Raw genomic sequence first — 72,089 nt, forward strand, 5'->3', positions numbered from 1 at the left:
GACTGTGTGGGCCCCCACAGCCCCAGGGACTGCCAACTCCCTGGGGCATTGTTTTTAAAATGAATGCTTGGGGGCTCCTGCCCCCATGAAACCTCAGTGACCGCCAACTCCCCGGAGCTAATTATGTTAAATACAGGGGCCATACGGCACCTCGCAGCCCCGGGGACTGCCCCCTCCCAGGGGCACAAATTCAAAAGATGTGTGGAGGGAGCCCCAGGGACCACCACCTTCCCAGGGCTAATTTAATGTAATGCGGGGGACCATGCAGCTCCTCGCAGCCCCTGGCACCACTAGTTCACCCGCGCTACAATGTAGATGGGAGCGGGGCCGCTCCCTTTCTCCACTTCTCTGCAAACATGCCTCCTGGCTCACTCTTGGTTGGAGGATGAAGTCCCCTTCTTTGATGAGGGTCCTTAGGGGCCAACGAACCCATCTGTTACCTTAAGTAAGCCAAAGTCAACTGACCACCTCTCGGCAATCCAGCTGTGTGGGGCTTCCTGAAGGTAACAGGAGGGCTAGTTGGCGCCAGGGACCCTCAAGAGACAAGGGGACTTCATCCCCCAACCAAAAGCACACCAGGAGGCGTGTTTGCAGAGTTGTGCGGAAAGGGGGTGTGACCTGTTACTACCTCTCAGCAATCCTACTGTGTGGGGCTTACTGGAGGTAACACGTAGGCTAGTTGGCCCCTGAGGACCCCAGAAGTGAAGGGGACTTCATCCGCCCAACCAAGAGTGCATACTAGGTGGCGCGTTTGCAGATTGGTGGAGAAAGGGGGTGCGGCCTGCTATCAGAACTCAGCAATCGTGCTGTGTGTTACTTACTGAAGGCAACAGGAAGGGTAGTTGGCCCCCAAGGATGTCCTTTCGGGCCATCTACCCCTCCTGTTACCTCCAGTAAGTCCCACACAGTGGGATTGCTAAGAGGTATTCTGAGGCCACACCCCCTTTCTCCAACAATCTGGAAACACACCCCTTGGCACACTACTAGTTGGGGGATCAAGTCCACTACTTCTAGTTGGGAAAATAAAGTCCACTTTATTCCAGAGGGACCTTGGGGACCAAGAAGCCCTCCTAGTAGCTACTATAAGTCCTATGGAAGAGAATTCCTGAGAGCTGGTCGGAGGCTCAGACTCCTTTTTTCAACCACTCTTCAAACGTGACCGCTAGTAAAAACCTTAGGAATTCCCTGAAAAAAAACACAGGTTTCAGGGACGTTATAGTTAGGCATTAGCATTTTAAAAAACTTTGAAATTCATGGAAAAATCAAAGGTTACAGGGACGTTATAGTTAGGCTGACATTTCACTTGTGCAAAACCAGAGAAATTCAGCCGTTATAGTTAGCTCAGCTAACTATAACTCACGTCCCATAATGGACTACTTATGACCTCACATGTCATATCCCTCATGAAATGGTCAGTGACATCAGTGGTGACATCTCAAATGACATCAGTGATGACATCATCCACAGCATCTCTGATGCACCAACTCACACTCCTAGAAAATCTTTTATACATCCACTGCCACTCCCACACAACCATTCCCAAACCCATTCACAGACCCATACCAGTACTTACACACCCACTCACTGATTAATTGATCTGCACACACATCCACTCACTCACTCATACTGCCACTCATAGACCCAATCATGCACTAATACAGCCATTGACATATTCACTAATACAGCCATTCAGGTGTTCACACACTCAGTAAGTCACGCATAGAACTACTCACACATCTGGACACTCATCCATACAGTCAATCATACAGCCACTCACTCATCCAAACAGTTACACGCCCACCCACTTACTTACTCATATAAATAGTATCACATATTCACTCAGATATACAGTCACTGACAGAAGCATGCTCTCATCCATATAGCAATATAGAAAAACAGTGGTCCTCAAACTAATCATTCACGTTCTCAGAATTAATCTCCAATTCTCGTTTTTTTTTTTTTTTGGGGGATCAAAAACTTTTATTGCATCGTTCAAGTACACTGCGGAATGCCTACAACCTGTTGGGCCGGCCGCTATTATTCAGTCAAGTCGTCAGGGTTACATTGCATATAGTCCAGAGAGATATCCTACAAAATATGGAGCATGACAACCGTTACATTCACAGGTTTCGGCATTTCGAGCAGTTAGGCAGAAAGTATTGGTAGTTGATTTCCCATTTTTATAACCAAACAAACAAATAAACAAAATAACCTTTAGGAACAAGATTGCGGTCAGGTTTAGTGCAATATTGATCATTTGGAAGTAACTCACTAAGGTTTCCCATGACAGATCCTTCTAAGGTGGCATCCCAACCCGGAAAAGGTAAGTCTATGTCCATTCCTATGGGCCTACAATGTATAAGTCTATGCCCTCCTGGCCCTAGATCGCTGCGAGGTATTGGAGCAGTTGTCACTCCTTCAGTGTCCGTGCCTCCCAATCTCACACACCGCTTATCCAACTATTCCCCCTCCCCTTCTTCATCTGAGTCTACCAGGTCATCCTCTGGCAATGGGTCACATATCTCTCCTCTGTACGTGTTCCATTTGGACCATATTTTATTCCATTTCGCCAGGCAGGCGCGGCTAGAATAGACCGCCCTTTCCGTCACCATTGTCTTGTCCATGTTCAAACACCATTGTGACTTGGACGGTGTTTCCGGAACCCCCCAGCACTGCGCGACATCTCTCTTCGCTACCCCCAATCCCACTGGGACCCAGATTCGGCAGTGTCGTGAGAGGTCTGTAGGCTCCCATATATTGAGGAGGCACCTCCTCGGGTCAGGTAGTAGCGTCAATTCTAGTGTTTGTGAGATTGTCCGTAATATCTGTTTCCAATATTCTTGAATTCGAGGGCAATCCCATATGGTGTGGAAGAATGAGCCCTCCTCCCCGCACCCACGAAGGCAGTAAGGGTGTTCTATCCTGTGAATACGTGTAGCATTGTTCTAGTGTAGTATACCCTATGTAATATCTTCAATTGCACTAGTCGTAGTCTCGAGGAGATTCCGACCTCCCAAGGTGACGCAAGTGCCTCACTCCACTCATGTTCGTCCATCCCACCAGCGTCCCCCTCCCACTTCGCCTTCAATTTCAGTGTCGGGTCTGGTGCATTATTAAGTAGTTTGCGATAGACCAGGGATGTTGCACGTTCTACCATGAATTCAGTAAGAAGACGGTCCTCTAGCGGGGAGGACTCCGGCAGGCTGGTGTCTGCAGGCAGTACTGCCAGGATTGCGTGTCTTATCTGGATGTACCGGTAGAGCTCCCGTTCACTGAGGTCATACATTTCCCTCAACCTAATGAAGGGTATCACCCCGCCCGTTTCCCAAAGATCTCCCACTGTGGAGATCCCTATCGTGTCCCAATGTGAAAACCCTTTGCTGTTTCTCATGTGCCCGAGTACTCGGGAGTCCCACAGCGGGGTCAGCTTGGTGATCACCCCCTTCCACCCCAGTGCCGCTGTCGCTGCGTGCCAGACCGCGACTGTTAATTTAGTGGGACCCACTAAGGAGCGAAGTTTGCGATGATCGTATAGCGGAGCCAACAAGGTATCAGAGCCCAGTTGTCCCCTGTCCGTCCGGAACGCCGGCTCACCCTGTGAGGCATGTAGCCAGTGGTTGATGGGTTTAAGGTGCACTGCCCAGTAGTAAAATTTCAGGTTGGGTAGGGCGATACCCCCATCAAACCAGCCTCTATGCAATTTAGATTGGGCGATACGGGCAGGGTGGGTCCCCCACAGGAGGCTGGAAACCAAAGCTGCCACAGTTTGAAAGAATTTGGGGGCTATCGGGTATGGCGTGTTCTCGAGGACATATAAAAACCTGGGCAGAGCCATCATTTTGTAAAGTGCGGCCCGTCCTAAGAGCGTCAGCGGAAGGTCAGACCAGAACTTAACGTCTCGTCTGAGTCTATCTACGTGGGGTTTCAAATTTTTTTCAATGAATTCTGTAGGGTCCCTGGTGACATGGATGCCTAAGTATTTGAACGAGGAACACGCCATCCGTAGAGGGCAGCTCGGGTCAAGGGTCGGAGGCTGCCCCTTCAGAACAAACAGTTCCGACTTATTCCAGTTCAACGTATAACCCGAGATCCTGCCATGGGCATCACAAAGTTGTAACAATGCCGGAATGCCGTCGGTGGGATTAGATAAGTAGACCAGCATGTCGTCCGCATAGAGGGACAGTCGGTCCTCCCACCCCTCCCTCCAGCAGATACCCCTGAGTAGGGGCGAGGTTCTGATGAGCGTGGCGAGGGGTTCCAGCGAGATCGCAAATAGCAAAGGGGAGAGGGGACAACCTTGTCTAGTACCCCTACCCAGGGAAAACTTCAGAGAGACATGGCCATTAGCTATCACTCGAGCCTTCGGGTCTGTATAGAGCAACCTGACCCATGCAATGAATCGGGGCCCAAACCCTAGGCGCGACAGCGTCTCAAACAGGTATGCCCATTCCACCAGGTCAAACGCCATCTTGGCATCGAGCGCTAAAATTACTGCCTGGGACGTTATCGAGTCTGCCCTCGCCAGCACGCCATGTAGGCGTCGCAGGTTCAATGCCGTATTCCTGTGTGGCATGAACCCGGACTGGTGCGGGTGTATCAGAGAAGATAAGTGGGGCAAGAGTCGCGTTGCCAGGAGTTTGGCCAATACTTTTACTTCCACGTTGAGCAGTGAGATAGGGCGGTAAGAGGAACATTCTTCAGGCGGTTTGCCTGGTTTGGGGATAGTCACTATGGTCGCTATCCTTTGATCAGGCGGGAGTGTACCCTTCTCCTGACACTCCTTAAACATGTCTAGCAGGTGTAAACTAAGGGCCTCAGGCATTGCTTGATACCACTCTACCGGTATCCCGTCAGGCCCCATGGCCTTACCCGGGTTCAAGGCCTGAATGGCTAAGTGTATTTCCTCAGCGGTGATATCCGCCTCCAGGTCTCCTGACGCTTCTGGGGACAGTGTCTGGACTTCGATCGGCGCTAGTGCGTCTCTGGCCATCTCCGAGGTGACCACCCGGTCAGGGGTGTATACCTGTTCAAAGTGGTCTGCAAGGAGATCTACAATGCGCTCCGGGTTGGTGTGCAGCGTGCCATCTTTGTCCTTCAGACTCGGAACCCCCCTAGAATTCCCTTCCCGTTTATCGAGCCATGCCAGCAGTTTCCCGGCCTTATCACCCACCTCGTAGACCCTATTCTGGGTGTCTTTCAGATGACCCTTGACATACATATGGAGATGGTCTCTATAGACCTGTTAGTGTAACGTCAGTGCGTGCAGGGTGGAGGGTGTGGGGGACCGTTCGTGCGTCTCCGCTAAGTCCTGCAAGGTCAGGTCTATACTGTCCAATTCTCGGGAGCGCTCACGCCTGTACCCTGTGATGGTGTTTATGGCTTCCCTGAGTGAACATTTTCAGTAAAATACTGCGATGTCACCTGCTTGAGCGCCTTGCGGACCCGGGGAACCTTGAGATAGGCGGCCTGTATGGGGAACAGACGCTTACGTGATCTCGTCTGTGAGGAGAGAGTGAGTGTAAGTGGAGAGTGATCCGAGATCCCTCGAGGGTGAATCGTCATGTCCTCCGCAAGTTGGAGACCGTCCCCCAGGGTCAAGAAAAGGTCAATTCTCGACAGACTCCCATGCACTGAGGAGTGGAAGGTGTATCGGTTAGTGTTGGGGTAGAGGTGTCTCCAAATATCAGTTAGGCCCATGGCAGTTAAGAATCGTTGGAGGCGGGGGATCCCCCCGCGGGGGCCTGTGTGGGGAATCTGTCGAGTTGCGTGTCAAGGATGGCGTTGAAATCCCCTCCAAGGATAATCTCACCCTCAGGGAGAGCCAGAATAAACTCACCCAGTTTGGGGAGGTGTACTGAGTGTAATGCCGGGGGAATGTATACCGAAACCAGGGTGAGAATCTTTCCCTCCCACTGTCCCTGCAGGGCCGCGAAGCATCCTTGATCGTCAGTTTTTGTGAGCATGGGGATAAACCGTGTATTTTTCTGTATCAGGATTCCGGTGCCTCTGGATCCGGACGTAAAGTCCGAGTGAACTACCATCTTGTACCCTCGTCTATCCAGGGCTTTGACCGCCCCCCCTGTTAAATGCGTTTCCTGCAATAGTATTACCATGGGTTTCTGTCTCCTGATCGCGGTAAGGACCAAACCTCGCTTAACCTTGTCCCCCAGCCCTCTCACGTTCCAGGACATGACACGCAAGGCCGGGCATTGCGTTTCAGCATCCACTCCTCCCCTCACGGGACTGGAAATATCTGCCATTGGGTATTCAGGGGTCGGTGGTGTAGTGTAGGAGAAGTGTTACCCGGGCACCGGGCGCTCCTCTGCCCACTAAGTATCAGGAGGATCACACGGGGGCACCCCCCCGTCTTCCCCCTCCACCCGGGGTCAATCCACTGTCAAAGGCTCTGCTGGGAGCCACAACTCCCTGTTCGTTACTCTCGTCTCGCCTAAACACATATGGAATCCTAGTTACTTTCCTTGACCATGCATGTACGTTCCTAACTTCAACAAAACCCTCCCCTCCCAAATACCCTCTCCCTGCATCCCTGCCTAACGGACTTCCAACTGCCCGCCTCCCCAACTGAGCAGAGCGCTTTACCCATCCCACAACCAGAGTACTTGCGTGTAAGGGGGGAGAGTGTCTCCCCGAGCAGGCGGCTTCCCTGCGTGCTTCTGGGGCAGTGTCGCCAGAGTCCAAAAACAGCTATCAGACGATTTGACGACGATCAGCAGTAGTCATTGAAGCCATCGTCCGAATGGGCGTCATTCTTCTCCGCCATTTCCTGCGAGTCCATGTAAGTGCGATCCTTCTGCACCACTTCGGCCGGATGATTGTGAGCCTGTGCCGTTGTGTCCTCCTCGGTCGTGATGTTGTCTTGGTGGTTTTCGCTGTCGTTCCACAGTGTGCCAGCCCTCCAACCAGTCCCGGGCAGCGTCCGGGGTGTCAAAGAACCACACCTTCTTGTCCGCCACCACCCGCAGTCGGGCCGGAAACTGCATCGAGTATTGTAGTTCTTGTTCCCGCAACGTTTTCTTGACTTCCAGGAACGTCCTCCTCCTCCTGGCGACCTCCGCCGTATAGTCCGGGAAGAAAGCTATTCTCGAGTTTTGGATCTGGATGGCCGGTGCCACTCGTGCGGCCTGCAGGATGGCGTTGCGGTCTCTAAAATTAAATAGTCTTGCCAGTATTGGCCGAGGTGGCCCTCCAGTTTTAGGTTTCCCCCCCGGCACCCTGTGAGCCCGTTCCACCGAGAAGAAGTTCGATAGCCCCTTAGGCTGGAGCTTGGTCCTGATCAACTCCTCCACGTAGAGGTCCATGGCACCCGTGTTTTCCGATTCCGGCACTCCTATAATTCGGACGTTGTTGCGTCTGGAGCGCCCTTCCTGGTCATCCAACTTGTCACGAAGCAGTTTGTTGTCCGTCTGCAGTCGTTCCATCGCCGTCTGCAGCTCCGATACATCCTCGACCAGGGATTTGGTGACCACCTCCATTTGCTTGACCTTTTCAGACATTTTGTGGAGGTCTGCCCGGATGAGCGTGACCTCAGTAGCCGTAGCACCCACTGTTGCTTGCACCTGCGCCAATGCCGCCAGGACGTCCTCGATAGTGGCCTTCTTGGCACCTTCCGTTTCCGTCGTTTTCCCCCCGTCTTCCGCTGTTCCTGGGGCGGGGAGTGCTTGTCGTATGCGAATTTGTCCAACCTGGCCTGGGTGGCATTTTGTCTGGGGCCTCTCTGCGACATGTCGGACACCCTCCGAAATGTAAGGTCCGTCGTGAGGGCGGATGGTCACTCCGTTCGTGCACGCTATGGCAGGCCTGGACCACAGTCGCCACAGCAGGGGACACGGGGCGCCGCGCCTCCAGGTGGCAAAAGACGTAGTGGTTTCCCCTCCGCCGGCCAATCCGTGCTGACCACTGTGCTCCTGGTCAGCTGGGCGGTGTGGATCTAGCGAGGTTCGCAGGTGCGGCCCCGCAGTTGTTAATATGGGGGGGGGTTTCCCCTCCAGGCGTAGGTAATTTAATGTCTACTCGCCCCTGTATAACTCTGCATCCGCCAGGCAAGGAGGGGGGGGGGAAATCGCGCCCCCGGTGTCCACCTCTCAGGGCGAAAGCAAGGAGGTCGCGGAGCCTCTCCCAGGCCGCCGGGGCCCCGGACCGACCACCGCCAAACAGGGGGGGCCGCCACTGTAGGGATGCGACGCGCGTCCGGCGCCAAAGATGGCAGCACCTCCGTCGTGATATGCGGCGTTTGTGGAGGCCTCGGGTGTCGTCCACGGCCCCCTTTTATTGCTGCCGGGGGTCGCGGAGCTCTGTTCGTGTCCCTAGGTACCCAGGGGAGAGGAAGGATCACAGCCTCCGGAGCGACATCCACGGCCTGCCGGCACTTCCGGACAGATGTGCCTGCCGGGAGTCGGCTTCCGGTCGGACTCCGGGGCTACCGCGGCTCCGGTGCTCACTGGCTGCAGACAGGCCTCACCGGATCCCGGGCTTCAGCTAATGTTTAGGGGTCGCAGATGTGCCGGATCCGCGTCAAACTTTCACCGCTTGGCGCCGCACGGACTCTGGTTCTTCTCCGCCCCGTCTGGCACAGGTAGGCATCGGATGAGTGTGTCGGATCACTGCGGGAAGCCTTCACCGCTCCGGAGCCTCTCTAAGCAGCAGCCTCCATCGATGGCCACTAGCCACGCCCCCAATTCTCGATTTTTTGAGCAAAAATTAAATTCACGCTCCTCATAAGTCATAGTACTTCAACATAAACATTTTCACAATATGCATGAAAAAGGGGATGTGCAGAGTATGAGCTTCATGTGTAACAAAACAAATGTATTTACATCAATGGATTTAAATCACTTGGACATTTTTGGTGGTTGCTCCAAGGGGGAACGTGCAAGAGAAGGGGTGCTCAGAAATAAGTGGGTGGTGGAATTATTCCCAGAGTAAAGTGAAGAGTAGAGAGATTCAGTGAGATTGATCAGGCGTATCAATCTAAATTGTCCAGTCCCAATGCTATTTTACATGGTCTATTACATTGGTTAATACAATCACAGATTGTAATCATCTGTGGCACCTAGTAGGGATTGGTAGGATGGGTCCAGGTACAGGAGTATGTGGTTGTCGATTTTTCGACTCAACTTGTGACGTGTAGGTTATTTGGGCCTTGCTTGCGAGTCTTCCTCAGGACGGGGTGAGTGGGGAGGGTAGGGGACAACCACCCCCTGGTAGATTGTACCCTGTCCGCTCGTGATTCAATGCTGGAGTCTGGTGCCGTATCCTGGCTCAATTCTGAAAGGTAGTCGGAAGCACATCCAGGGTCAGTCCGGAGTGCAATTCAAATGTACACAATCTGTAAAGCAGAGACGTCCACGCAGTCTCTTACCGCGTGGACGTCTCTCACATCTTAGCTCAGTTTCAATTGAATTTTTAGATGTTTGCGTTTATGTTAGTGACAACAAACTAGCCACAACTGCGTTTAGAAAACCTATTGCAGGAAACGCAACACTTCACGCAACTAGTGCACACCCGAAACACCTGATTGCCAGCATCCCTTATGGTGAGATCTTGAGGTTGAAGCGCATCTGCAGCACACCAGAGGATTTTAATAAGTGTCAAACTGAAGCCCTGGATAGAATGAAAAAAAGAGGGTTTACAGACAAAGTGTTAGCAGAAGCAGTACTAAAAGCAAATACAAGATCAAGAACATCACTATTGCCACAAGAGGTAGAGGCGGCAGAAGAAGTTAATGAATTGGAAGTCCACCAAGATTAATTACAACATTTAGCTGCCAAGAGCATAAAATCAGAGCCATGATAAATAGAAATTGGACTATTGTCTTAACAGCCATGTTTTAAATGACAGATTGCCAGAGAAACCCTTGATTACATTTAGAAAATCCCAGTCAATGGGTACTCAGTTATCAAAGAACAGTACTGAGGTAGAACATACGAAAACATGGTTAACACCTAGAAAGGGTTTCTTTAAATGCATAACGTGCCGTGCATGCAAGTTTGGAGTGAACACAACCAAATATACCACTCCATTCAGAGAGAATGAAGTTGACATTAAGGGCAACTATAATTGCCGTACAGAGTTTGTGGTATATGCCCTCACGTGCACCTGTGGGCTTAGATATGTGGGACGTACTAAGCTACAGGTGCACGTGAAAATATTACAAAAATGGTTCTGTCGGGTGAAGGAATAAATTGCTTTTGCGTGAAGGCTAGGTTAGCTCATAACAAAATATAACCAATAAGAATGAGAAGACCTCTCTGACAACAAAGATAGTTCAAAACTTTTATATGAAAAACAAAGTCACATTAAAACACCGGAATTACTTCATTCCATTTCAGTTTCAATTATAAGTGAAAAGTGACTATTGGTGAACAAAGTGAATAGTGCAACAAATTCAGTGACACTTATTTACAATTATATACACAGTTTATACAAGGAAGAATGGGCTGGGGGAAGATTTTTGGCGGTCAGAGTTCTAAGTTAGTACTCCAAGGAGACAGATGGTAACTGTGCCCGTTCCCGGAGGTTTCTTGACCAGTATTGTGCGTCGACGTTTCGATCCTAATGTGCCCCGATTGGTGGTCACGCGGATCTTTATCAAGACAGGGGGGAGGGGGGTAAGAGGGGGGGGGGTTTCGGATACACAAGAGGCAAATGTCACACACTGTGGGGAGGCCAATAAGTCGATCTAACGTGGAGGAACGCTTTTCATAGGAGCAGGGTACCGGCTGTCATTGTTCGCGGTCGCTCGAGCATTAGGATCGAAACGTCGACGCACAATACTGGTCAAGAAACCTCCGGGAACGGGCACAGTTACCATCTGTCTCCTGGGAGTACTAACTTAGAACTCTGACCGCCAAAAATCTTCCCCCAGCCCATTCTTCCTTGTATAAACTTTGTATATAATTGTAAATAAGTGTCACTGAATTTGTTGCACTATTCACTTTGTTCACCAATAGTCACTTTTCACTTATAATTGAAACTGAAATGGAATGAAGTAATTCCGGTGTTTTAATGTGACTTTGTTTTTCATATAAAAGTTTTGAACTATCTTTGTTGTCAGAGAGGTCTTCTCATTCTTATTGGTTATATTTTGTTATGAGCTAACCTAGCCTTCACGCAAAAGCAATTTATTCCTTCACCCGACAGAACCATTTTTGTCTTTAACCATACATACCCAGGTTCTGAGGGACACAGGGTTACCCCTTTTTTGTAAAAACGTGAAAATATTACAGCACATCAGAGCCATCATGAACTGCGATCCAACCTACCCAGTTGCAAGACATTTTAAAGCCCTTCATAAGAAGGATATTAATTGTTTATCTTATTATGTGATTGACTCTGTCCCTATGCCATGGAAAGGTGGCAACAGAGAAAAATTATTGAGACAATTAGAAACGAGGTATATTTTAAATCTAGATAGTAAATACCCGAACGGTCTCAATAACACCGAAGACATGCACACTTTCCTTTAAACAGTTGCTGAATATGATTCTTTTGTGGATAAGTTAAGCCTTATTAACATTTAGGAGACTTTTGAATAATACTCTTAGACCCACACAGGCTTGTGAGTGGTTGGTTCTCCAAATTTGTATATAATAGCAAGATTCCGCCATGATTTGGGCAATTAACATCATTTGAACCCAACCAATATGCCTCAGTTCTCAATTAAGATTAATTGTTTTTAAATAATTGTTTTTTTTTTTACTTTTTTAGGGGGGAGGGGGGGGGGTCCTCCTATGCACATAAGACCAGCACTAGACACTTTATATTTTTGTTTGGAACCATATTGTCTATGACTATAAAATAAGACTGTGTATGATCTGGGGCCATCTTCTCGTAGACTAGAAAACATTTGACAGTATTTTTAAGTGATTCTCATGATGAATTTAGAATAATATAACATAAATGGGTATAGATGTTAATTTTGGTTACATTGTACAACACACATTATGCGTTAAATAACATCTTTTTGATACCATTGATGCATTTAGGCAGCTAGTGTCCACATTCATCTTTGCATAATTTGCACACATTTTTCTGCATTTAAGCAGTGATTGGCACTTATGTTTGCATTTTTTGCACAAACCATACTTGCGTAATTTGCACATAATTGTTTTTTAGCTGATTTGTATTCTAATTGCGTAATTTGCACATAATATTTGCTTAATTTGCACATCTGCATTGACATTTAAGCTGCAATCCAAGATGAGCGACTAACATGTATAAAGAAAAACTTATTTTAGAGGATGTCTACTCACATCTTGTCATTTATATACACATTTTTGCCTGTGAGTAATGAGCCTCGCAATACCAGAGTTCCATGAATATTATTGCACTGAGTATTTCTTCACTGTTTGTGGTGACATGGTATAGCATTTCAAAAAAACAATTGTATATAAAAACAACAACGTACTGCAGGCTCACTCTTGTTGCCCGAAATGTGTCATGCGAGGAGTGAGGAAAAAAGGTTAATAAACTTACCTGCTACTTCAAAGCTGTCTGGTGGTCCACTGATTTCTGTGTTCACCGAAAGGAGGTACAGGAAGGAGCTTCCTATATATATATATATATATATATATATATATATATATATATATATATATTGCAAATTTTCATTTAACTGAGGCCGAGATGTAGTGTCTTGCAAGTTAGGAATGACAGAACCCTTTTGGCTCCTGATGAACTCCGAAGAGCTATGAGGGCTATGAGGTCGGTCTTAGAGTGGAATGCAAATGAAGGTTGATTTAATGTTAGGTGTGCAGTTACACACAGAAGAATAAAGACGTGTAATACTAAGCTCTGTGTATGTTGTAGTAATTTGTGGGTACCAAGGCTGGGGAAGATGCTACCATTTGAAGAGGACGTCCCTTTTATGGCGCCTCCTAATTGTGATTTGGAATGAGCCACAAATGCCCATTTTGTGAGTTGAAAATCTAACTCCCAAAATGAATACTTAAACTGATAAAATCCATTTTTGTTAGTTGCATTTTCTGTGATTTTGTGAATTGCAGGTTTTGCAACCTAAAAAGGACTTTGTGAATCAGGACTTAAGTTGTTTGTACGTGGGGCAATTTGGCATTCCACATTTTTGGGAATGTCTAGTAGCTGTGGTTGAAGCTCTCCAGACCTCCTCAATTTGCTTGACTCGTGCTGCCCAAAATTTCCTGAGTGCATCGATTTACATGGGGAATCTTTAACGCTGCTATTTGGATTTGAATTGAATAATTGCTTTGTTTTCTAAATGCTAATACATGTCATTCTTTGTCCCTATTTCAGGTTTCATATATGACTAGTTAAAATGGTGAAGCACGTTAAATTAGCTATTGCATAAAATCCTGTGTGGAGCCGAATCCCAAGAAATCAGAGTTGTATTTAATGGAGTGTACTTTAATAGTCGCAGTCAAGCGGTTTTAATTTTAAATGGTGCATCTACCTGGCCACTATGATGAATAGGTTGCAGCTTGATTTTCTATTGTGTAAGACCCTGCAGATTAGAATTACTGGAAACCATTACATTTTACAGTGGATGTTATTTTAATTGCCTCATTCATTCAGTCCCACTTTTAATTGTTGTATTTAATTTGCTGCTATTAGGATAATGATGCCGCTTTATTTGATTCTGTGCAGGATTGCCGATGAACAGAACTGGACTGGCACATCAAACAGCCTTGACAAATGATGCTCACAATCACTGAATAAGGTAGCACAGTGAGTCAGACCCAGAGGCTTCATTAGTGGAGGATGCATAATTGGTGGGGGCATAAGGGCTGGTGAAGATTCTTGACAAGCACTGAATTAATGACGCCATATGGTTTAAATTTAGAAGCAACATTTTATAATATATCTTAGCACATGGGAATAATTTCATGACCTGCACCCAGGGTGATGTCCTTATCTGCCCTGGGCCTGAATCATGAACAAGTAGTCAATCTGCACCTGTGCTTTGGTGCAGACTCGCTACATTTGGAAATTCACCAACGTTGCCTGAACTACACCTGAAAACTTGTGCCAGGTGCTAGTTTCCTTCTGGGAATTTCATGTGACTATTCCCAAGAACTTCTATTCCTTCTTCTCAGTTCTCAGTGGCAGTGAAGTCAACACGGGAGCTGGGATAAGGCCTTCTCCGCAAGCACACGTTTTTATTTATTCTTGCCAAAAACATTTTTCTTTGTGGAGCAAGCCCTCTCCCTACACCTAACTGAAGATGGGAAATGGAAAGTTACTTGGGCCTCATTTATGAGGCCTTGCGTGAGTTTTGCGCTTCCGATGCGTCACTTTGTGTGACGCATCGGCGGCGTAAAACATGCCTCCTGATGCGCACTATATACAAAGTGACGCATCTAAGCAAATGCGTCACTTTGTAAACCCCTGCGCTACATTATACCTGCGTCAGGTATAATGTATGCAGAGGGGGCGTACACCCGTAAAAGCCTCGTAATAGTGACGCACTGAAATCTATGAGATTTCACTGCGTCACTTTTAGGATGCTGTTGCGTCAAAATCTTGCGCCTGCCTCACAGCAGGCGTAAGACTGACGCAAGCCCTTACACATGGGGCTTTCCCCATGTGAAAGGAAGCATTGCTGGAGTTGCGTCACTTTTGTGACACACTCCAGCAATGCGTCACTTTTGCGCCTACAGATACGTCAGAAATACTGACGTATCTGTAACTCCTTGCGACATGATGCGTCATAATATAAATATGACGCAACAATCATGTCGCAGGGAGAGCGCAGTGAAAAGTGACGCATCGCTGTTTTCACGCAGCGATGCGTCACTTTTCATAAATGAGGCCCCTTGAGCTCTATGCATTTATGGGTTCCAAAGGTACCATAACAAAAGTGCATATTTACAAGGAACTTGTGCCACCCCTGTGCCATTTTTTACCGCAGCTGCAACGCTTTCTTTGCTCCATATTTACAAAGTGACACAACTAGGCAGATGCATCACTTTTAGTCAGAAAGCTCTGTTTTTTCCTTCATCGGATTCAGCTGCGTTCCATCGTAAAATCCCTAGTAAAACTGACCCAGAGGTATTTCTAACTTTTTCCAAATATCACGCATCGTTTGCAACTGGGACGCTGCTCTTGAGATGCATCAAAATTCCTACGCCTCTAAAACCCAGGCATAAGAATGACGCATTGGCTGTTGCAGAGAAGTTTGACCAGCTGAAGTGACTTAAAACAGTGTAATCTGCAATCAAGTCACAACCCCTCAACAGGTAAATAAACACAGAAGGTAGGTAACCCAGTAAATCACACTTTACACACCATCAACGACTTATGTTACACATACGTAGGAATAGTGGTACACATAAGTACAATATGCCAACTTGAATGTGTGACGTCCAGGACCAATGCAAGGTGGGTTTTTCACCTAATGACACTATTACATTGGTCCGCATATAGTAGGCTACTTGCGTCAGTCAAAACTGTTGCGTCACCTCTTTTTTGATGCATTTCTATAGTTGTGTAAGTTTTATGACTATATACAGCAATGCGCCACTTTTGGGGAGGATATCTTGCAGCATCCTTCCCAAGGATAGGTCAGAATTTCTGACGCATCCTTAGGACCTTGCTTCATGGCGCCCCGAATTGTAAATATGGAGCATCCATGGCGCTGTAAGGATTTTTCACGCAGGCGCAAGACATTTTGATGCATCGCTGCCTTGGCACAGCAATGCATCATTTCTTGTAAATATGCCCCAAAGTTTGGAAATACCGACTAGTATACAAGTTCATGGCTGTTTTCAATTATCTAAGGCAAGCCATGACTTGGAATGTCACTTCCCACCCCATGAGTAGTACACAAGTATAGTTTTCTCTGCACTAGTGTAAAAGAAATACCCACTCCTGAATGGATTAACATCCACGAAAAATCTCCTTGTGAATTCCTGACTGGTGTAAAAAAGTTAATTTTGGTCAAAAGATTAAGTTTATGATCAAATGCACCTTTGTGAATCTGGCCCACTTTTTGGTATCTCTCTTTTATTCTTGTTATCTCTCTGCTTTATGTGTTGTGCTCTCTGTGTGGTATATGCTTGTTGGAATGAGTGAGTATAATGTCAATGAATACTGTGGTATGCACAGGCTTGACAACTCAATACCAATAAATGCAATGACAATGCATGCCAAAACCTGTGCCTGCATGACCTTGCCATTACCTGTCTATGCAATATCAATATAAGCCATAGCCTGTGTCTGCACAGCAGTGTTGCCACCGGCAGTAACGATGTCAAAGTATTCCATAATCCATGCGCAAATTACAATGTTGTTACCAGTAAGAACAATGTCAATGTACATTATGACCTATGCAAGCATAACTGAGTTAATACCAAGAAGGACAATATCGATGTACGCTATGACAATTGCATGTACAATGTTAAGAATGTCGGAAAAACATCATACCAGTAACTGCCATATTAGTTTTAGGAGTTCTAAGGAACTCTCATCATTGCTGTCGGGTTTACACAAGGTGATCTGCCCATCAACACTGAGTCAGCGATACGTGGTTAGGCAGGACCTATGACCCGCACCCACGCCTATCAAATACTATGTCAGAGGTGGGGTATCTCCTAACCCAAAACAAACTTGCACGCAGGGAAAAACATGATTGATACAACAGATAGATAGTTGCACTACAAACATGTATATGGCAAATGGCACCAATAAAACATGTTTGCCCAAAGGTTCGCATTTTCCAAAAATAACATAAAATGAGATGCCACATGCAGATAGAAACACTCGGCCAATCAGAACATGGCATGCACACCACATGTAGTGATCACACGCTCCTCGCGTCGGACATCTAGACACATACACACTGGCCCATACTAGCTATCCATGAGGTCAAGAGCCATCTGTGTCCCTATCAGTTACCCGCTCTTGTCAAATTCATGACTAAGTTGCTATCATGGAATACAGAATTTGTTTTAATGTACCTCATGAACTGTATATAATGGCACCCAAAACTTTGTACACCGATAGACTTTGTGCAGGCGCCATCTGTCGAAGCTCTCCCAGCCGCAGCAATTAACTAAACCAACTTGTCCCTGTTTTGCCAACCACCTCCTGTCTTTTTCTTTATTTAAGATGAATTCATATCCGAGCAACATGCTGTATTTAGTCTCTGCTGTGTATGTTATCCTCTGAAATATGTGTGAAGCCTGCTTGGTGTGCTATTCTCTCTGGTCACTCATTGCCGCCTTGCTGCTGTCCTACCGCCTATGTCTTATCCACTTGTTAGTGTCATCTTTGTTCAGTGAGCTTTCAATTTCCCACGCTCTATTCTTCATTTGCAATTCTGTCCGTGTACACTCTTTTTTCCATCCTCTCTCTTCTGTTTGCTACTCTCCATTCTTTGATTTCTTCTATCTATACTCTATGGCCCACATGCATCATTGTGACATTTTGCACTTCCTAATTTGCGAAAAATAAGGAATCGCAAATTAAGAAGTGCAAAATGCTATGCATCATTATTTTCGGTATTCATTTGTGATTCGGTAAAAATCGCAATTTTTACCGAATCCCAAATGAATACCGAATTCTTAAGATAATTTTCGCAATTCCCATTGATTCCTATGGGCCAAAAGGCCCATAGGAGTCAACGGGAATTGCGAGTGGCACTTTGAAAATTTCATGGGTGCAGGGGGGGGGTCCAAAGGACCCCCCCATGCACCCCTGAAATGTATTTTTCGCATCATGTTTCACACACACATGTCCTAAGGACATGTGTGTGTGAAACATGAATGTTGAAAAAAAAACATTTTAAGCATTTTAAACACTTTTTCCAAATTTACCAAGTGGTTCAACCACTCGGTAAATTTGGCACCCTAATTGCGAATTTACAGTTTTAAATTTAATGATGCATTGCTTTTAAGAAATCGCACATCTGCGACTTCTTAAAAGCACCCGCAATTTTAGAACTCGCAAACATGTTACGAATTCTAAAATAGCTTCCTGCATCCCAAAAAGCACTTTTGCATTCGCAAACGGCCGATTTTAAGGAATCGCACCGTTTGCGACTACAAAAATGCTTGATGCATGTGGGCCTGTGAGTCTTGTCTGCTTCTTTCTCTGTGCAGTCATCGCTCCTCGATGTGCATTGCGAGCTGCTGTTCATATGCTATTCTCAGTGTCTTCTCTTCTATGCTGTCTGCTGTTATCTCTGCTGGGTTGTCATCTCTGCTTTCAATGTGATGTTTCCAACTACATCTTTTGAGATGTCTCTGCATTTTGTCCTAGCTGCATTTTGTGTTCTCAGTTTTTTCTTTGTTCTCCACTTGGTACCCTGTCAACTCTGTGGTGTCCTGTTGATTCTGAATGCAGCCTACTTTTCTCTGTGTACTGTCATCTGCCCTGTGTCTGTGCCTATGCTTTCTATTCACTGATGACTTTTGTTACCTGCTCAGTTCTTTGTGTACTGTACTGTTTGCCCTTTCTCCAAAGTGTGTGCTTCTATCTGAACCATTAAGTGCTGCCCTGCCCTGTCTACAATCCTTCCACTTTCTCTGTGCTGGTCAACTAGAGTGCTGTCCTCTCTGTGCTATGTGTTGTCCTGTCTGTATGTTGTTTACTCTGGTCTGTGTGTGTTCCTAGCAATCTGAATCTTCTCTTATTTGTGTTTGCTGCTCTCTCTACTCCACTATGTTGTCCACTCACATTACACATTGCCTGCAATTCCCAGGCTTTAGCATCACACTTGGTACTTTGGGTACTGCATATACAGGAACCAGGTATAACAGAGGTATTGGAATTTAATCTCCTCTAGGCCTCAAAAGAGTGACTTCTACATCTTAAAAATAGTACAGATAGTTAAAAATAGATGTATTTGCCTATTTTAATGTAACCTGCTTCAACCCTGTGTTTCTACTCAACTAACATTGCTCAAAGATGGTGCCCATCTCTGACATTGAAGCATGCTTGGTATTGGCACGTGGGATGCGAGAGACTATTAAAAGGTTGCTACGCTGAAAACTGTTAAAATATTTGAAACTATTGAAGTCAATGTCTCTAGTTCACCTGCGGTCAGCACAGAACCAGTTTATATTCATTCATCTTGAGAACTGTATTATATAAACGATTTTGGAACCTCGTGTAAAATACATTACTGTACTGGGCAAACTTGACTCCATCAATGATTATCAGAGGATCTTCCTGTCAGTCAATCGTGATTCCCATGCTATTCGTTTTTAGATTTTGTCAAGAAACGCTTTCAGACTAAACCTAAATGTGAAAATATATTTGATAAACCAAACCAATTTTTGCATTTATACCCGTAACTCCAGGCATTTAATCGAGGGAAAAGTGCTACAGGTATAACCAGAATTATATAATACCTAGTAGAAAAAGACAAGAAAAACACAGGATGTGTGCACTTGCATGGTGTTGCTCCAATTGCAATCATATTTTGGAAATAAACTAAATTTTCCCTTTTTCATACTGAGAGAATCTGGGGTATGAGAACTGCCGTTAACTAGCGTCAGCGCTAGTTAAGCGGCAGTTTACTTAACACGGCCTATCACCAAAAAGTATTGCCTTGTTAGCGATGTATTTACAATATGTCGCTATGTGGCGATAGTAACAGCTAGCCGCATTGAAAACTGTCGCTAACACTAGGGTTAAGGACATAAACATATTGACGTTAGCGAGAGAAAAGCGCAAAAAGGGCCATTCGCGACAAAAAACTCGCGTTAGTCAGCCCAACTTGATTTTTTTGCCTCTAGAGGCAAAAATAGCCTATAAGTCCACCTCCAATGAAAAATAGGAAATAAAACCAGTGGAATGCAGAATGGAGCAGCCAGGTCCAAGTGCAGCACAGATCAACAACCCATCAAGCCCCCCAACAGCCAGGAAGACCTGCCAGAGTATCGGGCGAAGAGGAAATGCAGATTCAGGACTACAGTAATGAAATGTGGTGCATTGCTGGGAAAAAACAGTGATGCATCACTTTTTATAGTGCCCTCCTAGCAACACCATGGCAGCCAAAACCTTGAAAGTGGGGACAGTCCCCCGAGGCCTCGCTGGGCCTGTGTCTGTTACCTGGAGTGGGAGGCAGAGGGGCTGTGGAGTTTCTGGGCCGTGGCGGTAGACATTGAGGCATCGGGGATTGCCCTTACATGGTGGTGAAATCTGGCAGTTTGCATGGAGACACGTTGCTGACTTGTGTGAAAAGACCGCCTGGTGCCCCTGGACCTTTCAACGGTAGAGGTGCTCCTGTGCAGCAACATAGGGAGGTCTGTATCACATACTAGACACCACCACTACCCTGGGGTGCATGGAGGATATTACCTATGGTAGGCCGCACCTCTCTGCATCACAGGCCAGAGGATGTTGTGCTGGCCGGACGATGTGGAGGCTGAGGCCCCTCAGCTGCACCAAACTTGTGTGGCGGGAGCGCTGCCACTTCACACCTAAAGGGGCCCTGTTGCATCACCTGTATCGGAAGGTTCCCCAACGGACTTGGCGGCGACTGCTGTACCCAGGCTTGTGAAATCCCACCTGGCTGAGGCCCCTGCTCGCTGCGTCACAGATTTGGAGGGAGTGGAGTACATTGAGCCCCGGTGACAATGTCCAGTTGAGGAGAAGGTGGGATGCGTAGCGCAGGAGGCCCAGGGGTGAGTCGGGCCTAGGCCTTGCTCCTGTGGGTGATGCACACTGTGCCCTGAGCAATCCCTGCACTGAAGCTGATCTACATCTTCGAGGCCACCACACAAGACTGGTGAGGGACTCCACTAATTGTTTCAAGTCGCTGAGATTTGCCATTGGTGGCAGTAGGAGCCAGGGGCACAGGCCGATTCTGGCCCAGGCCCTTGGGTATGCAGCTTGATACGCTGTTACTCACTGGGAAACTGTGGAACACAGTATCTGGGTGCCATTTTTAGTTCAGAAGAGGCAACCGGGGGGTGCTGCCTTTCCCTGCAAAGTTAGCATGCTTTTTGGTGTATGGGACACTAACCCTTAGTGGACTTCCTCTTCCCACATCACTGCACCATCTGGATGCTGCTGCTGGTTCCTCCTGCACCTCTTTTGTGCTGTTCCTCTTCATCTTTCTGCTCTTCTCCATTGCTTTTCTACCTTTGTCTTTATTTCATCTTTGCTTTGTTTGGCATTGTTTTTCCTGTGCTTTTTTGAAGTTCCTTTTTCTCTATCCTTTCCCTCAATGCAGCTGCAATCCCCCATGTCCCTGCCCCCTCCAGTGTCCTTTCCCGCGTTTCCTGCTAACCAGCTGTCCAGCCCCCCTGCAGCACTACTTAATGGCAGATGCTGTGCGGCCATGTGCTGTGGGTGTGCCACTGGCGCACCGCAGGCAAGCCAAAGGCAACCTCGTCTGCGTCGTCTGTGCCTGTACCACGCCCAGCACCTGGGACTCTGCCCCTCTCGGACACTCCACTGCTACGATGCCAGCACCATTCGCACCCTCAACCCTAGACGCCATGCTTTGTTCCATCTAGCATAAACAAAGAATAACCTTGCACCCTGCACCTGCCGAAACTGCATATGCACCTCCTGCCACATCAGCACACCAGCACCTCTTACCAACCAGCTGACCAACAGGGCACCCCACCGGCTTAAATGCATCCTCCTCACCATGCGGTCCCTCCACAAGTAAGCCACAGAAATCTAGGACCTCCTTGATGCAACCTTTTCAGACATCGCCTTCTTCACAGAAACCTGGACCAACCTCTGCTCCATAACGGACATCACCATCCATGAGGCCTGCAAAATCACCAGCAAGGACACCCCTTCCCTACCGGAGGAGGAATTTTCACCATCTACATAGGCACACTCAAATTGACCACGCACTCTAATGTCCCAACGGTGATCATGGAACACCCCCACTTCCAGATTCGGACCAAACCCAGCACCACCTTCTGCGACACCCTCGTCTACAGGCCCCCTGGGCCATGAACCCCCATTCACTGATGCCATTGTAGACCTCATCGCACCCCAGTCTCTCCCATCCACTGACTACATCCTACTCGGTGACCTCAAGTCCCACCTGGACAACTCCAGTGACCAGAACACCACCCCTCCTGGGGAACCTCGACAAGATCGGACTCAAGCAGCTAGTCACCGCACCAACCCACATAGTTGGACACATGCGCGAGCCCATCTTCTCTACTAGTGGGAACATCAGCTACAGCCACACCACAGACCTCTCCTGGATCATCCATCATTACATCATGCCTTTACCACGCCCACCGTACACCACCGATATCATCACCCACCGTTGCAGCTGAATCAATGCCACCAAAGAACTTCTCTTCAACTCCCTCAGCACCAGCATCCGCCAACACTTACAGACGCCAACACCGCAGTGTGCTACATCAACCAATGGATCTCCGACTGAGCCGACAACCTGGCACACCTCAAGAAAAGACAATGCAAACAACGTTCCAAGAAGGCCAACTGTATAACTCCCACTTGTCCAGGTGCACCTGTAGACATCTCGAGAAGAGATTGAGCCTCATCAATACCACTGAAATTCACACAAAAGTCTAATCCTCCGTCAATGCACAGCACACAGAGGAAGAGGAAATATCCTGGATTGATAGGTTTTGTGCAGGTAGGTGTCCCTTCCTGAACAACATCAATCAACTCCGCAACGCCATGGCGCAACAGTGTCTGCTTTGGCGCATGGCATCAACTGTGTGTTAATGTAGGGGAAAACTACAGTGGGCTTATTCATGAGCCCCGTCTGACAGTTTAAAGCCGCTGGTGCATCATTTTCTTGACGCACTTGCAGCATTAACTTTGCACCATGTTGTCCTTGGTGGAAAAATTGGCTCATGTTCTGGTTGAGCATTAGACTCACTGAGATGGATCTATTGAGGGCCACTCACAGATGGCAGTGGTGGCTGTGGAGGGTGGGTGCTTGGAAGAGGATGTCATTGCTGACTTTTATGACCTCCTCAAGGCCTTTGGGAACTTCTCAAATTGCATTTTAAAATACAACCACCACCGATGAGTTTCCAATGTTGAGTCTGCTGCAGCAATGGAGGCCAACGTGAGTAGAGAATGTCGTGATGTACCTACTGTCCTCATGAAGCTTAAGCTGATGGTTCCCTGAATACAGGTTAAGTTTCGAGAACAATTTGGACCCATTGATCAGATCCTCAATAGTGGGAGAGAAGTGCGTTCTCTTTTTATAGCCTTTTCGGGACGACGCATGTCAATACAGACGCACATGCATCATGGTTGAATGGATTTGGTCACTTTCATCATCGGAGACACCCTTGGGGTGGGTCCCAAAACCTTCCCGATGACGCAGGCATCTTTGAGTTTTTGTAGCTCTGCCTCTACAGCTGTGCAATGGTGGAATGGGATTCTGTGGTGCCTCATTGCAACAGGATTTACTGTGGAGTCAAGGTGAAGTGACCCTGGGGGTCCTTTCAGGCACCCTAAATCAGTAAAAAGATGTGGGAAATCAGGTACAAATGTAGTTGATGTCACTGCAAGGATCCCCAAGGCGGTGGTGAAGTGGATGAGTTGCAGATGCTCAGGTGTCATAGATGAGGAGCATTTTGGAGTCTGCTGAGGTGACAAAGACATTTGTAGAAAAGGTGTTGGCTCTGTGAGAAATGGAGAATGAATAAATGAATGAAGCTACTTTTATATAGCGCAACGTTCACTCCGAGGAGTATCTTGGTGCTTTTACGGAAAGAGAGCACCTGATAGGAGAAGGGCTGCATGAACTGTAATGTCAGAGCTTTAGATAAGAGATAACACCATGTTATCTGGGATGCCAAAGATCCAGGTTTTTAAGGACTTCCTGAAATAGGGTTCCGTTTGTGTGTGTCTAAGTTGTGTTGGCAATGAGTTCCAGGCTTTGGTTCCTAGGGCTGCCAATGTCTTTCCAGATTTTTTTAGATTGAAATGAGGTACATTAAAAAGTTCTCTGAAGATGACCATAGAGTGCGTTGGGTGGTGTATGGTTTCGTTCAGACATTTAGATATTCTGGTCCGGTTTTTATTGTCGTTTTATAAATGATGGTCAGGACTTTAAAAAGAATCATCTTATGGACAGGCAACCAATGAAGGGATTTTGGTGCTGTTGCAGAGGAGGAGTCTCTGGGCAGGTTGATTACCAGTCTTGCTGCAGCATTTTGGACTACCTGTAGTCTTCGCAGGACCTTTTTATTGGTTCCTGCATCAAGACTATTACAGTAGTCCAGGCGTGATAGAGTTAAGGCTGCTACCACCGTCTTCTTGGCCGCATTAGGAGTAGATCGAATAATTTTTTGAGGGGTTTTATTATTTGAAAACAGGTGCCTGCCACAGCGAGAGCTTGCTTGTGGAAGGATAATGTGTGAACACATTTTATTCCCAGATTTCTCACAGTATATACTGTATTTGGAGGTGGAGCCAAATTTGATGGCCACTACTGATCCGGTCTGAAAGTGTTGGCCTTGCCAAACAGCATAATCTCTGTTTTGGAGCTGTTGCTTTTCAGATGATTCAGTTGCATCCAATCCATCACTGCTGTTAGACAGTGGTGAAATTTTTCTTCCACCACTGAAGAATTTTTATTGAAAGTGATGATCAATTGAGTGTCATCTGAATAAGCAATGCATTCTATATCATAGGTGTCCATCAAAAGGAGCAGCGGTGCCATATAAAGGTTAAAAAGGGTTGGGCTCAATGCCGAGCCCTGAGGAACCCCTGATGCCAGCCATTTTTCTCACGATTTGTAACATCCCAGTGTTACAATCTGATGTCTGATTTCTAAAAAGTATGAAATCCAGGCCAATGCATTGTTCGTGATTCCACTGTGTGCAAGTCTATCACTCAGAATATCATGAGAGACCGTTTCAAGCGCAGCTGACAAATCCAACAGAACCAGTACTGCATCCTGGTGACCAGCCCTGACAGAAGGATAGGTGTCGAACTTCCATAGGCAAAGATTTTGGTTGTGGTGGTTAGTAGAGTGGGCTGTGGGTTAAGGAAGTGAAATTGTGCCAGGTTGTGTAAGTTGGCAGGTGTGCTGGTGTCATTCAGAAATGTGACGAGGGTGTGGTCAATGTTCACTCTTCAGGTGGGGCAAGCCTGCCATGGGATGTGTCCCTATTCAAGGGAGCATTATATCAGGAAAATCATCATCTTTGTCTGGGCTGTAGTTGTCCCCTGTGGACATAGTGCCCCCTGAGTCCTCCTGCTGGTCTTGTGTAATCGCTTTCAGTTCCTGGCGCAGAGACATCCCATGCCCTGTGTATGCTGGAGATCAGCGCCCACCACAGCAGACTTTAGTAAAAACTGCAGCTAAAACGGCGATAAAGGGCTGATAATATGCCCTGGAGAATTCCCATAGAAGCCCATGTTCACATCAGAACATGGACTTCTATTGGAATTCCCAAGGGCATATTATCAAGCCCATGATCGCCGCTTTAGCTGCAGTTTTCTGCCGCTAAACCAGTGATAATTTTTAACGTCGTTCTTGATAATATGCCCCGGAATCAAGATTCAAGGATCCGCACCCACTTTAACAAGGGAGAGGAAAAAGGCCAGCATTTACAGCCTGCATGTGTAAGAAGGTTCCAAAGCAGCCAAGCTCTGCTTGCAGCATTGGATAAAATTTCAGAGAGGTCAAATTTGACCTCTAATGTGTGATGGGTACCAGGAAGAAGAGCTTTGACAGCTGAGAGACCCAGGTGATAATTGAGAGTCCTTTAGATGCCAGACTCTGCAGCCAGTGTGATGAAAGGCCCATTATCCAGAGTCCAGGCTCTCAAGCTAGTGTTAACAGAGGATAGGCATTGAGATGTAAGGTTGTCAAATCAGTTTTGCAGGAAAATAATGAAGAAAACAATTTATATTGTTTGAATAGTGACTTTAATAAGGTATCCTAGCTCTTGTAGAACTGCTGAGTCGGTGTCAAACTAGTTGAGTGAAGAGTACATAGAGCTATAATCCCCCCCATTCCTCGACCCCTGGGGGAAACATCCATAACAACGCAGGCATTAGCCCGCACTGCTATTACAACGCTGCTATTACAACGTTAGTCGTTACAACGACTTGCACTGGAGGGCGCTGTAGGATAGGGAATAGTTTAATTTTCTATCCAACACCTTCCCTACTGTCAACGTGGGCTGGAGTTGGAATAGAAAATTAAACTATTCCACTATCCAGCATCCCCCAACGCAAGTCGTTGTGACGACTTGCGTTGTAAAAACTCCCTTGTAATGGCATGCGGGGTAAAAGCCCGCGTTGTAATGCCATACAACCATCCCTGGAGCAGCCCACCTTGTGTCACTTGTTTATATTAAAGGTGCTCCTGCAAACAACTCAGGAGCACTCTATTACAGATTTTTAATAGAGAAAGGAAATTCCCTTGATGGGTTAAGAGATATGTTGTGTCAGTGTGCCATTTTTTTCTTCACTTTTTCATGTTTGTGTTTGCATGGTTTACAAGGCAGTTATAAACGAGGAAAATATAGTTCCAAATCTCTTCAGCCACTTGCCCTGTGGTAGATCATCGAGCAGAACAAAGGTTTTGGAGGCTGGTGGTCGGTGAGACTCTGTGTTGGAAACGTTATGATTCCCCCACCTCTAAATACAATGGGGAAAAAGTCCAACTGGGGATTGTGCATCTCCTGTTTTTTGGTGGATGGCCCACTTCAGCAACCAGTAAATAACCCCTTTATCCCCTTGTCTTACATTTATCCTTTGTGTAGCACCAAAGGATCAGAGCTTTCAATGACCATGTGATGCGGTTTGTTCAGACAATTCCCATTCTTCTCAATGCAATGAATCAAGTGTTTCAGGTATATCCTGTTCAGCTTCTAAACGCTCCTGGGGCCTGAGTCTGAAACTTAGGTGAACTCTCCCAGGCCAACGCCCTAAAAGAGCTTCCACAACTCTTACTAAATCTTCATACTTGCTCACTGAGGCATACTACACGAATACACCTTTTCCATATGGCTCTTCATGTGCACACCTCATGCATGACGACAAACATTCATGTTCATTCATGCAGCTAAGCTTTCTCTGCATTACATGCACACTTAGTGGTTCTCTGTGTGTATAAAGAACACTCACATTCCTCAATCAAACACACCTACACCATTTGTTCTCCCTTTCATGAACATTAATCTGGTAATTAAGCTGGTTGGCACATTGGAAGTTTAGATTAATTTTGTGTACTGTATGTTAGTGATGTCAACATTCAACTGACTAACTAACTAATTCAGAAGAGTGGAATAACTCTTTTTTTTATCTCTTTTTTATTGAACAAGACAGCAGGAAGACATTGGTACATTAATTCTTCAACATTAGGCAAAATTTCCATATAATATACAAGAGACAATCCAAGGGTATACATTACTACGGCTTGGTAAACCAATCTTAAAGTGCTAATGCTAGTGCACAATAGTGCAAAGAAAGCAGGAGAGCAATTAATCCAATACATCAAGATTTCTGTTATGTTTTAAACAAACAACAAAGCAAATTAACACAGTGAATATATCTTTATCCTTCTTTAAAGTGCTAATGCAAAGACGTGGAAGGTTGATATCTTTACCCTTCTTTAAAGTGCTGATGCAAAGACATAAAAGGTTAACCAATATAAAAACCACTAATACAAAATTGATAAACAGCAACGAAATTGCTATATGATTCTTCAAATACAAGTACAGTAAAGTGCGATAGGCTACTAATTTGGAACTGAAAAATACTCTAGCCATGCTAAAGTGCTAGTGCAAAATCGTGCAAAATTGGCTATATACAAGAAAGGCTAAGATAAAACAATCAGATTTCTATTATAATTCTTATAGCCCTACTAGGTTAAAGTACATAAGCATCAAATATAGTAGAGATAATATTCTAAAGTGCCAGTGCAAAAAACATACGTCGGTAATGCAAAATGGTTCATAAAATGCTGGTATAAAAATATACAAGACCTGCCAATTAAATCAGCAAAAATTATATTATTATTGCAAGTGTTAAAGTGCTGCTGCATTAAAGTGCAGGGAAGTGCAGTGCAAAATAGCAGAATAAAATGCAAAAAAATTACAATAGCAGCTGGAATAAAACAATAGAAAAATATCAATTTCCTTTTATAGATTCCAACTTCTCTAAATATTTCCAATTCCTTTCAAATCTTGTGATCGCACCCACCCTGCCTGCATAAGCTCTCTCAAAATTATATGTTATTTCTCATTTTATTGACCCATTTTAAGTGACATGGGATTACCTCAGATTTCCAATTTTGTAAAATCATAGACCGTGCTACGATAGTAGAAATAAAAATAAATGCTTCTTCTGAGTTATTAAACCTATTCCTATCTTTGCAAATACCAAAAAGAGCCACTTCTGCTTCAGGTAATAATATTTTCCCGGTTGCCAGTTCCATGTCAGCGAAAATCCCCTTCCAAAAAGATTCTAGCTTTGGGCAGGAGAAACAAATGTGATGCCAACCACCCTGACCACTGATTTTACATCTAAAGCATTTATTCTCATATTCAGGGAATATTCTCTGCAAGACCTCCGGGGTATAATACACCATCCAGCGGGAGAGAAAGGACATTTGTTTATAATTAGCTGCCCGGAGTGCTTTATTTCCTAGCTGACATATCACTTCCCAGTCTTTATCTGACAAAACGCACTGTGTCTTGAGGCTTATTTTATCTAGATGATTAGAAATAACCTGAGAAGGTCCTGGAGGGAGTAGCCTTTTATACCAGAATCCTATACCCTTATGTTTTCCCCGTATAAGGCTGATAACAAGGCATTAGATGAAGTATCAGAACCCCCTATCTCTTTTCTTATCAAATAAACCAATTGTAAATAATCAAAAAACATAAGCCGTCTAGGATATGCTCTATCTACAACCGTTTGCCAGCTAATTATCTCATGTTGAGTAAATAAATGTCTTATTTGAACAAATCCAGCTGATTCTCATTGTTGCAGGTGACTCAGAGATATCTTAAGTCCCATTTTACCACATTCTAGTAATTTCAAATACCTAGAACCATCTGAGCCACATTTTTTATATAAAAGCCGTAATCTTGAAGAGTATACAAGCAATGTCTTATATCTTGTTTTCTTAGGCAGCTTTTCAGTTTTTAAAAAGAAAAAAATTTGAGAGCCTGCTTCCTCTAGCATTTTATCTAAAAAGAAATTGTCTCTAGACTGTCTGGTTCTTTATAATCCTGCCACTATATCGAAAAGAGCTGCTTAATAGTATGTTTTAAAATGGGGGAGAGCCAGCCCACCTTGGTTGACAGAAAGTTGTACAACCGAGAGCTTGACTCTTGGAGCCTTTTTGTTCCAGATAAATCTTCTCATCATAGACTCAAGTTCATTAAAATAAACCATATTAACTTTAATTGGAATATTACTAAATAAAAATAAAACCAAAGGGAGTATGTTCATCTTTATCAATGCGACTCTACCGATCAAGGTCAGGGGCAATAAATCCCATTGTCCAGCATGCTCTTTATTTTATTCTTCATCTTAATATAATTCAGCCGAAAAAGTTCTTGATACTCTTTAGTCACGTAAATCCCTAGATATCTTATTGGATCCCGTTTTTCGGCTTGAGACTGAAGATGTGGTGGAAGAAAATCTAAATTAGTATTTAAAATAAGAACTTCCGTTTTTTTCTCATTGATCTTGTACCCCCCAATCTTCTCGTAATCCTTAAGCTCTTTCATGAGATGTAAAATATTTTCTTTTTCGGGGGCTAAATACAGAACAATATCGTCGGCGAACAATTTTAACTTTGACATTCCGACAATAGGGGGTATTATTGCATCACTGTTCCTTATTTTTATAACCAACGGCTCAATAAAAAAGGTGAAAAGCAGGGGAGATAAAGGGCAGCCTTGCCTAGTCCCGCGATTTATTTTAATCTTCCCTGCTTGTCTGGAGTTAACTATAACCTGAGCTGATGCCCCTTCATAAATGTTCTGTAGCATACTAATAATCGGGGCCGGAAATCCAAAATAATCCAAGGAGAAAAATAACGCTGCCCAGTTAACTAAATCAAATGCTTTTTCTGCATCAATCATTAAGATGCATGCAGAAGTTGAATTAGTGTTAAAAAAATCTAAGGCCTGTATCAAATATTCTGTGTTTGCTGCCATAAATCTACCAGCTATAAAACCAGTCTGGTCTTGATGTATTACTTCCTGTGCTGCAGACACAAATCTTTGGGCCCAGATTTTCATAAAAACCTTGTAATCAGAATTCAATAGACTAATTGGTCTATAAGAATTTACCTCCTCTGGATTCTTGTCTTTCTTCACAAAGCTGATAATTGTAGATTCTTTAAACTCAGAGGGAACCTTACCACCTCTTCTGATATAGTTAAATAAATTCCAGAATTTGAAGGGGACTTGACGATTACAAGGGCCCATAGAGTACCAGCACAGCGTTTTGCAAACTCACCATTCCCAAGAACCATCTTATTAAATTTTGCTGACTTCAGGATAAAAGAACGAGTCCTCTCTAGGGCATATCAACAACGTCAGTTCAATTTCTCCGAGACGGCGAAATGTAGAATATTTACAGATATGACTGCGGCAGCTGCCAGAAGAAGAAAAGAATTTGTAAAACTGTTGCAGCTATTTAAAGCTAATGGTGCCCAGGCTTCGATTGTGCAGCAATCAAAATTGAAGGTTGTTGTCAAAGGAAAATTCCTTCTGTTTACTGATTTGGATGAGGCTCAAACTCTTCTCAATGAGATATCTGCAAAGGCCTAGCTTTGAAGGTGGGTGGGAAAGAAGAAAGTGGAAAGAATTTGGATTTATAACCTGAAGTAGCTGTGATAGATATGAATTATTTTTATTTTTATTACTCTTTCTTCATTAGCTAATAAGAATAGCAGAGGTGGGTCACTGAGTCACATCAGGGTGTAACAAGAGGACACCCGAAGAAGAAGTGGAGGGAGGGATGGGGGCTGCGTAGACAGGGAGGGGGCTCCCGCATCCCTGGGGGTGGTTAGGGTGGGGGGGGTAAAAGCAGTAAAAAAATACACGTACAGTAGGGTTGTTATTTTGATTTTTAATCTTGATTGGTACAGGTTAGGTATAAATTTTTTAGACGTAGAGATGAGATTTGATTCATGTAATATCCTGTCCATTAATGCAAATGGGTTGCTTAATAAACAGAAGTACGGCTCGCTTTTGAAATGGGTAATTACCCTAAACCCCCAGGTGGTCTTCCTACAGGAGACACACCTGAAGACTAACTCTCCAAAGTTGTTTATGCCAAGATACTTCTCGTATGGGTTTTTATCCTCAGCTGGGGTTGCCCAGAGGGGAGTGGCTATTTATTTAGCTAGGAGTCTTCCTTGGGAATTTATGCAGATGCGAAGAGACTCTAAAGGCAGATGGCTCTGGGTGCTAGTAAAACTATTTGGGAAGGTATTACATTTTGTAAATTATTATGGCCCAATATTTGATAACATCTCGGCCTTGATAGAAATTAGTGAAATCTTGAGGGGCACTCCAGGACAAATCATAATAGGAGGTGATTTTAACTATATCCAAGATTTAAGAAGGGATACCACTAACAAGAATAAGAAACAATTAAAACCAAAGACGAAAAGGGTGTTGGAAGCTTTTACGACCGAATTCCAACTGCGGGACTCTTGGCGCTCCCTAAATCCCAATACTGAGTCCTATTCTTGTTATTCGAATAGATTTCACACCGCCTCCAGAATAGACTTTTTTTTAACTTCCAAGTCACTTCAAATTGTCAGCGCATTGATAGGTTGCAACCCCTTTTCAGATCATGGGAGGATTGAAGTAGAACTGATGCTGGAAGGTACAAAAGGGGAACGCCCCAGGTGGCAGATGGACCGTACCCTTTTACAGAATACGGAGTGGGTGGAGGGATTCAAAGTTTGGATGAAAGAATTTTTTCTAGTGAATAAAGATTCAGCGGAGCCTTTTTCTATATGGGGAGCATTTAAAGCAGCAGCCCGGGGGCAAATGATAGCATTTTCCTGTAATAAGGCAAACGTTCGCAAGGAACAAATTGCTGTCCTTCAGTGTGCAGCTGAGAAAGAGTATGCGCTAAAACTTAATCGACTACCGAATAATTGGGAACAAGCAAAGGTATTGCTCAGGGATTTCTTCACTCTCGAAGAGATAAATAGCTCGAAGGCCTATCAGCAAAGGCTTTATGAGGATAGTCAATTGATGGGGAAACTTCTGGCTAATTCAATTAGAAAAAGACAAGAATCTTCCATCATTTTGAAAATTTTAGATCCTCTGGGTGGCATAGAGACTCGGAACGAGGGAATTGCGAAAGTGTTCCTTGATCATTACGAGAAAATTTACTCCACAGATATCCAGGTGGAGGGAATATTGATTAAGGAATACTTCGATAATTTGGAAATTCCTAAAAGTTCCGATTCTAGGAGAAAACAACTAAGCTGCGAAATTAGCACACTGGAAATTCAAAATAGTATAAAAGCAACAGCAGGAGCAAAAGCATCAGGCATCGACGGATTCCCGATTGAATTCTACAAGGTATTTTTTAGAGTGGAATAACTCTTGTCTTTTGAATTAAGACTCCTTCCTGTAAAGTGAATAAGCTTATTTTGGTGAAAAATATCAAAGTTGTCACTTATGAAGTAATCTATACACCTGTGAGGTAATGAACAATGTTTGTGATTATAGAATGAGAGGAATGTGTATATGCATAATGGACTGCATGGTGGATTCTGTTTTGGCTCCATGTTCTCTATCAACTGCAAATGTGGGTGTGCTTGTACATGGCTTCCCAGGTCTCTGCTGACTTGAAAGCCTGCTCTTTGAATTCCTTTCCATTCTTTCACTGTCCATCACTTCCCAGGACTCTGACTTCCTTACTCTGCGTCTGGCGCAAGAGAGCTGGTGTCTGTGTGGTTCAGCTTGACATGTTCCTGCCCTTTGCCCCTTCTTGTTTCACCATCAGTTATATGTATTATGGCCTGGCATTCGACAGTGTGATCGCATTATCCTGCAAATCACTTGAGGTAAATGTGTTTCTAATCATGACCTCAAGGGGTGGGTGTGATCCTTGACACTCACCAGAACGTTCTGTAGGGGTTGGGAACTCTTCAATTTATCCACGACTCACCGAGCACCTTTGGTATTAAGTTTTCTTTCTTTGTATTTGAAAGAACGCTATTACCTCCTTTCCCTATTCCTGCCCTGATTTACATCCCTGTGAAGTGCGCTCGACAGTTTGTGCTTCATTACACATTGTACTGGGGCTAGCAAGAAATATTGCAGGACAAAGTCCTGCAGTAGAATTAGATAGCCAGGTAGGATCCGTGCATTTGTGATTGCGCAAACCCTCCAGAATTTGACCATTGCAAGAAAGCTAACTAGCCAGCTATCCCCATAAGTAGAGGCCATCTTGACCAGTACCTCCTTGTTTTAGGATTTATTTTAACACTGTAAGCACCAGTCTATCAAAGAGACTTGTGTTGAATTCTGCTGGTGACTGACTTTTTCGCCAAGATCGGGATAAGCTTGGCCAAGAAACCCAAGCAGAACAGCTGCTGAGCCTGCTTTGTGCGAAGAAGACTGCTGCCTCTAGGATGAAGGTACTGCACAGAACCTGTTCAGAAGTACTTTTCATGCCAGAGAGTCCAGTCAGAGCCCAGCTGTTCCAAGGACATATATGAAAGACATCAAAGGACAGCCACAACAAGCTCCAGAATAATCAACACACTCAATCATCCGCTTGACAACTCCACTAAACAGAACCTCTGTATCTCACCTGTTGCTTGCGGGAAAAAAACAGCACTGTCTGTTACTTCTGAAGGTAAGCCTCATTGACCACTTCCATGTTTCAAGGAAATCAGTATGCTCCTCCCTTTTGGTTTTAATAGACTTGGATTTCACCTTGGGTCCTACCTCTGTCTTGGAGTGGTTGTTGAGGAAGTTCAAAACCTTTGACCACATCAAACTGTGTCAAGTGATGTTAGAAATACTCACATTTAAACCCCAGGTCTATGGATGTTACTTCGCTAAAAAGATTGCCTGAGTTTGTTCCCATGGACCGATGGACACTCCTGGAACCACAGAATCCTGCCACTAGTGTTTTGACGTATTCTATACATTAGCACATGGAATCTGATTTATGGGCACTAGAATCGGCCGTAATGCAAGTCCCTGCAGTGCAGGGTGGACCCTAATCCCACAAAAGGGCTCGAACCCTATAAGGGGGCCAGATTAAGCTCAAGGCCAATTTATATCTGTGGTACATTGGTGACTCACGGTCCCTCAACACATTTTGCATGGGGGCCTCATCATTTCACATTACGCGACTGACCAGAATCCCTGTAAACCCTTTCCAAATAGCTGTGGGCTTGTGGACTTCCACCAGATCAGATCACTTTAATCTGAAAGACTTCATGACAGATATTTCAAAACCCCATACAAATTTCTGCAGCATCATTTGAAACTCAATCTGTGCTAGTTGAACAAGAAAGATTAATTTCCTTTTGAAGAGGGTCAAATTGAATCTTATGACTTTGAAAAGCATCCTTTACATGAATGTGAAGCCATCTATAGTTTGAGTTGTGCATCCTTGGACGAGGACTTATGCTTACTATAAAATCCTGAACTTGCAGGCTCACACACTCCTTTATTCCTTTTCAAACCAATGGTCATCAGCATGGGATTCTGGGTTCCTTTCATGCAAATGCAGGATGATGACTGAGAACATCTCCATAGGCTAACATTGGTACTGGATAACAACAATAACGGACACTATAGCTGTTAGTAGGGAAGAAGTATAATAGTATTTGGGGAAGGATTAAGAGAGTTCTATTTTCCATTTTTTTTACATTATTTCATGTTCAGTTATTAGCCGAGTATTTTGTGTTTTGCAATGTTCTAAAGGACGGATTCACAAAGGCAAATATACATGAGTAGATTTAATCAGGCTAGATTTACTACCATTCCTAGGTGTAGGTCTATAGTTTTTTTCTATACATAATTTCCAAATGTAGATTTACACTTAACTGTAAACTTACATGTCTCCACCCCTTCAGCCCAGGGGTGGTAACATCTGAGAAAAAAATTACGAGCCTGAAGTTATTTTAGTAAGTTTTCCCATGTAGGTGGAGATTTCTACCACCTGGTCAGAGATCTTCCTAAGGTGAAGTATGAGGAGAAAAATAATAAACATTATTAAATCTTAAAAAATAAAAACATAGTTTAACGTAAAAAATAAATGTGTATTAATTTGAAGTAATTACTATTGACCTGGCAATAATAAAATAATATGGTACAACAGATTACTAATCAAAATGCATATTTAATAATAAACTAAATATATAAAAAATATGTATCATTTATTTATAAATATTATTTTTAACAAAATGAAGGGAAAAACCCTCACCAGCATTTTAATATTTAATGATAAATTATTAATTCTAGATTGTATTGACAGTTTGCCAGTGCATCAAGACAACTCACTATGCTCGTTCCTAAAGTTGTTTTTTTAGCAAGTAACATTTTCCTTTAATTGCATTGTGCGGACCTGTAGCTCTCTAAATTGCTGCAGACCACCAAGGGATGCGGGATTGGGGTGAAGAACGAATACCTTAAGGGTCGTTGGCAAAAGCATTTCATCTGCAGTGTTCATTTTCATTTGTTATCAAAGTTGGATGTGACGATTGATACGCTTCAAAGAGGTATTTCAGGCATCGTCAGCGTAAGTATAGACTTTTCACCGAGCAACTGAGTAAAGAGTCCCATTAGAGATGCTCTGAACAGATCTTGAATTGTAAACTCAATGGCGTGTGCTGTTTCACTGCTTATATCCTGTTGTTAGTTATTGTACATTACAATATGTTGTCTGAATTAAGCCAACCTCCGTGAAACTTGAATTATTGCTCCAAGCCAGTGGAAAATCGAATGCATCCTGTTAAAAGAGAAGCTTCCTGCTGGCAGGCAACAAATACTGGCGCTCACCGTGGAGAGGCAGTAATGTTCACGTGGTGCCTGCCTGCTGGTGCCAGCAAGTCCTGGAAGTCACTGGGGAGGTTTGCAGCACTCACAGGCTAGGCAGGCCTGCTTGCAGTAATGAAAGGCTGGAGCCCATTGGAGATGGCTTGCCATGTACATAGAGTGTTTTCTACAGTTTATCAACCTCATAAATTAACAATATGTGGTAAAAATGATTAATTTGTTCATAGCACATTATACATACCGTTTATGAGTGTTAGAAAAGTGCATATATGTATTTATAGCTGTATTTTACAGAGGTGTCACCACCGTTCCTCTGTAGTTAATGGTGACTTAACACTCCCTAGAAAATCCTTTTTATTTGCATTATTAATAAACTTATCTTTCCATCCCTAAAAGCAGAGTTCACAATTCTTAGTTTCTTCTAGACATATGTGATTCAACTTGGTAATGCTCAATTTTTATAGATGCCAACTTTTCTTCACTGCTGACATTTGATACACATTCCTTGTGTGCTGGTTTAGGATAATATTCTCTGAAATGGCTTTGCCTACATTTACACTTTTTCATAGGCATATTATCCTGTAGTGTGTTTATCTAAGGACCTGTATCAATACTCCTATTTCTGACCCATGTCCGGTTATAATTCACTAATATCCACACAACGGCACAGAAACCCGTTTCAAATTAAGTCATAGCGCATGCTGTCACATTGAGCAAGCACTATTCCTCCAGCCCCCTAGAAAGCACACCGAGTTCTCAAAACAAACCAAACCTCCAGCAAACCTGGGAAATCCCCCGCTGCTATTGTTTTGATTTCGTTCGAGAACTCCTGTAAAGAATGTAAGAACAACCAGTTCTTAATGACATCCTTAATGACGTCTTATGTCCATCCTTACGTCAAACCCGGCACCTTTCAGGTATAAATATACCGACGCTGCCCTAAGTAAAGACACGGTGGTGATGAGCTTGGAGCAGCGATACTTGCCGGAGAGCCCAGCTGATGCAGAGAGCCCACGGACGCTGCCCCTCCCTTTTGACGCGCTAAGGAAGATGCTGTCTTTCCTCTTGCCGAGGAATCCAGCCTCCAGCGTTTCCAGCTTGCCCTCGCGGGTAACTGGGATACCGAGTCCTGAGAAAGAGATACCAGCCCTCCTGCCTTCCAAATCCCAGGTACTGAACTGACTAACCCCTTACAGAGAATTCTTGAGTCAGATTCTTGGCAAAACAAACTTAACTTAAACTGCTACTTACTTACTCCCTCCCACGTATTAGGCTTAGGTCAGGTACACCGGGGTAGGCGTAGTTAGAAGCACCAGTTGAGTACGATTAGTCAATGCATATATGTATGTATATCTTTTATCCATTTTAAAGTATCATATGGCTAAGAAACCATATCAATGCTTTTACAGTATTTTTTTATAATCCTGCTTTTATTATATGCATTCTACTTAACCTTAAGTATTGCAATTGTAGCGATTCATTTCTCTTGTATGAGAAAGGAGACTGATCAATAAATAACACCTTTTTATTGAACACGCCCGTCTCTTCTTTTCTCTACAATCTGGTGAAACTAAGTATGCACGTATTGACTGAGTAAAATAGCTGTCTTTTGTTTTCACACAACTCTAGAGATATACTCTTGATTAGGGAGAGCAAAGTTGTCATGTTCTATGGTTGTCAGAAACTAAATCCCTTCTTGTCTATCCAGGGAGGTTAAACTCCTCCTCGCCTATTCGAGAAAGTTTCTAGTGAACTCTGAGCTAGCTGGCACACAAAAATTAAGTTTAATATCGTCAGTAGAAGACCTAGTTAATCTCTGTCCTACGTCTATACTATTGAAGATATTATTCCAATGCGCAGAGCCTATTGGGATAATAGGAACTACACTACATGGCGCCCAACGTTTGGTAAGGCGATAAATCTAACGCAAGGCATTAGAGTAACTCAGTTGTGCTTTTTCACACAGACCCTTTCTCCCATAAATACTCCAAAGACGTCTGGAGTGGGTCAAAGGTTAAAAATCCACCAAACTTAGTAGGAGGAGACTCCTATGCATGGTTTTTGGTTTATTCAACGTTGAAGGATACAGTGTTCCAAACTATTGTGCACCTAATCTTTGTTTCCTTAAAAACCTGATCTGCAACAAAAAAAACAAAAAAAAAAAAACCTTCCTGTCAGTAAAATGTCAGACAGCGAAAGAGAAAGGGAGGCGGCTAGAATAGCAGCTCAACTCTTAAAGGATGACACAAGTCTCCTACAGCAAGACCCGGATGCAATCATCATCCCGGTCAACATAAGAAAAACTATAACTTTAAAACTTATAGAAAATGGACTAACATCGAGAGGTGGTACAGTCATATTCGTAATTGAGGCACATGAATATCGGCAGACGGAGGTATTCTATTCATGGATAAACTTTCCAGCAGCAAACGCTGTAACAAAGGAGTTCCACTATTACAAAATAGAGGAACCACCGGATGAGTACACCCCTTTCGAGGAGGTGGAAATACCACTAAAATACCAAGAGCACCTGCTCTGGTTTAATGGCGCCCTAAAACATAATGATCACATCACCAGGCTCGGTCCACTAGGTAGACCAGGAGCAACGTGGCCGGTTCTAGCCGGATACACACCACATCCAGACATTAAAAACATGTCAATACCAGATCTTTTAGCACAGCTAAAACAACTGATTAAAATACACAGACAATTAGTCCAATATGTAATGCGGACTTCAACAGTCCAACCAGCTATTAAAATTCCACAGCTGACCCCTCATCAGGGGAACACAAATAAAATCACACCACAGAACATACAGTCCTGTCTAGGCAAAGTACCCATTAAACGGGAACAAATTCCATTCTGGTTAGCACAAAAAATCACTCAAATAGAGGCAGTATTTCCGGATACTACCCCTGTTGAGAAACACAGAATTCTGACTATCTGTCTTCCAATTGGGATCGCACCACATGTGGAGGACTGTGACACTTGGGGCACAGTCTTTGCTTCCATTTACACAAAAACACATGGTGTTCCGTCCATGGCGGTAATACCAGATGTACTAAGACAGATTCAAAATGAATACGGTCCAGAACCTGCTTTAACTCTGGGTATGAAATTACTGAAAGACTTCAAGCAGGTCTCAGCTTTATTATTAGCAAACATAAAAGGGGAAGCAGCATCTGTGGCGATCCGGCAGAAATTGAAAGAAACAGATATAGCAGAACAACCATTTGAACTTGCCAGAATCATAGAAAAATCCTATGAAGAACTAGGAAGAGACAGTTTGGGTGGGAAACCAGTGAAACCCCAACTATCTGAAAATCCTGAAAAGGTATTTATTAAAAATAATCTAAACACTCCAAAAAAGAGCTGGGATGGAAATAAACAATCCACTCCCAAAGAAAAAAGATTTCAGTCCAGAGGAAGGTCTCCTCGGCGGAGAGAAAGATCTCCGGACCAAGGACACAAGTCTCCCCAAAGGGAGCCCTCTGAGAAAAGATACAACCTTAGAAATATGGGATAATTTGAAGAAACCTGATAGATATCAAGAAATTGATACACGTCCCTCTCGATCTTTTCAGACTTCCTCGCAGAAATCGGAAAGAAGAGGACGGTCAGAGCACAGGGAAGAGCACGTCAAGTCCAAAGACAAGGAACCTGCTCATCAAAGTAAAAAATTACAATTTCCAAAGAAGTAGGTAGCCAGTATTAAAGTAATCAAACATGCCGAGGATACTGAGGACACAGCTGAAAAACGGAGAGTGGGCTCAGACAATGCTAGACAGCGCAGCAGAAGTGAGCATAGCTCGCAAGATCCTGATGAATCATCTGGAGACAGTGGACACAAATGAATACATTCAGGTGGAAAATGCAGATACCAGAGTTAGCAAACCTCATAAAATATATGAAATAACATTGCGTATAGAGGGAGATAAGACTAGGAAAATAAGGGGTCTATTTTGGGATAATCTCTCCAAAGGCTATGACATCCTTTTAGCAGAAAAAGACTGGCCACCGGAGTTTGTCAGGGAGTGCCCTCATGGCGAAGAAATGATTATGCCTGCCTTCTCAAATCACATTCCAATTCATAAAAAATATACACTTGCAAGAAAGTGGGCAGTAGCCCAAGCACCTGCATTATATAAAAACCATGTGGGATGGGATGAGGACTCTTTTCCTCACAAAATCCAGTTAAAGTCTCAACCAACTGCTCAGAGGCACTACCCAATTAAGCAAGAAGCTAAAAAACAGGTCAGGGAGATCTTAGATCAACTTGAATACCAGGGGGTGATTGAAACTTGCACCTCACAAATGAACAATCCTTTGTTTCCTGTCTCCAAACCAGACGATTCATATCGTCTAGTTTTGGACTACAGACACCTAAACTCATGTTACAAAACGTTTGCAGTACAAAACTCACACAGTGCAGCACTAATGAATAGCATAGTGCGCAAAAAATACAAAACAACATTAGACATCTCTAACGGATTCTTTTGTCAAAATATAGCACCTGAAAGCAGATATTTGACCGCTTTCTCAATAAATGGCTTGCAGAAAAATTTCTGTCGTTTCCCACAGGGGTTCAAGAACAGCCCAGGATTATTCTCAGCGAGAGTAACAGAGTTACTACAAATATATGATGATGAGGCATTATCTTATGTCGATGACATCTATCTAACAGATGATGACTTGGATACTCACTTGAAAAGAGTGAACACCATAATACTTGAGTTCGCAGCAGAGGGTTACAAATTCAACTTCAAACAATGAAGAATTGCCCATCTGACTGTCCTGTTTTTAGGATATGAATTATCAAGTGAAGGCAAAAGCCTGGCTGACAATTTCTTAGAAAAATGCGCTGTAATCCAAGCACCAAGAACGCTGAAAAACTTACAATCAATTCTAGGTTTCCTGAATTTCGGAAGAACTTACATTCTAAATTATGCAGAGAGGGTTAAACCTCTCTATGACCTAATAAAACCAGACTTTAAAAGAATCAATTGGACTCAAAAACACACAGAAATTTTGAGATCTTTACAAACAGACATGTTAGTTAAAACAAAACTACAAACACGCGATAACACACGCAACCTTGTAATCCGGGTCATCCCAGGAAGATGCGGATTCACATACCTGACCTCTAATGAGGGAGAAACGGTACCAATAGCATACAAATCTCATTTGTACACAGAAGCTGAGCAAACGTTCAGCATTAAGGAAAACATTGTTCATGCGGTTCATACAGCTGTAGCAAGAGAAAGATACCAAGCTGACGGCAGACGGATTACAGTCAGAACAGCAGAATCAGCTTTTGAGGCATTAACAAGCCCATGTAATTTACCTACTGTGGCACTAGATCCAAAATTGATACAATGGGAAAATTCTCTTGCTACAGACAAAGTAAAATACTATTTTGATCCGGAAATGAAAAAATTAAAAAATCTAGAATACGAAAGAGAATTCCCTCTGCCAATCGACATTCTGCCCATACGACAATACGCCTGTGTAATATATACAGACGGACATGCTCAACCCTCAGTGTGGGGAGGGCAAGCATATAACGCCACATGCGAGATTGTGAAAGACGTGTGGCTCGGAGGTAAATTGAGACCTCTGTTTACGAAAACACACTCGGTAGAAAATATTTCAGAACAACAAACTGAAATAATAGCGTTAAAACTGGCGCTAGATAATGCCGATCGCGAATTCCCGACACTAATAGTGTGCGATTCGTATTACTGCGTCAAATCATACAATACCGATTTACAGAAATGGGTTCAAAACGGTTACAAAGATGACACAGGTGCCACAATAAAGCAAAAATCGCTTTGGGAACAAGTAGTTCTTTTACAGAAAGAACTACCAAAGACTCACGTGATACATACACTGAGTCATCAGCGTGATGGCGTTCGCACTGCAGGGAATTCATTGGCTGAGACAGCCATAACGGAAGCAACTAAATCGGCTTCCGTAGCTACAAAAAAGCGTTCAGAAAAATACATTGACGGGGAAGCAATGCTGGCGGTGAAAACGTCATCAAAAGGTGACTGCTCAGCGCTACCCATCAACTATCCACTCAATTATACATACATAATCGATGCAAACTCCGTTCCTTTTGCTCAAATCCCTGGAGTGGGGGATAGAGAAATTCCAAACACGAATAGGAGAGTCTTGTTAATAGCAGACGCACATATGGGTGAGGGTCTTAGACACCTTAGGCTTAAAGATTCTCTGGAAGAATTACAATCAATATACTGGTGGCCAGGAATGAGCCTGGAACATCACTTATTTGCAAAAAACTGCCCAGACTGCAACAGAGATCGCAGTGGCGACCGAGACGGTATATTACCATGGCGTTTCGCTCCAGATTGGATTAAACAATAAATATAAATAAAAAACCCAGTATGAATAATGCGTCATGTTAACATGTGGAGACTATTTTCACTTATAATGTAGACCCCAGCTCTCGGCTGACGTCTGAACTGTTATGAAAAGATTTGCGAGTCTATAATGGCATATACGCTAGGAGCATGCTACATTCTGACCAAAGTCTTGCCTTTAGCACTCGAGCTTATAGGGGGGGCATGGCCAGCATGGGCATTACATTGCGGGACTCTTCTCACTTCCTTCCTGAGGGAAACGGGATGGTGTAAAGAAAAAACCAAGGCATAAAGCAATCTATAATGGCAAAGGTATTAGGTTCGGGAGCTGGGTGGGTCAAACATTTAATAAGTGTCCAACTGTTCTGCTTGATTTTTGGGCTCTATTTATGAGTGATGGTGACTTTAAGCTTGCTACCATCTTGAATCTCTATTCTTGCCTTGTTTTGGTCCTTTTTAGGCCTTTTTGCCATATCTAGAAGCATAAACTAGAGGATAGCTGCTTAATATGATGATAGATCCCTTATTGTTGACTCTAATCCATCTATTGCCTATTGGCTTTGACATAATTATGTGTCCTTTCATGATTCTACATATAGTAGAGGGTGGATCCTGTTGTCTTGACTTCATATTACATATTGGTATGGTTTGTGTAGTTACTCTGATAGAGCTAAGTGTTATTTCATCCTTCTCAGGCCTACAAGGCCCAGAACTAGAGAGACTCCATTTTGCTTTCTGTCCCTGCAGACTGAGATGCTTGCAGGGTAAAGGTAATGTTTTAGTTATGAGGTGTTGTTCGCTTGGAGAGAACCGGTTCAGGCCGGCCCTTGTCGAAGGATTGTATTTCTCTTCGTGCTGAAGACACAACATCGGGCCGGCCGGCTGGGGATGTGTCCTTGGTACGGGGAGGTGCAAGAATTTGGAGGGCGGCAGGCTGATGCCTGGAACTTTCCATGAGGAGACAGCATTCCATATTAGTGAAGTGCAGAGGCGGAGTCAGGGAGAAGGACTTTGGGTTGGAAGGAGTGCAGTCATGGATTGGAACGGAGAGCGTTAGAGTGCAGAAGGAGAGGAGATGGAGCAGGGGAGAAGAGACAGTGGATGCTTGGAACAGAGGGAAGACAGACAGCCAGTGAGCTGGAACCAGAGAGAGAGAAACTAGAAGCAGTTGTGAGTAGATGGTGTTCTGAACAGAGAGAGATGAAGCAATGTTTGGAGCTGAAGACAGCAGTTAGAAGTAGTTACTTATCCGGAGGAGTTGTGATCAGCTAGAGTCTGAGGTGATGCCTTTTGGAAGAGACTAAAGTTATACTAATCTGTGAGAGCAGCTGGAGTGAATTGGATATTTGAACAGAGATAATCAGACAGAATGAAGAAGCTAGTGGAGCGAACGGTTACCAGAGCGGCAGAAACAATTAGACTGAAGCTGGAAGGCGGAGACAGTTCGTGGGGGAGAGGTGTCCAGTGCAGAGTGATCAGCGCAGATGCATGTCCAAGAGTGCAGAGGAGAATCACAGACGAGGGAGGAATCCAGATGACAGCTAGAACAAGACTCCATACTAATCAGGTGATATCTGTCCTGTTATGTTAGTTCCCATGAATCATTATTACTAATCCTTTTCCTTTCAGCGGTGTGCAGTCTATTTACAGTCCCTGTTAGTTAGATGTGGATGTGGTCTTCACAGAGACCCTGCAGATCTGTGTATGTGTCTATTATGTGTTGTAGTATGGTGTTATATGTTTGTTTATTGTAATGGGAAATAAAGTACCCCAGTTCTTAGTAAACCGACATGTGCCGTGTGTTCTTGTATGAGAGGGTAACCTGTTCTTCTAGTCAGATGCTGCTATGTGAACAGATGCTAACCCTGATCAGGTACGTGGTAACTGAATAAGGGAGAGGGGAGCCCCTTGAATTAACGACTATGCTGTACATTACCTAAATTGGCAACTATTGTGTGATCCAGAATAATGTAGTACTATACCCCTGATGAATAGTGAGACTGATCCCTTTATGTAATGGTAATCATAGGACACTGATACTACCAGGTAATAAAGATACCCCAGTTCTTAGTGAACCGACATGTGCTGCGTGTTCTTGTATGAGAGGGTAACCTGTTCTTCTAGTCAGATGCTGCTATGTGAACAGATGCTAACCCTGATCAGGTAAGTGGTAACTGAATAGGGAGAGGGGAGCCCCTTGAATTAGAGAACATGTTGTACATCATCTAATTTGGCAACTATTGTGTGATCCAGAATATTGTAGTACTATACCCCTGATGAATAGTGAGACTGATCCCTTTATGTAATGGTAATCATAGGATATGCTGCCGTCTGGGTAGGTTGTCTGGGTCTGTATGAGACCGCGAGATCGCCGCTGATGCTGCCGTCTGGGTAGGTTGTCTGGGTCTGTATGAGACCGCGAGATCGCCGCTGATGCTGCCGTCTGGGAAGGTTGTCTGGGTCTGTATGAGACCGCGAGATCGCCGCTGATGCTGCCGTCTGGGTAGGTTGTCTGGGTCTGTATGAGACCGCGAGATCGCCGATTCTGATACTGCCAGCAGGGTAGAGAGGTCTGGGTCTGAGTGACCGCGAGGCCGCCGATATTGATACTGCCAGCAGGGTAGAGAGGTCTGGGTCTGAGTGACCGCGAGGCCGCCGATATTGATACTGCCAGCAGGGTAGAGAGGTCTGGGTCTGAGTGACCGCGAGGCCGCCGATATTGATACTGCCAGCAGGGTAGAGAGGTCTGGGTCTGAGTGACCGCGAGGCCGCCGATATTGATACTGCCAGCAGGGTAGAGAGGTCTGGGTCTGAGTGACCGCGAGGCCGCCGATATTGATACTGCCAGCAGGGTAGAGAGGTCTGGGTCTGAGTGACCGCGAGGCCGCCGATATTGATACTGCCAGCAGGGTAGAGAGGTCTGGGTCTGAGTGACCGCGAGGCCACTGATTGCTAATATTATAGGAGGTACATGGTATGTATCTTAGGAATTCCCTGTCCTTAGGGGGTAGATACCTGTTGTGAATAGGTCCTAGGGAGGGACAGAGGGTAACGTTCTGGCTGGGTTAGTAAGGCTCTGATGAGCTGGTTCTATCTAATCTGAGAACCCAAGCAGAACACCAACGTAGTCTTAATAATCTACCAAGAAATTCTCTGAGAGGTCTCAGTCCGTACGAACTATTGTTTGGGACTAGAATGTTAATCCAGGACCTCGATAGTCACACTTCAGTGGTTAAAGAAAAATGCTTTGATATCAAAGATCGTTTGGCTATTTTACAGGACAAAACAAGAAAAGACCTGAGCAACATAAAGTTGAAACAACAGCCAACAACCACTGAAGAGAAACCACCTGTCCCAGCAAGGCCTGTCTGGATTCCAAAAATCGGGGATCTGGTCAGAGAAAAAATCATCGCGGTAAAGAAGGAATTTGGGCCTACTTACAGAAAAGCAGTACCTGTCTTAGCTATCAATGGGACAAGATCAGTAGTATTACCGCCCCTTGCTGGTAAAAAGGAGAACCGAGTTGTATCCATCGACCTGGTTAAACCACAATCATGTGGCCGATAACAAGTAGTAGGCCAAGTGGACTCCCAAGAAGTAGTAGAACACCAAAGTTTGCTACAAACACAGAGGTTCAAACTGAGAGACTAATCACATTTGATAAACCTACAGTGAATCAAAAAGGACTATGCAACAAAGCCATGGAACTTAAACCTCTTGAAACCCAAATCCAAACTTTACATCAAGAAACACCAATCTACAATGATGTAACCACTGACTATGCTAATGAAACAAAGCAAATTCCAAAAGCAAAAAGGAATCCAGAAGCAATTGAAACAATTGACAGAACAGCATCAGGCTACTTCATCAACTTCGATGATTTTTCTGAGGATCCAAGTGAACCTGAGGAACAGCCAACAACATCAAAAACTTTTAAAGACAAAGCAAAGGAACTCATTCATCAACTACAAGAAACCTATCTGATTTCTCCATGGATTGAATTTTGGGTGGCACTCGGTGTATTTGTCCTCATACTTTGGCTCATCATGGTACTATGCTTGGGGCATTTTATTGAGGGAAAATACGTTACAATGGACACAGCAAGTCAGAAAATCAACTTGGTCCTGAAACCACACAAGTCTTCACACATCGAGAAAAGAGAACTTTCTTCAGTAAACTTCACAGCCAATCCTATACCCGGTGGGGTAGCATGGGACAAAACTGATTACGAAATCTATGGCCCGTTTGAGCTCCTGAAGTATCCTCATCAATTCAAGATTTCATTAAGTGACTTTGCAAAACCAAGCACATTCGCTGATGATTGGGACTTTGAAAGTATTAATGATATGATGTCAGATCTAGTGATGTCAGCTAAATTTACAGAACATGATTATTTGCAAGGTTCATCTAATTATGACCAGATGTATTGTTACAACCACTATGGTCAACATTATCTGCATAAATCGGCTCAACCTAGAAATGTTTTTAATTATAACCAATGGGAACATTGTGCAACTCCACCAAAAGGCAGTTCAAAAACATTTTATGAAAAATGTTCATACTTCTCAGGGTTTAACATAAGTAATGCAGAAACATTTTATTTTAGAATGTTAAATAAGACAGGAATGAAAACCATGCTTACAAATACAACATTAATCTATTCAGAGACATTTTTTGAAAAAATGAAAACATTCGGTTTTGATTTCTGGAACAATAATATTGAAACGAAAACAATCTGGGGTACTGAAGATTGGCAAGTGCAAGGTATAGAATCATTATTTAGAGCCTGCATGATCCCAGAACAAATTATATTTTTGAATGACACAATTCAATAGACTACCTGTCTTGGCCTAGCCAAAATGAAAGACTTAAACAAACTGTCTATTCCAAAACCAACACCTGACAGTAATAGCACTACAGATGTTGAGATAGACGTATCCCATATTTTAAACCAAAACAGAACACATCCTGATTCGAAAAAATGGTTGATCTGGCCCACAGACACAACTAGCTGTCAGAACAAAATACAGGGGTTCACATTGACCAGGCCAGACCCTAGATACACCCAGAGACAACATCCAGGGATTATAACAACATACAGTGTAGGGAAACTGTGCCTCGAATGGCTACAAACATCCTCACTGGTTGAAATTAAGCAACACTTGACTTTACTTAAAGAAGGTGCTGACTTACGTGATTTCATTATGGGACCACGCAAACAGCGTCAAAAACGTTTCATAGCGGCCTCTATATATGCAGCTTACAACGAAGCTTGGAAAGAAACTCAAATTGAGACAGCAGAGAAAATACGGGAAATTGACCGTGTTAATTTGGAAAAATCACTTTCTGTTGTGGACAATGGGTTAATGACTCTGTCTTCCAGAATATATTCACTGGACAGTATTGTATCCTCTGCAATCGATATAATAGAGCAGGACTTACTAATGTTACAACATGGTCAGTCCCAATTGCGTTCTATTGTACAGCTTGGCTGGACGTTACAAAATCTGCGTTCAGGCTACGTGCCTTGGCGTCTAATCAACACAACGTCATTATTCACTATCTTTAACCTTACTGATACACAAATCAGCTTGGCACAAAAGGGAGCAGAATATACAATTCTGAGCATTGAAAAACTTGAGAGATTACCATTGACAATGTCAGAACGACCTGTCATTGAATGGATAATACATGGAATCATAACTATTCCGATAACGACTTTCCAATTTCGATACTGCCAAAAATATATACAGGCAGGCCAGTATGAAAGGTTGGGTAAAGGATACATTAAGTCAACATGGAACTTACCTTATACACACACATGTTACAGTAATAAAGGACAGAGTGTTTTTCTTAGTGGTAATAATTGTGAAAAATCACTAAGTGGTATACTTCTGTGTCAGGGTATAAGTTTGCATGGGGCCTGTAAGGGGACTTCAAATAACCTTTCATGTCACCAGCTCGGCACACCTGCAACACAAATAGAACCATTCTTTAGAAGACTTTCTAACGGGAGTTACATTCTAATTGTAGATCACAGATGTTGTGGCTTGCTGCCAGGAAAACCTTATCTCTTAAGCGTGAGCTCCATGGTCACTTGTTGTGAGCGAGTATTGTTTCCGAATGACACTCCAGACAGGGAGGAAAAAATTTGGCCCAGTTTGAAAATCTCTTCTATTCGAATTGATACTTTAAGCAGAATGAAGACTGTGCTCCTACAGATGCCAGTTAACTTGACGTCATCAAAAGAAACGTATGATCTCCTAGTTGCAAGGACAACGGGAGAGATACATTCATTGTTATCAACAAATTGCCCCCTACACTTCGCAGAAATGCTAAGTGAAATCTTAAATATTTCTGATACAAATGGTATCGCGAGTGTATTTAAGACCTTTTTTTCGGGACTGTTAACACCATTCAAAGCAGTCCTGGGTATTTTTCCTAATTTCGTCCATTCCATCTTTGGCGGACTTCCACTCCTGTTGGGACTCGTAGCAGGCATTTTATTTTTGCTACTCCTGCTTCGTTATGGCAAGCCATGTCACAGACAAGACTCCAGCAACAATAAAAGAAACGATCCTAGCTATAAGCTACCGGGACCGCATAACTAAAGTCCTTGGATTAGCCCGGCTAAGAGATCTGAATATGACCTGGTTTCTTTCATTCAGACCCATATGGCAGAATTGTGTCTTACTGTATTGAGATGCATGCTATGCGGCGAAGAATGCGTGTTGGACACCTGTCTTACACTACAATCAGAAGTACCATTGGATGCAGATACTTTGTTGGGTCCGGTAAAGGCTCATGCATTGTGCTGTCCCCAGCGGCTACCTATCCTGATGACGGCATTCGTGGAGACTTCACCACTACGATTGAAGGGTAGTGAAGTACAGGATGAAAGCAGCATCAACCAGGTATGGCCTTCTGTAAGCAATGCTGATCAAAACATCACTGAAAGCGAACATGCGCACGACTGCATGGTAGCGACATTTTCCAACTTGGTCGAACTTTCACCCGAGGCAGTAAACTGTTTTTTTGAAAGTCTGTCTGAAATTATGTTTTCACCAGAACAGAGAGAGTGACTTTAAGCAAACATTAACACAGCATTCCCTGAACTCTGAATTTGGCCTTCAGCTTTAAAAACAAAGCTACTGAGAACTTTTCCTTCTTCCCCTGAAAACGAAAACTTTTTTCCCAAATCCAAAATATTTACCTTTTTGGCACTTCTCTTCTGCTTAAAGTAGAACTATTCCTAGAGAACAGAGCTTCTATTTTTAGGAATTCTAGAGACGATACATTACCTCAACCTCTAGCTTATTTATAAGTAATTGTATTTATATGTGATGAAGTGGTCTCGCCCCTTTTTCTTCTGTATTAAGAGCCATTTCATGTGTTATTTTCGCAGATCATTCTTGCTGATATAAAATGTACATTCTTTATTGAATGATTACACTGCTTGAATGCATACAGTACCTATACTCATTTTCGTGTATTTCGCAAAAAGCCATTCTTTCAAAATGCAAAAAAAAAAAAATGTATTTTTGGGTGGTTCGGTATACACATACACTATTAGTTATGTTTACTATTGATTAGGTTAGTAAATATGGACATGAATTTGTGGAGTGGGTGTAGTGTGTTTATCTAAGGACCTGTATAAATACTCCTATTTCTGACCCTTGTCCGGTTATAATTCACTAATATCCATACAACGGCACAGAAACCCGTTTCAGATTAAGTCATAGCGCATGCTGTCACATTGAGCAAGCACTATTCCTCCAGCCCCCTAGAAAGCACACCGAGTTCTCAAAACAAACCAAACCTCCAGCAAACCTGGGAAATCCCCTGCTGCTATTGATTTGATTTCGTTCGAGAACTCCTGTAAAGAATGTAAGAACGACCAGTTCTTAATGACATCCTTAATGACATCTTATGTCCATCCTTACGTCAAACCCGGCACCTTTCAGGTATAAATATACCGACGCTGCCCTAAGTAAAGACACGGTGGTGATGAGCTTGGAGCAGCGATACTTGCCGGAGAGCCCAGCTGATGCAGAGAGCCCACGGACGCTGCCCCTCCCTTTTGACGCGCTGAGGAAGACGCTATCTTTCCTCTTGCCGAGGAATCCAGCCTCCAATGTTTCCAGCTTTCCCTCGCGGGTAACTGGGATACCGAGTCCTGAGAAAGAGATACCAGCCCTCCTGCCTTCCAAATCCCAGGTACTGAACTGACTAACCCCTTACAGAGAATTATTGCGTCAGATTCTTGGCAAAACAAACTTAACTTAAACTGCTACTTACTTACTCCCTCTCACGTATTAGGCTTAGGTCAGGTACTCCGGGGTAGGCGTAGTTAGAAGCACCAGTTGAGTACGATTAGTCAATGTATATATGTATGTATCTCTTTTATCCATTTTAAAGTATCATGGGTAAGAAACCATATCAATGCTTTTACAGTATTATTTTATAATCCTGCTTTTATTATATGCATTCTACTTAACCTTAAGTATTGCAATTGTAGCGATTCATTTCTCCTGTATGAGAAAGGAGACTGATCAATAAATAACACCTTTTTATTGAACACGCCCGTCTCTTCTTTTCTCTACAATCTGGTGAAACTAAGTATGCACGTATTGACTGAGTAAAATAGCTGTCTTTTGTTTTCACACGACTCTAGATATATAGTCTTGATTAGGGTGAGCAAAGTTGTCATGTTCTATGGTTGTCAGAAACTAAATCCCTTCTTGTCTATCCAGGGAGGTTAAACTCCTCCTCGCCTATTCGAGAAAGTTTCTAGTGAACTCTGAGCTAGCTGGCACACAAAAATTAAGTTTAATATCGTCAGTAGAAGACCTAGTTAACCTCTGTCCTACGTCTATACTATTGAAGATATTATTCCAATGCGCAGAGCCTATTGGGATAATAGGAACTACACTACAATCCAGTGCCTTGAACATTCTGTACAAGGGCTACGTTCACTACACAAAATGCTGATAACATGGCTGAAGTTTATTACATAAACAACACCACTCCTTTGTTAGGACAGAGGAGCTTTTCGCTGACACTGCTGAAACTGCCCTATGCTGGAATTCCAGATCAGCTAATTCCAGTTTGCCTCCTGTGAGGGATGGTGCCCAGCTCTACACAAAGATGGGCTTCCAGATGAAACATACCCACAAGTAACTGGGAAGTTAGATCACCCTACAGGGATTCTGGTAGAGTCACCCACCCTAGACACACTAGTATAGGTAGTTCCAAGTAGGAGCACAAAATATAACAGTACTCATATGCGAGCATCTATTCATTGTAAAGGCACAATGGTTGAACTGTTTCTTTTCTTTATCATTCTTGTAATGCTCGGAATGCTGATTACACTGTTCTCTTTCATTCTATTAATAATTGCAGCACAAGTATTTTACACAAGAATCATAATGATTCAATAAATATTGAAATGCTAGTTGTGTATTTCTTGTGTATGCATGAGTTACCAAATGAAAGGGTTCTAGATCTGGTTCCATGATTTCCTTGGGAAGTTAGTGTTATCATGTTCTGAGGTTGCACATTACTCCTGTTACCTTTCCCGGTTAAGGATATCCTGATGGTGTGCGAGAAATCAGTCTTGCACAGTTTTGGCATTTATGTTGTTCAACAAATGCACAGTTTTATTGAGAAATTATGAACCATACTATATGGTGCTGCCAACATTCTAGCTTGGTTTCTTATTTATGGGATGGCCCAAGCAGTTTTCTTTTGTGTACCCTCAGAACTCTACTCACCTACTAATATGAGACGTCTGTGGTGTTAGGGAAATATCCTTCATAAGAGTAGGGAAACCCTATGTGTTGGCTGTAGTTGTTCAATCTTGAACCTTTAAAAAGGATAACCCCACAGAGGTACCCTCTCTGAATTCCACATAGTCAAATGGCTAATGCAGCACCAGTCAACATACCAGTAAACTGCAGGCATATAGTCACACAGATGTTACAACAACATGATTTCCCCCTTACAGGAGGAGACTTGAACTTCATGGTGGAGGCACACGAAGCATACAGGAAAGAGATATTCTGCACATGGGTTACTTTCCCAGCAGTAAATGCACATTTTCATGCCTACACTGTAGCTGCAGTTCTTAACTACAGAGCTTATGAAACATTAGAAATACCATTAACATTTCAAGAACACCAAAATTGGTTTGAAGGTGCCCTACCACATATAAGAACTGATGTTGGACTAGGTTCCTTCAGCAATGAGGGAGCGACTTGGCTACTCTTAGCCAGTAACACACCCTACACAGGTATTGCAAATGTGACTGCAGTAGAGCTACGTACGAATAAGGCCAACACATCCTGATGGTGTGCGAGGAATCAGTCTTACACAGTTTTGCCGTTTATGTTGTCCAACAATGGCACAGATTTACTGAAAAAGTATAAACTGTACAACAGTGTTTGCAATTTGTATAATTCTACCTCTAGTAGTGAAAAATGGGTGGTCACAATGATTGATTTTGGTAAAGAGAGAAGCATAACAGAGAGGAGTACTGGTGTAAAATGAGTAGCACTTGGTCTTAAAGTAAAAGTAGGTTTAGCAATAGGGATATTAGCAGAAGAGATGAGGAAAAAACAAGAAGTAGAAATTGTTGCATAGACAAGGGAGGCCAAGGAAGCTGTGGCGGATGTATAATGGAATGAGTTGGATTAGGAATAATAAGGGGAGTAAGAGCAGAAGTAATTACTAATAATAGTAGTGATAGGGAGGAGCACACGTAGGAATAAGAGTAGGGGTAAGAGCAGGAATTAGAGTTTGTAATAAATTGGGTTGTTGGTTGATTATGGTGTGAGCCATGGTCAAGTAGCAACCCAATACTTGTCAGGGTAAAGCACACGCCAATCCTAAAATATCCTGTGATCCTCCATATGGTAGATTGAGGTAAACATTCTAAATATTGACTTTTTATTTTCGACCTACAAGAATATCGAGTTCAAAATATCAAAGGGAAAGAATATGTAAATCAATAATATTGACAATCAGAATATCGACCTGAAGGTAAGAAATATTGTTTATGTTACTAGTATGCGTTTTAGTACCATAGCGGGTTGTGGGTTTATAGGGGAATAGGGTGGGAAGTAATTTAATTATAGTAAATTAATTAAAACATTTTTAGGAATTATTAAATATTTTTAAATACATTTTGCGCCTTAGTTCTGTAGCGGGATGTAGTTTTATAGGGGAATATGGTGGAAAGTAATTTTATTGTAATGAAGTAATTATTTATTTTTTATTTTTTGGTATTGATAATTATGTTTATGTTAAATTATTATTAATTGGTAATTACTGTTTATTAATTGGTAATTAATTGTTATTAATTGATTAATTGGTATGAGCCAATCTAACATGCTTTAAGGAGGGAGCACAATCACATTACCACTTGTTAGCAGTGTGGTAAAGTACACAGAGTCCTAAAAACCAACCAAAACAGGTTCCCAAAAACGGAAAGGGGAGGGCAAAAATGTTGGTTATGGCCCAGTAGAAAGGGCCATGTACATAGTTCATAGGAATAAGAGTATACATTTTAAATAGCAACAACAGTAGTAACGAATAGGAGTAGCAGTAGTAAGAAAGAGGTGATGGGGTGACAGTAGCACAAGGCGAATGAGTAAGAAATAAAGAGTAGCAGTATGAATATAGGGTATAATAGTTGTATGGGTAAGACTAGGAAATAGGTCGGGTGACGTTTTCATCTCACATAATTACCAGCATATTGTGCTCTGTTTGTTACACACAATTCCAGATATTACACCATAAAAACACTCCTGCTCAGGTAAAAACCCTGTAGTGGGTGCAGAGAAACGAAGTGAACCAACAGAATGTGGGTAGCTGTTTGTTGTGGCATTTGTGTTTTTTGAGCTATCTTTTACTGGAAAATGCATCCTCACTTCCTTTTTGGATGCAACAGCACATTTCATGCTAAAATATTATACTACATGCCAGGTTTGCATTTCACATGATTGTCACACTGAAATTTCTTGTAATTACACTAAGGGAAATTGAGGGCATTTCACACTTCCCTAGAGGACTGGGGTTCGGTGAGCAGTGTGAGTAGGAGGAGGAATAGGAGTGGAGTCTGGGGCAGGAGTAGTATTACTAGGAGAAGAAATGGGTTGGAAGGGGTATGAACAAGTGTAGGTATCGATGTAAGATGGATAAGAGATGCGCCTCAACTGCAGTGAAAAGTCACCACACATGCATTGTAATGGAATCAGGGTTCACCACATTGCTGGGCTTTGTTTACAACACGTAAATTGGGTATGGCTAATGAAAAGTTTGAGAACTCATCATTAATGTAGGATAATGGTGGACTCTGCTTCGGACCTCAAGAATTAGGCAAAATTGTCGACAGGCCCCAACTGGATGAATAGGTGCATAAGTAAAAACGCATTTTATGTATCTTGCTATGTAAAGTAGCACTGGTGAAAATTCATTGAGTAAGATATTTTTCTACAGAGTAATGGTCGGAGTAAGAGAAGGGCAGTGCCGCAATAAGGGTCAAACATCTGTGCTTTTGAGAGTAAGGAAAGCGGCAAAAGATAAACAATGCACAAGCATCATTGGTCAAATATGCTTTCCATGCTGTGCAAGCAAGCACTGATATCAACAATTAAGTAAGTGCTGATGTCATACAGAATATGATTTTCAATGTCGAAAGGGTCTAATTGAAACCACTAAAAGACATTAAAAAGTTGTTGCCCACTTTTACAAGTAGCAATTTTTTGTGCAACACTGCTTGGTTATTGTGGGGGAAGGGGGCAATGAAGTTGCATAGAGCAGCCAAGCAGGGTAACATTATGACCAAAGGATGTACACAGAATGACAGAGGGTGTGGAGGGCATGACTGATGTTATGCAAAATATGAAAAAGGAAATGGCCAGTAAATGATATTGATAACCTGAATTCACCGTCGTATCCAGATGAAGGGAAGTATGTTTATAACATTTCTGGTACAATGTAACTTCATATAAGAATAGAGCTGAAATTGACAATAAGGAAGATATTTATTTAATATATATATAGGACCCATAAAAATGTTTAATGCAAATAGAAACAACACAATTGGCATGAAACATACAGTTCTTTTAGCACTGCAAAAGAATCCATATCTCATTAGACAGGAGAGCTATCAAATTATGACCCTGGGGACTGTCCATCAGTTAGTTCCACACTAGCCCAAAATGCCCATACTTATTCCCATTACCCACATGACCACGTGCAGCTGATTTATTTACGGATAAGTACCAGTTTTGTTACATTCATTGCAGTGACAGGTCATGTTGCTTATTAATACTCATTGGACCGCTAGAGGAGTAATTGCCCCCTTGTGGTTATCAAACCTGTGAAATTAACTCAACGGACCCGACTACATCCTGTTATCAACGCTTGTTGTCTCCCACTTAGCTTCCTCAGGGTCATCCAACATATGAATTTATCATCCTTAAGATGGTCTAGCAGATGCCTTCACCATATAGACCAAAACGTCAACAACCACACACATTTTCTTTGTGATTTTTCTCTATAGGAGTTGTTTTCTATATGATTAGTTACAATTTCCGTTTGTATTTAATGTATGGAATTGGTGACCACACAAATGACAATGAGATAAGCGTGACAACAGAAAATGTGTAAATCTCGGTCGTTGTGTGTTTATATGTTTAACATTTTTTGTATGCTTTAATATAATGTTCTCACATTAATTTGTGTTTCTAGAAGTATACACCTGTCTGTGTTTTGTTCCTCTACAGTTCTTTAGGGATCTGTTTATGTTAAAATAAGCATTTCATTTCCTGAAATAATTTAATGTAAGCTACTACTCAGAGCCTACCGCCGAAAACTTCTTAAAAACTTGGAAATAAGCAGAAGAAAAAATCCCTTATAGGCACTATTACATGTTGATACATTATTTACCCAAGCCTCCAAGAGTCTATTATCCCCACTCTTTTTACAAGCCGTGTAAAAAAGGCACCCTTTCAAGCTAAACGTAGCGTGAAAGGGGAGGGCAATAGGTGTTGCTTTCGGGATTTTTTATAGCATAAACATTAGTAATAGTGATGACCAAATAGTGAATATTCTTTGTGAATCGCTATTTGGTCATCGCTATTACTAATATAACAAAGTGAAATCTGGCTCTGATTTACAAATTAGTGAATCCTGGTGAGTTGCAAATACACCTACCTCATGTATATTGATGAGGTAGTTTGCAATTTGTGACCAACTAGGATTTGCTGCCATTACAGGGATGGTGGCCTGCTGGGGTCAGTAGACCACCATGTCTGCGATTGCCTTTAAATACATCATTTTTTTTCCAAACACTGGAAAACAGGATGCACTTCAAAAGAAAAATTAAACATTTCATTTTTAGTTTTTGAGAGCAGGCAGTGGTCTGTGGGACAACTGCCTATTCTTAAAAAATATCTCTCCAAACATTCCCAAAGGGGAGGCGGTACCAAGGAGACCTCCTTCCCATTTGCAATTTTTTTTTTACAGAGTGAGAACTTGACACGAATCGGGTATCAGAGGGCTTTACATAACACCAGTTGCAATACATGAGGACACATTAATTTTTGTAAGATACAGGGAGATTAAGTGATTTGCCCAGAATCACAGTATGTTCAGTTGTCATTGCCGAGACTCGAACCCAGTTCCCAGATTCGAGGGGGACAGCCCTAGCCGTTAGGCCATCTCTTGTAACCGTATTTTACTTGCAAAACATTAGCACATACCATTCAGATTCCCTATTAAGAAGGGATGCCCTAAACACGCTCCTTCAAATAGCAATTCTGTTTTCCTTGCAAAACCCAAACTGTGACTGTGTAACAAGTTACCGAATCACAATTTGAGGTTTGTAAGTTACAAAAAGCCTTTTTGTGGTTCCAAATGTGCCAATTATGCAAATTGGCCCATTTGTGACAGCAAAAATGCTTTGTACATCTAACCCAACGTTCCCAGGAGTGCTCTTACCCACTTCTGCAGTGGTTCCTATGTGCCGTACTACAAACAATCCCACAGTGCCCCTCTCTACCTATATCCAAAACGGAGAAACCCTTCTCAGTTTGTGCAGAGCATGTCTGCCCAACCCAGAGCAGTGACCAGGGAAATGAGCAGTATATATAACAATAGAAAGTAACGTGCACTGGGGAACAGTTTGGCTTTTTGCTGCCAAGGTTCCGTGCTTACAATGTTTATTGTCACACACAGGGGAGGACTCCTTGTTAGAGGCTTGCAACTAGGATGGGGCATGCAAGGATGAGCTTGTCAGTAGTGCTGAATAATTCCCTGAAAGTAGCACTGTCATAGTGAAAGTGTTTTTTTTTAACCAGTACTAAAACAAAGCTGAAATTCTGTGTGATGCACTTGTTTAGGGAAGCTTAATCATATACATGTGGATTTGGTACTATGAATTAGAGGACATATTTCACAGTTGAGACTTCTTTATGTGAAATATGAGCTTTTTAACAACTGGCATATATGTTTATGATTTAATATGTGATGTAGTATGTAAGGTTATAAGCAGGTTATGGCATGTGGACAAGTTATAGTTTGTTCAGTTAACTGTAACTGGTTATTTCCAATGTTTTTAATTTTAAAATAGTATATTCACCTTTCTCACTGAACTTCTTAGGTTTTTGTTTTTAATGTAAAGTGGGGTATTACCATGCCTAACTATAACATCACTGTAACCTTTTTTTTTATGAGGTTTGTTTTATGGGAGGTAAGATTGTATTACCATACTTAACTAGCTGAACCTTCCATCACACAGCCTTTGGCCTGCAGCCAGACTCTGCGTCCAAACCCCCAGATGCCCAGCCTTCCACCACACCTGATCATCTGCTTTTGTCGTGTGCAGTGTGTGGTTTGGTGCCCCACCCACATGGGTGACCAACTCCTGTGGTGCCTGGCCTTCAGCCATGTGCAGCATAGGGATGGGTGCAGGCGGCCAACCCCCCTCCCCCCCCATGGTCGTGCAATACCAATGAACACCACCCAACTGTTTTGGGGCAATTTTTTGGTAACACAGTAATCTTGTTGTAATTTGGCTGTACTTCTGCATATATTCAGGGAAGGCAGCACTGAGTGTCAGAAGAGTACCAAGAGTTACCACCATGTTAGAAGACACCCTCTGCACTTCAACAGCAGAGCTCTCACTGTGGCACCCCAGGCCCTCCAGCACAGATGCAGCTACCCCGTTGGGTGAGCACCACAGTTGCATGTTTGTAGATCTTTGCCCACTTAGCAGCCTCCTGAAGGATGGAAATATCAATCCTGCCCAAAGACTTTACAGGGGTATATATCAACTTTAAATTTCAATTATTTCTATTGTTTTTCTCAATGTGTAGTATTTCCTCTTCTGGGCCCACTTTAGTTCTCCCTTGGTTACACGTATTAGCAGCTTTAGGGTGCCTGTGCTTCGGGCAGTCACACATAATATATTTATTTTTCTGAGATGATATTATTTTAGCAAACTGTATATTATTTGTTATTCAGTGATATTTCCTTGGATTTAGTCTGAACATGTGGTACAAGGTCAACCAACATAATGTACTGTTTTTCTTGTGCCCTGTCAGCAACATCTCCTAACATTTTTAGAAATAATACAGTAGCACAGCTGCAGGTATTCTAGGACTACATTGTCTCTAAAATAAACTGTGGGGCATATTACCAAGCAATAGCGATAATTATCGCTATTGCTTGGTTAGAGACCAAATTTTACCGCTGAGCTGCGGCGATTTTTACCGCAGATAAACATTGGTATTACCAAGGTTTATCGCAAATGCGATAAAAAACGGCCGCAATGCATGAATATTGCTGAAAAGTCCGCGATATTCATGCATTACCGAGCTAATGCTCTTAGCCATGTTATCCACCTCCCATTGGATAACATGGCTAAGAACTGCTCAGGGCAGGTGTTAGCTTTTGGAGATAATCGCGCTTAGCGCGAATATCTCCAAAAGTTGGTAATAGGACATAGCGATGTTAGCAACTGTTTCCAGTCGCTAACATCTTGGCACGCCCACTTTGCATGTCATTAGTGATAAATATCACTGACATGCAAAGTGGGGCCCAAGATGGTCGCTATCTCCTACTAGCTGTCGCTAACTGGTGTTAGCGACAGCTAGGTAATAGGAAGATAATTTTATCCCCGCTTTCTTGGCTTTTAAAGCCAAAAAAGCGGAGATAAACCCCCTTGATAATATGCCCCTGTGTCTTTACCCATTGGAGATTAGACCGGAGAATTCCAGCAGAGGGATCAGTCTTGGAATGGAGGCAACCGTCTTGCATACAATGATTTTACACCTACAATGCGGACCACTTAACTGTACACACCAGGTATGGGCTTCGGCGCTAATCACAGAGATTACTAATATATCCCAGTGCTCAGAAAGTGAGGGTGGGTTAAAATTGATTTATTAGTTGTCATGACTGGGCTGTTCATTTTATACAGTCTGTTAGTAATGCTAATTACTTTTCTTGGCTGTATCTCTTTAATAATCGCAGCAAACCTACTTCAAACTAGACTACAATAGTTTCAATAAATATATTGTAAACTTACTTTTTGTCTTTCTTCTGTTTCCTATGGATTAGCATGAGTGAGAACGAAATGTGATGATGTGTTTCCATGATTCCCTTGGGGACTAGAGGTCTATGTTTTAGGTTTGCCACAGTCACCTGTTACTCTGGAAGGTTAGGAGTGCAGGTGAAGCACTGTGAGCTAGTTGGATTTAGGCCTACACTTACTGAGGTGGTAGTGAGACTCAGTCTCTACATTCTGACGTACTGTTCTCCCAAGGCCCCGTTCTGTTTCCAAACAGAATCCCTACAACACGGCACCACCAACAATGGTCTGCTGCTAATTTAACTGGTCTCCTGAGTAGTGGTTGTGTGTGCCCATAGTACCCTCACACCTACCACCGGAGATGTCCATAGTGTTGAGGATATATTCTCCACAGTATTTTTAGAGAGCACCTAATTTTTTCTGTTGGTAGTTCAAGCTTGAACCTCTTAAAAATCAATCAGATTGAAGCAGTATTTCCCCTTACGGGACCAAAAGACAAGCATAGAGTACTGACTATGTGCTTACCCCATGAAATGGTTCCTGGAATAGGTGACTGTACCACATGGGACACTGTCTTTGCTGCAGTCCATGCTGTAGGAAAGTACCCTAGTTGACATGGTCACCCCCACTTTTTACCTGGTATTTAATGTGTTTTTTTGACTGGAAGTGCACTGGGTTCCTGCTAGCCAGCCCCTAGTGCCAGATCTCTTTCCCAAAATGTACAATTGTTTCCCCCAATTGGCAACACCTTTGGTACCCTCTGAAAGTCCCTAGTAAATGGTACCCCTGGTACCTAGGGCCTGAGGTACTAAAGGATATCTCTAAGGCCCGCAGCTCAAATTGTGCCACCCTAAGGGGCCCCGCACTGAGCTCATGCAAACTGCCAAGGAACCTAGACCCACAAAGGCAAATCTGCAAGGAGAGCTTGCAGAAATTGCAGTGTCCCTGGCTGAGGAAGAAACCTCTCTTGGAAAAGTGGCTGAGGTGGATGACGTTGATGATGATTCCAACAGCAATCCTACCAAAGGCAACACTGGGAGTAATGATGGTACCTCAGGAGAAATAGACAGTGAACATGCAAATCTTCAAAAACTAGCCAAAAGGATAGCCTTAGAGGCTTACCTCCGAGCTGAAATGGGCCCCACTTTATTATCAATTAAATCTACATTTCATACTAGTAATTTTAAACCACTTACCTGCCATCTGGCGTCCCTGGGCCACCTTCCTCCTCTTCCTCACAGGATCGGTAAAACTTGCGAAAACTGTGCATGCGCGCGCACCAACGCATGCGCATTTCTTTTGCTTGAAGTCAGCAGGCCACCTTGTCTGTGATTGCTTTTAAATAAAGCAATCTTATTTTTTGAAAAGCAGTTAGTTTTACTTAAAGGAAAATGGCATGCTTTACGAAAAGAAAAATGAAAAGTTTTCCTTTCATTTTTTAACAGCAGGCATTGGTCCATGGGTCCACTGGCTGCTCTTAAAAAATGTTTTTCCACAGATTCACAAAGGGGAAGGGGTCCCTTGGGGACCACATCCTGTTTGCGAATTGGTTACCACAAACTTGAAGTTGGTGGTAACTGCGAATGTTTTGTGACTGCATTCACACACTCCTTCTAATACCGAATCACAAACCCATTTTGCAACAGGTTAACGAATCGCAAAATAGGTTTTGATACATGGGAAAAGCATTTTTTGCGTTAGCAAACAGGACAATTCTGGGAATCGGCCTCTTTGCCAATGCAGAATTGCATGATAACATGTGAGTCTTGGTGCTTTAATTTTAAGACCAATGGGCACCACACTAAAGACCCTAGCTGTCACAAAAAAAAATCCCACCTCGTACACTTACAGTGAATGCAGAGGTAAGTCTCCAGATGGGATTCCACGTGAGCCCTGACCATGTCAGAGAGCTAACCAAAGCAACTTTAGTCTATGAGGGTGGGGTAGACGTAGCTGCCCTGGTTGTCTGGCCCATTAACATGGAAAAATAAAGACACTAGCCTCATATAAGTGTAATCTGATGACATTGGAACATTCACGGTGCACCAACATCACCAAATGCAGCCGGAGGTGTGCTTGTAGCTTTGTTTAGAGAAAAAAAGATCTCCATCAAAGAAACCATTTTTGGCAGTCCTCTGGGTATTGCAACACCCACCTAGAGAGCAGCAATCCCAATGATGAAGCATGCCACCTAGATGGGTGAAGGCCTTTGCATCCTAAGGAAAGGATCCCCGAGACCTGCTTTGATTACAACCGATGTTCACAGTAACTTTTGTTTACCCGGAGGAACAGCACATTCTGCTTTATTGAATAACTTACGTTTGGGAAACTGTGTGCTGGACTGCATTAAATATTTTCTCTCCATCCCCTCATTTTTTGAATAAATATTCAGTATATGCCTGGGTCTGTAGGATACGGGGGTAGTAGTAATGTTAAAATTAAAAAAGTGATAGTAAATCCTTAAAATTACTCAGAATCCCACCCGAGGGCATATCAAAGTGCACATTCAAATGACCTTGTAATATGTTTCGAATATTTGGTGTAGTCGCATAACTTAATTAACCACTCAAATAAATTAAGTAAAGTATTATTGCTAACATTAGGGGGTCCATTAAGTTAGTGGGCGGATCATCACCGCCCATATGGCAATGGCGATCCGCCCGCTAAAAACCACCGCCCGCTCTGCATTTCCACCACCACAATACTATGGCGGGGGGCCCGGCGGACTGAAAGACCGTCAGCCAATTTTCCGCCCAGTCGCAGAGTCGACCGGGCGGAAAAGCAGCTAACATGCTGGCGGTGTCTGGGAGACACCGCCATCCATATTAGCATAGATAAGGGGTTGTGCCTTTCCGTGGAAAGGCATGCGGTTTTTGCCGGATTCTGGGGGTGGGGGCTCCACATGGGCCCTGCAGTTCCATGCCCAACATGGCAGCACCGTGCGGTGCCTGCCACGTTGTGCATGGAAGTTGATGACATGTCTTCCTGAGAGCACCGCCCGTCGCAATGTTAGGAATGCAAGATGCGCCTGCCAGTGTGGCAGGCGCATCCTGATGTCTGCGACGGAACCCCCACACCAATGACAGGCAGTCCCAATTCCCGAAAGGATGGCGGGTGGACAAAGTCAACCCGCCATCCTAATGACCCCCTAGGTTCTCAACAACAAAGAAAAATGTGCCATATGTTGTCCAAAGAGTGTGCTAGTTTTAACTGTAGGACTTCCAAATCAGCCTGTACTTTTTCATATTTTAATGAATGTTTAATAATCATGACTAAGCCCCCACTGCGCTTCTCTTCCTTGGGGGCTGCGATTATTTAGAACCTTAAAGAGTCTAATTCATTGAAGACTATCATAACATCTTCCTTTACTGGGGTTTCGATGACATTCTTCTGACAATCACGCAGAAATTGGTGTGAATCTTCGAAAACAGTGTTCTATTTCACGTGTTCACTTAATTTCCTAGTAATATCGGTCCTCTATGAATTACTATTCTCAGTAACGTCTGCCATACTCAACAAGCATTATCAAAGCCAACAGGTTTGACATTTTTTGGGCCGGCTGCGTCAGACGTACACGTGCTGTGCAAATATCAACACTATTGTTCTAAACAAAGACAAACGTCAGATAAATGTATCCTTCAGAAAAAAAGAAGCTCATTTTTCTCTAGCACACAGTTTTCAGGTGCTTTAGTCAGAGCTCAAACCCCAGTGCTACGGGACTGTTTGCTACTCGTTTCAGAAGTAAAATAGTAATTCATGCGTTTAAGTGGGGGCTGAAGGACCCACCCATACAGCCAATAGAAAAAAGGTGAGACTAAAACACTTCCGTATGCTGATCCAAGTAGTGATTGACATTGTCTCAAGCCAATAGCTTTACGGTACAGAGCAAAAGAAGCCAATGCCCGAAGGAGGATGGCTTAAATCCATTTCAGGTAAGTATAAAAGGCAGTGGGTTCACCTTGTATGGTGTGAATTGTGAACCCCATACGATTCGACACTCTACATTGTGGGACACCCCCGCGCCGCACGGCCACCAGCTGCTGCGTGTGCCCCTCTGCTGTGCCCTCTGCCTCGCTGCCTGCCTCGCTGCCGGCTGACCCTGCTGTCGTTGCTCTGTTCTGTTTTGTATATCATTTGTGCTTGTTTTTCTCTCGTATTTTTTTGCCCGTGTAAAGCGTTTTTTTGACCCCATTTGTGCTTGTTTTTCTATCGTAGTATCATTTGTGCTTGTTTTTCTCTCGTATGTTTCTTTGCCCGTGTTTAGCGTTTTTTGACCCCATTGTGCTTGTTTTTCGTAGTTTCTGCCCGTTCTCCTTCCTGTTCCCGCCTTCCTCGCCGCCCCCCGCTTCCCGCCACCACCGCCGACCCCGCCCCTTTTTTCCTTCTGTTCCCTCCCCGCTCCCGCCTCCCAGCTGCTCCGCCCACCCGCGCACTTGGCCTTAAATGGCGACCGTGCGACACAGGTGAGTGTGACCCACTTGTGGGACACCCCCGCGCCGCACGGCCACCAGCTGCTGCGTGTGCCCCTCTGCTGTGCCCTCTGCCTCGCTGCCTGCCTCGCTGCCGGCTGACCCTGCTGTCGTTGCTCTGTTCTGTTTTGTATATCATTTGTGCTTGTTTTTCTCTCGTATTTTTTTGCCCGTGTAAAGCGTTTTTTTGACCCCATTTGTGCTTGTTTTTCTATCGTAGTATCATTTGTGCTTGTTTTTCTCTCGTATCTTTCTTTGCCCGTGTTTAGCGTTTTTTGACCCCATTGTGCTTGTTTTTCGTAGTTTCTGCCCGTTCTCCTTCCTGTTCCCGCCTTCCTCGCCGCCCCCCGCTTCCCGCCACCACCGCCGACCCCGCCCCTTTTTTCCTTCTGTTCCCTCCCCGCCTCCCAGCTGCTCCGCCTCCCAGCTGCTCCGCCCACCCGCGCACTTCGCCTTAAATGGCGACCGTGCGAACACGCAGCGTTGACGCGCAGCGGGCGCGCCGATTGTGCGCCGAAGGCGCGCCAAAGGTAAGCCCGTCTGCGCCCGTCCGCGACCGGATCGCGACCAGCGCCAGGACCCCTGGCCCCCACCGACGGAAGCCGACCCGACGAACCTACAACGCCGCCGATCTCATCGCACTCAACACCGGCCGCATCCCAGGATGTCATCGAGCCGCCCCGAAGCACACCCACGGACCCTTCAGCTGCCACGCCTGCAAGTTCACCTGCATCCGGACTCATCCTGCACCAGCACTCGCCAAGCCGAACATCAGCAGCAACCACCTCAAGTGCATCCTGCTCAACACCCGCTCCGTCCACAGACACGCCGTAGAACTCTGGAACCTCCTCGACACCACCGCCCCTGACGTTGCCTTCCTCACCGAGACCTGGATGAACGCCTCCTCAGCCCCAGACATCGCCATCGCCATCCCGGAGGGCTACAAGATCATCCGGAGGGACCGCACCGCCAACCTGACGGGAGGAGGCATTGCCATCATCCACAGAGACACCATCCGCATCACGACCAACACCGACGACACCCTAACCACCGCTGAACACCTGCACTTCCAGATCCACACCAACCCGAAGACCACCCTCAGAGGCACCCTGATCTACCGACCCCCGGGTCCACGCACACGATTCAGCGAGGACATCGCCGACTTCGTCAGCCCGCATGCCCTCCCCTCCGCCGACTACATCCTCCTGGGGGACCTCAACTTCCACCTGGAGAACAACAGCGACCGCAACACCATCAGCCTGCTCGACAACCTCGCCAACCTCGGACTCAAGCAACTGGTGACCACCCCCACCCACCTCGCCGGACACACACTCGACGCCGTCTTCTCATCCAGCAAAGACGTCACCTTCAGCCACGCAACAGGACTCCACTGGACGGACCACAGCTGCATCCACTTCACCTTCAAAAGAACGACGATCCACCACCACCAGCAACAGGTTGCCCGAAGAAGCTGGAACAAGATCACAGCCGACCAGCTCACCGCTTCCCTGAGCCAGCACCCCCCCGCCAGCTCAACGAACCCCAGCCAGGCCGCCGACAACCTCACGAAGTGGATCAACAACTGCGCGGACGAACTCGCCCCTCTGAGAACCCCACCCAACAGACCCTGCAGCAGAAAAACACCATGGTTCACCGACGAACTCAAGAGCTCCAAGAAGAACTGTCGAGCCCTGAGAAAGCCTGGAGAAGGGAACCAACTACGGACAACATGACCACCCTCAAGCTCGCCACACGGAAACACCACCAACTGATCCGCGCCACCAAGAAAAATACATACAAAGACCGGCTGGACAACAACGCACACAACTGCAAGGAACTCTTCAACATCGTGAAAGAGCTCTCCAACCCCAACGCCGGAAACAATGACATCACCCCGTCTCAAGACCTCTGCAACTCCCTCGCGTCCTACTTCCACAACAAGATCGCGGACATACACAACAGCTTCAGCAACCAACCAACGCAAGCCACAACCGCAACAACGCCACCCACCACCACCCTCCGCACCTGGACTCCGATCAGCACCGAAGACACCATCCGCACAATGAACTCCATCCACTCCGGATCTCCGACTGACCCCTGCCCTCACCACGTCTTCAACAAGGCCGACGCTGTCATCGCACCCCACCTGCGGGACATCATCAACACCTCCTTCGACACCGCCACCTTCCCTGAGAGCTGGAAGCACGCCGAACTCAGCGCTCTTCTCAAGAAACCCACAGCAGACCCCACCGACCTCAAGAACTACCGTCCCATCTCGCTCCTCCCGTTCCCGGCCAAAGTCATCAAGAAGACCGTCAACAAACAGCTGGCCGCCTTCCTCGAGACGAATGGATCCCTCGACCCCTCACAGTCTGGCTTCCGAGCGAACCACAGCACCGAGACCGCCCTCATCGCGGCCACCGATGACATACGAACTCTGATGGACAACGGAGAAACAGCGGCCCTCATCCTCCTGGATCTCTCCGCGGCTTTCGACACTGTCTGCCACCGCACCCTAGTACAGCGACTCGGCAACATCGGAATCCAGGACAAGGCACTGGAATGGATCACCTCCTTCCTCGACGGAAGAACACAGAGAGTCCGCCTACCACCGTACAAGTCAGAGGCCACCAAAGTCATCTGCGGCGTCCCTCAAGGATCCTCACTGAGCCCCACCCTCTTCAACGTCTACATGAGCCCCCTCGCGGCCATCGCACGCCAACACAACCTCAACATAATCTCCTACGCCGACGACACCCAGCTGATCCTCTCCCTGACCAACGACCCCGCCACCGCCAGAGCCAACCTGCACGAAGGGATGAGAGATGTAGCCGAATGGATGACGACCAGCCGCCTGAAACTGAACTCGGACAAGACGGAGGTCCTCATCCTGGGCTCCTCGCCCTCCGCCTGGGACGACTCCTGGTGGCCCCCCGCCCTGGGCACCGCACCCAAACCGACGGACCACGCACGCAACCTGGGCTTCATCCTGGACTCCTCCCTCTCCATGACCAGACAAGTAAACGCCGTCTCCTCGTCTTGCTTCAACATCCTGCGCATGCTACGTAAGATCTTCCGGTGGATCCCCACCGAGACGAGGAAGACGGTCACCCAGGCCCTCGTCACCAGCCGACTGGACTACGGCAACGCCCTCTACGCCGGAACCACCGCCAAGCTCCAGAAGAGACTCCAGCGGATCCAGAACGCCTCGGCCAGACTCATCCTCGACATCCCCCGACGCAGCCACATCTCCGGACACCTGAGAGATCTGCATTGGCTCCCGGTCAACAAGAGAATCACCTTCCGTCTCCTCACCCACGCGCACAAAGCCCTACACGACCAAGGCCCGAGCTACCTCAACAACCGGATCAACTTCTACACACCCAAGCGCCTCCTCAGATCAACCAGCCACGCCCTCGCCGCCGTCCCCCGCATCCGAAGAGCGACAACAGGAGGAAGGTCCTTCTCCTACCTGGCCGCCAAGACCTGGAACTCACTCCCGACCGACCTGCGCCTGACCCAAGACCACCTCTCCTTCAGGAAGAAGCTCAAGACCTGGCTGTTCGAGCAGTAACGGCACCCCCCCCCCCACCCCAGCGCCTTGAGACCCTACGGGTGAGTAGTGCGCTCTATAAATGACCTGATTGATTGATTGATACATCTGACCTTTTCTATATGCATCGTGAAGTAAAGTGGGCGAAACGCAGGGCTCGAGTCGGGGTACCACGCAGGTGGACGGCGTCCCCCCACTTGTTTTACAGGGTGGACGCCGCCCCCCTGCCTAACAACCGGACTTTACCTTTTTAGCCTCTCTGGGACGAGATCGGAGACACATTTTCGTGACGTCACTTCCTGTCGTGACGTCACTTCCGGTGACAGCGTCCCACCCACTTCTCTTTTTTAGGACTTGTGCCCTGGCGAAACGGTTAACTTATTATAAAGTTGGTAAACAATTCAAGTTGTTGAGCAGAAGCCGGACACCCAGGAAGACAAAGTACCAACGACTCCTCTTCTGATGTCCTCCCGGTTCAACACCGACGTTTGGGATACTGTCTGTGCTCATTAGCGCAACCCCGCTTGATACGTCTCAGGGAGTAAAAGCGAGACCAGAAAAACCATGTTCTGTGCAACAGCGACAGCTAGAAAACCAATATTAGCAGCAGGTATATCAGACCTAATTACAGGGCTATTTATAGCTTACATCCAGGGACCTGCTAACATCTGACATCGCGAAAGAAAAACAGCGAATATAAAACTATGAAACATGGCCCACTTGAAAGAGAAGGCAGGAGGCAGGTGCAGGGCTGCTAATTGTCGGGCATTTCAGAGGAATAAAAATAGAGCGAGATCTGAGATGTGGGGAGCCCTGCTGGGCATCCGCGCGCCAGCGGCAGAATTAACAAACCTTGCTGGGTGGATACAAGAGTCGCACTGACAAGGAAGCCAGACTAAACTTAATTGGGTGAACCTGACGCGGTCACTCCTCAAATCTGACAGGCGAGCAAGAAGAATAAGAGGTCACCAGGGGAAAACAAAAGGCAAGGCTGGCCAGAGTCACTGATTGACTTTGCCCAGAAAATATTTTAGAAGGACTCAGGCCGTGAGGGGCCGGGGAGGGAGGGGTGTTTGGTTGATCCACGAGGTGCCCTTAGGAAAGTCAGGGTCTGAACCCTTGGCAAATAGTCTGATAGAAGTGCATTTGAATCTCACAGGCTGCCCTACCAAAGGGGGAAGAGGGCATGGTGGGCAGGTGCTATTGGTGCAGCAGGCGCAGTGCACCGGGGTCCAGAAGCCTGAGGTGACCATTCAACCTTGATTATTGCTGCAGTTTACAATTCAATCAGCAGCTAGGGGACCGATTTGCTTCCTTCCTTGCATAAGGGCTCATTGCACACTGGCTACAATACTGAAAAGGGCATAGGGAATGAAGACAACTGCTGGGTCAATAAACTAAAGGTTGAAATTTGGGTTCAGGCCAAATCTGTTAAAACCGTGCACAGGTAAAATTTTCTTCGACTTCTCCCATGCCCTTGTTCTAATCCAGAGGAGCCTCATTAAATGTTACATGAGTTAATACAAGTTATTTTCCTGCAATTAATACACACTACACTATCCTTGTGTCCTAACTGTGACCATCACTGTTTCAAGTAGGTGAGGTTTGATTTCCTCACCTACTTGAAACAGTGGCACTTTAATCTACTGGCCAGTGCTCTAGTCACACAAAAACCTACACTTATTTATGTTTTCAATATTAAAGTATTTATTAAAATTTCAATATGAATATCACAATATACATCAGTCTCAGTTAAGACTACATAATTTTTAATTTTGGTAATAAGGTGTTTGAAAACGTAACTTCCAAATTGTTTATTTCTTTTTTGTTTAATAGTTCGTAAAGCAAATAAAATCACATACAGACTGTGTTAGACTCTCCTTTGGGCCGTCTTCCCATAACTTTTTGCCTTCCTCCTCCACTGCTAACCAGTGGTAAATTAATTGTATTCTCTTCTTTAAGCATGGTAATGTTGAACTATATCCCAACTGACATAATAAATGTACTTATAAGTCCCCAATTAGGTGGCACTACCTGTGCCTGGAGCTGGTAAATTAAATGCAGCTTGTGAGTCTGCAGCGCAGATTGGCCTGCCGTTGCAGATCCTCTGCGCCAATTCGATCTGGCAAAATAAACCTTATGGCAGGCCCAAACTTTCCTTTTTAATACATATGTATTAAAATATATGTACTAATACATATGTCACCCTAAGGAAAGCCTTTGCAAGCCCAGGGTTATATATATTCTAGTAGTGAAAAACTCTTACATTCGTTAGTCACAACAGCAAGGCCTATCTCTTCTATAGGATAATATTGGAGATCCTTTGTTACATTTTGTGAGTGTAATTTCCAAATTGAAAGAGCTAACTGGTTCATGTTTGGTGTCTCTGGGATCACAATTTTAAATCCTAACTTAAGGCAAAGTTGGATTGTAATTTTCAATTCTGAAAATAACACTTTTAAAAAGTTGATATTTTCTTGCCTTAACTATTTGGTACCCTCACCCTGTCTCTAGCCACAGGATTGGGTGTAGTTGGTAGTTGGGCTTTGTGTACTCCTCCTAGACAGCCAATCACAATGGGAGCTTAGGTGTGACTGGATGGTCATCACTGGCAGGATTGGAGGGAGGAGCTAGACACAGCCTCACTTACATCTGAATAGGCTGTGTCCTGTACATACACAAAGGGCCAAACAACCCTGCACTGTCACTCCAGCCAGCTTGGAGCCAAGGGAAGAAGTCAGGGAATTCCTTGCATTTCAATGCCACTGTCTAGAAGTTTCTCCCACCTTCCAAAAGCAGGGCACCAGGGTATAAAAGATGAACCTCAGACACCAGTACTTTAGTATCTTTCTGGACTTGTGGACACTCTGCCAAGAAGAAATACTACTGTGCTGCTGAAGGACTTACACTCTGCTGGACACCTGCTTTGCTGTGCTGACCTGCTGTCCTCCTGACTGGACGAGAAGGACTAGGACTGCATTTCTTGAACCCATAGTGACTCCAAAGACTCCAAAGGCTAACTAGCTGGCCCACGATGTGAAGCCTCAGGAATACAACAGGCTTGCAACAACCTTGCATCTGCACCTGGACTCTGCCATCTAGAGACTACCCTGCCAAGTGCTGCCACCCCAGTCCGGGACCCCTGGAAGTGGTCTGCGCAGCAGAGGACCTGCTTTGGTTCTGCTGGATCCAGCCTGTGGGTCCAGCAGAAAGTTCCTCATTTCCACAATTCATGCTTTATGCCTTTTGCCACTATTTTCCTTAAAAACTTTAAAAATCAATATCTCCAGTTATACTAATTGCATTTTTGAGGTTTTAGACTTGCTTTGTTTATTAAAAAATACTCAATTTTCTAACTCTGTTGTGGGCTCCTTTCATGGTGTGTTTTCACTCTGTTACTGTTTGAAATGTTGCACAAATACTTTACATTTTGCTTCTAAGTGAAGCCTGATTGCTCTGTGCCAACCTACGAGGGGGTTTAGCACATGTTAATTTAGGGTTTACTTGTGCCTTATTGTAACAAGGATTGTAGTTGCTACCGGACCAGTGCTCAAAATCCCTGTCAGCCAACAACCGAATTTCTTGTTAGCATATTCAATTTTAGTCCCAACCCTAGTATTACAGTCTCCCAATACATTTATACCTATCTATCTATATCTATGTCTATATCTATATTTAAATCTATATCTATATCTATATCTATCTATATATACACGAAGCAGAGAACAGTGGGTAGTTTTCCAAGTTTAGGTGGAGAACAGCTCCTGTACAGAGCACTCTCAACACCAGCGACACTGTAAATTGGCTCACATCTATCTATCTATCTATCTATCTATCTATCTATCTATCTATCTATCTATCTATCTATCTATCTATCTATCTATCTATCTATCTATCTATCTATCTATCTATCTATCTATCTATCTATCTATCTATCTATCTATCTATCTATCTATCTATCTATCTATCTATCTATCTATCTATCTATCTATCTATCTATCTATCTATCTATCTATCCATCTATCTATCTATCTATATATCTATCTATCTATCTATCTATCTATCTATCTATCTATCTATCTATCTATCTATCTATCTATCTATCTATCTATCTATCCATCAGTCTATCTGTCTATCTATCTATCTATCTATCTT

Source organism: Lissotriton helveticus, chromosome 9 (assembly GCF_964261635.1).
Source record: "Lissotriton helveticus chromosome 9, aLisHel1.1, whole genome shotgun sequence".
In the NCBI taxonomy this organism is placed as follows: Eukaryota; Metazoa; Chordata; class Amphibia; order Caudata; family Salamandridae; genus Lissotriton; species Lissotriton helveticus.